This window comes from Osmerus mordax, chromosome 24 (genome assembly GCF_038355195.1).
Source record: "Osmerus mordax isolate fOsmMor3 chromosome 24, fOsmMor3.pri, whole genome shotgun sequence".
In the NCBI taxonomy this organism is placed as follows: Eukaryota; Metazoa; Chordata; class Actinopteri; order Osmeriformes; family Osmeridae; genus Osmerus; species Osmerus mordax.
In genome coordinates this window covers 9,838,621-9,909,443 of record NC_090073.1, presented here as the reverse complement: position 1 = coordinate 9,909,443, position 70,823 = coordinate 9,838,621, and the positions used below count along the sequence as shown (strand labels likewise).

The 70,823-nt window shown below is 46.3% G+C and overlaps 4 protein-coding genes across 4 annotated transcripts; 1 reads left to right on the top strand and 3 right to left on the bottom strand.

The window, feature by feature from the left end:
- The first annotated feature begins 2,797 nt into the window (after positions 1–2,797).
- On the top strand, positions 2,798–7,941 carry bmp3 (bone morphogenetic protein 3). The gene is made up of 3 exons (XM_067227866.1): positions 2,798–3,351; positions 3,980–4,905; positions 6,163–7,941. Exons 1-3 carry the CDS (start codon positions 3,069–3,071, stop codon positions 6,352–6,354), a joined length of 1,401 nt encoding a protein of 466 aa, XP_067083967.1. The 5' UTR covers positions 2,798–3,068; the 3' UTR covers positions 6,355–7,941.
- Positions 7,942–9,019: 1,078 nt separating this feature from the next.
- Positions 9,020–21,849, bottom strand: prkg2 (protein kinase cGMP-dependent 2). The gene is made up of 18 exons (XM_067227829.1): positions 21,338–21,849; positions 19,795–19,961; positions 19,216–19,329; positions 18,103–18,208; positions 17,311–17,374; positions 15,159–15,236; positions 14,239–14,333; positions 14,064–14,132; positions 13,662–13,760; positions 12,980–13,127; positions 12,531–12,667; positions 11,939–12,028; positions 11,573–11,714; positions 11,284–11,447; positions 10,901–11,023; positions 10,732–10,794; positions 10,102–10,168; positions 9,020–9,989 (listed from the first exon to the last, which is right to left on the bottom strand). The coding sequence occupies exons 1-18, from the start codon at positions 21,844–21,846 to the stop codon at positions 9,894–9,896; spliced, it is 2,331 nt and encodes a 776-aa protein (XP_067083930.1). The 5' UTR covers positions 21,847–21,849; the 3' UTR covers positions 9,020–9,893.
- A 3,050-nt stretch (positions 21,850–24,899) lies between these two features.
- Positions 24,900–45,003, bottom strand: rasgef1ba (RasGEF domain family, member 1Ba). Its single transcript, XM_067227721.1, has 14 exons — positions 44,688–45,003; positions 38,252–38,434; positions 37,938–38,060; positions 37,616–37,753; positions 33,246–33,458; positions 32,757–32,831; positions 31,705–31,800; positions 31,372–31,474; positions 29,971–30,050; positions 28,472–28,567; positions 26,810–26,905; positions 26,323–26,446; positions 26,141–26,213; positions 24,900–25,435 (listed from the first exon to the last, which is right to left on the bottom strand). The coding sequence occupies exons 2-14, from the start codon at positions 38,426–38,428 to the stop codon at positions 25,411–25,413; spliced, it is 1,419 nt and encodes a 472-aa protein (XP_067083822.1). The 5' UTR covers positions 38,429–38,434; positions 44,688–45,003; the 3' UTR covers positions 24,900–25,410.
- Positions 45,004–46,574: 1,571 nt separating this feature from the next.
- On the bottom strand, positions 46,575–49,078 carry LOC136932929 (uncharacterized). The gene is made up of 3 exons (XM_067228246.1): positions 48,987–49,078; positions 47,503–48,102; positions 46,575–47,396 (listed from the first exon to the last, which is right to left on the bottom strand). Exons 1-3 carry the CDS (start codon positions 49,036–49,038, stop codon positions 46,870–46,872), a joined length of 1,179 nt encoding a protein of 392 aa, XP_067084347.1. The 5' UTR covers positions 49,039–49,078; the 3' UTR covers positions 46,575–46,869.
- Positions 49,079–70,823: the final 21,745 nt, after the last annotated feature.

Below are 70,823 nucleotides of genomic sequence, written 5' to 3'. Positions count from 1 at the left end.
AGGATAGGCACATTGCTAAACACAATTGATATAATTTTGCACCCTAACCCAAGTTGTGTGTTTGATGTGTGTGGATGTAGTGTTCCAACTGCTCACATACTCCTCCCCCCCCCCCCCCCACACACACACACACACACACACCCACACACACACTCCACCCCTGTGTTTGTCCCTTAACTGTTAGTATCCCTGCAGGGCAGGCAAGCCCGTTCTGTTTGTGGTCCCCAGAGCGCTGGGCTGGCTGGGCTGGGCTGGCTGGGCTGGGCTGGCTGGGCTGGCTGGGCTGGCTGGGCTGGCTGGGCTGGGCTGGCTGGGCTGGCTGGGCTGGGCTGGCTGGGCTGGCTGGGCTGGCTGGGCTGGGCTGGGCTGGCTGGCTGGGCTGGGCTGGCTGGGCTGGCTGGGCTGGCTGGGCTGGCTGGGCTGGGAGTCTGCCGGGGTTTCCGGGCCGCTTCACCCCGCCTGCTCCCCTGTTTGTCTAAACAAACTAAAGACGTAAGAACTGTGGACGAGGGCAGCTTGTATGTCCTCGTCCAGGCAGGACGCCAGGAATCCTGCCAGTCTTCACAGAAGGGAAAACGTACTTAAAGCATTCCTCATGTTCCCAGATAGCAGTCAGACATGAGAAACATCAAAGCACTCTATCATTTACATATCACTCATTCAATGACTATTATTTCAGTGGAGAGAAAGGGCATTTACAACTAACTGTCTCTGTGGTGGTGGAGTGGTCGGGAGGTTTCGTTGGCACCCTCTCTCTCTCTCTCTCTCTCTCTCTCTCTCTCTCTCTCTCTCCCTCTCGATGTGTTTTCAATTTGTTGTTTCCACTGCTTTGATTGTAGATGCACAAATAAATTACTCAAGGGCATGTCGAGAAGTGGGTGATATGTTTCATTACCGAAAGACAACAGCATTGTATGCATCATTAAATATCCCGTACATTTTGTTTTGTTCTGTGGAAAAGCCATCGTGGTTTTGGACATTTATTTCACGCTGATTGGGTTTGAAATCTTATCTGGATTGGTGGGCACTAAACTGGCAGAGGGTTTGCATAGGTGATTCCTGTTTGGCCTTATTTGGTTTTGAGGCTTTCCACAGCCTGGTGCAGCTCAGGACTTTGACATCATAACCAATCAGTGCCCCGGCCCCTAACCATCCAGTCCCTGTTTTTCATTTAATCACAAGGAAGACCTCAAACGCTGGGTGGCGAATGAGCGCTTCACCCACATTTAGAGCTGTTTAGCTTTACAGGCCACAGCCATTCATGTGGTGTAATGGCAGTGATGAAACTGCCCACTTTGCTCTCAGAGAGCGGCACTACTCACCCTGACACATACCAATCAAAACAGCAGATGTGCTCATGAAAAAGACTTGAGGGAGGGCTTACAAACCAGCAAGTGTGTATGCCTCCGGAAATGCACTTTTAAAAGTCATTTTACCTCACCAGAAGTCCAAAAACAGCTCACCGGAATTCTGTCAGATTGTGTGCCTGTGAATAGTCAGGATTTCACAATAAAGTTTAAATTAAATACTCGTAATGAAATGGCTGTTTACCTTCCATTTCTTTTATTGGACACTTAAGCTGTTGGGTTTCAATCCAACAACTGTTTTATGAGGCATGACTGTTTCCTTATACAACATCAGGTAAAAAGGTGAACTCCGGTCAGAGAAAGGTCTTCTGGCAGAGACAAATATAATCCTCTTCTCTTTTCACACCAGCCAGTTTAGCCTTTTTGGCTGTGGTCAATAGATAGTTTATATTATACATCTCTGGACATTATACATATCTAAACATATGGGATGCATTCTATGGCTTCACAGTTAGTTGCTACATTGGTGTATTCAAATAGAGATTATGTAATACATTTAAACCGTTGGTTATCTGTGGGGGGAAAGTTGTGGTACTCGGGTATTGCAACACACGTGCAAATCTCACATACTGTTACACTCAAGCATATTTGAACTCTAAATCAGTTTCTGCATGCGTTGACTGGCGTGGAGGATGTGCTATGCTAATATCATTGACATCAGATGTTCATGGGCGGGGTAACCCAATAATTTCCTCCCGAATGCCCCTGAAAAAGACGAGAGTGACGGAGGTGTTTAAAGCCCTCGCATGAGTCTGGTGCGAGGGACGCCGCGCGGCGTCCGGATCAGAGTGTGTGACGTACAGGATGTGTGTGCTTAACGCTATTGAACTCCGCGAAATAAGAGAGAGCCTTTAATACCTACAATAAGCCGCTTCATTCAACAACGCGGTACAGACACACAGTTTTGCCGTCAGTAAAAATCAAGGGATGTTTTGAGGACTGGTTGGGGGTGTTACGTTAAAATAGGTCTACTAACTTTTTCAACTGCCAAGTCACTAAAACGTAATCAGAATATATTTGTCGACATCAAACTGTCATGCTGGTGTATACTTGCGTGAGCCAACTATAATAGTAGTCTTATCCTCGTCTTATTGGGCGTGTTACATGTTGTACACATTAAGTGTACAACATGTAATCGCCTACATTCTAACGTTTATCTGAATCCTCCGTCTCTCTCACTCCCCCTCTCTCTCTCTCTCTCTCTCTCTCTCTGTCTCTCTCTCTATCACTCACTGCTGGCGGTGTTTCCGTATGAGAGGAATACCCAGCTGGTCCCAAAAGCCCTATATATATTACCAAGCACAACATGCTTCACCTTCAATGAAAGCTGAGAAGGGGAACGATTGGCTGTAGATCCTAAGATCAGCCCAGATCTTAGATACAAAACCAAGAGCTGCCCTCGTGAATTACTACTTAAGACTAACCAACTGTGAGGTAGGACTATTCAGCAAACGGAGTGAATAGCATATAACGATTTGATAAAGTAGCCTACGATTTGGTCAGTCCTATCTTAAAACTGAGGTGTCAGGGAGAATCTGGAGAAGCGCTATTCACCTTTTCCTTGACCGATTATATTATTTTTTAACTGGACTCGCCAGGTGATGCTATTCGTTTTAAAATATAGGACCACTTCGTACACGCGCACGAAGGGACAACTTTTTACCAGCAAGTTCGTTTGAAAGTCCCCGCTCACGGCGAATCATGGCTCTCTATTCTCCAGCGTTTGTGTTGTTTGTTGGATGGAGCTATCTATGCGGTGGATATTGCGCGATGTTGAAAGATCATTTCGCTGGTTTGAAAAGAAAAGTGGAATTCGGACATTCTGTGGCGATCCAGGGGAAAGACCACTCAATGAAAGACAACCACGACCTGATTTTACAGGATACAATGACGGAACATATGCAGATGCTTTACACGAAATACAACCAAGCAGGATTTCCTTTCAAGGATGGAAATACAGTCCGAAGTTTTAAAGCGCACTGGGGTATGTCTCCAAACGCAGCGTATATTACGCATGTTGTCCGCACATTGTCTGCAATGTTTAGTTTGATAGTATTCCTATTCATACGACTTAATGTGATTATACATTATAATTGTATGATATGGGAAGTCCCGAGCACATACATCTTTTGAACATCTGTTAATGTTTATATGGGGGTGAATTTTAATACACCTGTTGATCCAAGCACAGGAACGCAAGCAAACTGTCTAGGTTCATAGTAGGTTACTTAAATAGTTCTTGATGTGTTTTATATTTGGTTAACATACGTCCACTGGTAGTGTGAATATGTACATTGGACAATTATTTTGTGTGGGATGTAAGCCATATGTTACTCCACAGTCAGATAGACAGATGGTTAAATGCTGTTTAAGGAGGTTGAGATAGTGACTGATTCCACGTCGTCTTGGGGGTTCTACTTTTGACTTGGACTTTTCACTGAAACGACAGCGACCGTTTAAGAAATGGAAGCCCAGGGTTTGGGAATACTGCCTCCTATAGCCAGATTGGTAATGCACGTGACGGGAGTCCAACAGTTTTTCATGAATCTTTAATATAAGAATCCTTTTGCATCTGATTTCCTCTAACAGTGTTTTGTTCGTTATGTACCCAGGTACCATCAACAGTAATCAGCTGCAGATCTTCAATCTAACTTCTCTCACAAAGTCGGAAGACGTGCTGTCGGCCACTCTCCACTATTACATTGGAGACTTGGCGAATACCACCCACGGCTGCAACAGGCCGAAGTCTTGCGTGCGCCACGGAGCCAGGAGGAACGGACATGTCCAAATGGGCATCTGGAGTTTTGCCTCTGTGGATAACCATACCAGAACTCTGGGGCACTGTCTCATCAACGTGTCTACGATGTACCGGGACTTCATATCCTGGCAGTGGAAAGACATAACGCGGGTGGTGAACCAGGCCAAACACCACGACGAACTGCTTATCGGAATTGACGTCTCCTCTCAAGGGCCCAGAGCCTGGAAGAGGCTTCTATCCGACCGCTCGCCGTACATCCTGGTTTATGCCAACGATTCAGCTATATCGGAACCCGAGAGCGTCGTTTCAACATTACAGAGGCATCATAGCATAGGAGGAGAGGGGTCATTAGCATCGGGCTTCCACAGACTGGGGCTGCACGCGCGCAATAACAACACTGAGCCAAAGCCTGGTCACCGGAGAAGGCGATCCGTTAACGTACTACTCCCTTTACAAAACAACGAACTACCGGGACCCGAATACCCTTACGAGACTACTGGCTGGGACGAAGCCAGCCCTTACGAACCACTAGAAGACAAACAAGCAAGGCGGCCTCGGAAAAAGACGCGCAAGAACCAGCGGCATAAGATGCCTCTTTTGCAGTTTGACGAGCAGACGATTAAAAAGGCGCGAAAGAAGCAGTGGAACGAGCCCCGGAACTGCGCGCGGCGGTACCTGAAGGTGGACTTCGCCGACATCGGCTGGAGTGAATGGATTATCTCCCCAAAGTCTTTTGACGCCTACTACTGCTCAGGCTCGTGTCAGTTCCCCATGCCCAAGGTGCGTATGGACAGACAACCCTGTCTTCTTACAGCCTAGTCCATTTGGGTTTAAGATCAATGTTTTTACCTGGCCTGGCCCGGCCCATGCCAAACCATAGGCTGCCATTCCAGATTTGGGCCTAATCACCACATTAAAAAGTTGCACATTTCCAATTAGGGTAGGTAGGTCTACAGTTTGAACACAAACGGGTTAATTAAGTCTGTTTGATGACAGACCAATTTGGAACTGTTTTGATATGGAAAGCGTTTGGCTTCGTGGCTGGTCCGTCCGGTTGAGCTGACCTTTAATCGCTGTTCAGATGATCTTTAGCACCATCTTGTGGTTCGTTTTCTAGGTACTATGGTTCACACTTTGACCCCCCCAAACAAACTGAGTAGGTTTAGAATGCCTTAAACTGCAGCATTAGTTCTTAAAGTTGTTTTTTAGATTTGAATATGATATAAATTATATTAGTGACACAGAAAGACGAAACAGTAGGCCTACATAAAACAATGAAAGACAGTTCTTGGTTTAACTAATAACTGAAACCAAAATATGCATCAAAGCTCAATTATGGAAAATGTTCTGACTGCAAAAACAAACAACAATTCATTCAACCTGAGCTCTGTAGCGTAAAACAAAATGCCAGCTGATAGTTCAAACAGGGATGAATTCAGGTGAGACCGAGCTGGACGTGGTTAAAACAGATTATTCACTGGCTGGGAGTTCCCAGCCTTTGTAGTCAACTCAATTAGACAGAAGATTTAAGGCCCTGGGCCGCCCTGAGGGCTTCCCCTCCCTCGGTCACGCTGGCCTGTGATGTTTCTCCTCTCTGTGAAGTCCCCGCCTCAGAAGGATGGTAATAGCAGGTATTAAGGGTCTCTCCTCCCAGAGGCCTGGGTATCAGGAGAGCCCCTGTCAAGGTGCAGCCGTAGTGAGGGCCAGCTGGAAGAGTGTGACTTCACACACAGGTGTTGACCTGCTGGAGTCACCTCCTGCACCAGCCGCACAACACACACACAGAAGGCTGTTTCATGGAGAGCTAGATCTAGCAGAACTGGCCTGTGTATAACACACTTTGAAGCTTGTGGACCTACTTTTTCTTAAAAAACTAACAAAAAAAACGATTTCTCTGAGGGTTTAGATGTTGTATATAGTTAGAGGTCAACCATATAGTTTATTTTATATCACAACCTCATTTATTAATAGAAATCAATAGAAACACAAACATATAAGAGACCTTAACCCCCCCCCTCCTCTCTCCTCCTCCTCCAGTCCCTGAAGCCCTCCAACCACGCCACCATCCAGAGCATCGTGCGGGCGGTGGGGGTGGTCCCAGGCATCCCGGAGCCCTGCTGTGTCCCAGAGAAGATGTCCTCCCTCAGCATCCTGTTCTTCGACGAGGATAAGAATGTGGTGCTCAAGGTGTACCCCAACATGACTGTGGACTCCTGCGCTTGCAGATAATGCTTTTGTACCGCTCGGGTTCGTACACAAACACACACACAATCTCACCTCGTGGGCTCACACTTTCTTCATCCATGTACACAATAGTCTCAAAGTGCCCGCGCTTCACACAATACACATCGCTTCCTGCTCCACAGCCCCCCCCCCCCCCCCCCCACCCCAGGATCTCCCTTTTTGCACTGGAAAAGAACTTGCCTCCTGCTATTAGAAATGAAGATGACAAACTGTATGCAGGTAGAACTGTCTCCCCCTGTGGTCTCTCCCTAAATAGGAACAGCACCATTTTTTATTCCCGACTTTTCTACCACATCATTGCAACTTTTTGGTGGTCTTTATTCCTGGAGGGGTCCTGGGTCAAATCCACCATGATTATTACACAGTCAGAAAACAAAGCTTATTGTCTGATCAACCTGGAGCTGTTTGAGAAATCACTTTTGTATAAGAGAGAGACTTTGCTGAAATGGAGACTTGAGGGACTCAGAAATGCCCTCCTAGTACTGTACATCCCTTTTCCGTGAAGGGAGAATATTCAAGGCCTGAGCTAGATTTTTTTAAATGTTATTTTATGCCATCTGTCCGTCACAACATCAGAGTCTTTATTACCAAAATGTCAGTCTCCTGTCCACTTGCATGGTTTTGTTACAATGTTGTGTTTTATGTTCGTACTTTGTTACTCACTATATACATGAAAATCATTGCATAACTGTTGCCTTGGCTGCTATAGAGAGATATATTTGATTCCAAAGCCAGAATTGTGGTGTAGACTGTAGAGTGTAAACACTTCTTTTCTATTAAGATGATTGCTCAATTGTACATATTAATACACCGTCGGAGGATCATTTATTATGCCAGAAAAGTAAGCTACTTTTCGTATAATGCCTTGGTAAGAAATGTTTTAGAAGGTAGATTTTAGGAGAAAAGCTTGCTCAATAGTTTACTCAATATACTTCCAATTCACAAGACCTACTCAGTGAAAATGATCTGGTCTAGATAACTAAAGGTAATCAAGTCTGCATCCAGATACTTCATTAGATGTTTAGAATTTATAATATCTTTACATCATCTGTTTTATAAATGCTCCTATAGTATGCCTTATCATAATGTTAATACAGTTACAATACAATACAGATTCATTTTCAATTATAACTGACTTGACATGATACAAGTTTAAAATAATTCTCTCAACCTTGCAGTATCTTTCAAAGTAAAATTCTTCCATCAGATTCCAGGGTAGAACATTTCAAATCCATGCATGATTACATCTCAATGAGCTTTTCATAATTGAGTGCAAAATGTTGCTAAGTGGGTGTAAGGTATTGTAAAATTCTACCAAAAATGACAGATTTAAGACAAAAAACAGCCAGTGCATCACTTTGGATGGAGTAAGTGAAGTCTGTTAACCAAATATTTATTTAGAAGAAAACTTAGAGGTTAACATGTTAGATTTTTTTTATAGATTTGTACATTGTTTTTGTATATAACGCACTATATGTTGATGATATTGTAATGCTGTCTCTTGAAGATGCAGTAGAAGTGCCTTGAAAATCAATTCAACTTGTGATAAAGTTCAAAACTGTTTTTAAAGGCCTTAATCATAGACAATTCATGAAACAGAAAATTACTGAATGGATAGCAGACCATGTCACATCACAGAGCTAACAAATTATCATACATTTACTTTTTTAAACTGGATATATTTTGATAAATAAGTACATATAAAAGAGTTTTCGGTTAAGAGCATATTCTTTTTATAATCATGGTTGTTTATGAAAATAATCCCAATAGTATTGCAGATTATCCTCTATTTTGATATTTTAGATCATACATTTGTCAATGGCAATTACATACAATATATATAGTTTTTGTCTATATGCAACTATTTTGTAATGCTTTTTTGATAGATCTTTCAATGTTGCTTTCTCATCTAGTGCAAGTGCAGTTATAGTGGTGTGCATGTGCTCGCTCAAAGGCATCCACACAATCAAGGAAACCAATTGAATCTTGAAATCATTGAGACAAGTCTTATGACTACAAAAATGCAACATCAGTGGTGTCTTTACTGAATTGGTGGTTTAATCCAGGAAGGAATCTGTCTCTAGGAAATTGCCTCATATTTGAAACCTTCTCACAGAGCTCTCACTTGTAATATAAAGTTTCCTCTACTACACTGTACAATCTTATTTTGTAAATGTAATGCTCTAGGTAAAGGATATGCTTGTACAATAAGCTTCATAAGAAAGTATATTTGTATATGGAAATGACCTTTTAAAATGCATTTATTTATTTTCTGTATGTTGCATATCTTGTGCGTTGTTGTGGAGGGGTGTGGACTTCCTGTTAGTATGGTTGTGTTGGAGCGGGGGGAGGAAGTGATGTTGTCGGTCTCCAGAACACTGGTCTCTACTAAAAGCATGGTTCCATCTCCTTACTTGGGGCACCATCCTTCTTTACAAAGCATTCAAGGAGGTGCTTGCATGACTGTAAGAAAATAATACAGCAAATTAAGTTGTAATTCAAAAACAATGTTTATTGTCTCTACTACCACTTCCAGAACAATTTACCTAAAATATATATCAGATCAAATATTCTACAGTAGTGTAAATTAAAAGACACTTGTACATTGGTATTTTAAACCATGTAGGTAAACCTATGTCATTGTAAGTACTGTAAACACACATTTCAAATCCTTCTAAAAAGCAGTTCGCAGTATCATGTAGTTTTAACACAAACTTGCACTATATGGCCAATATATATATATATATACGGACACCTGTTTGTTAAAGCTCTCATTCCAAAATCTCGGCCATTTAAATGGAGTTGGTCCCAACTTGGTTTAACTGCCTTCACTTTTCTGTAAAGTCTTTCCAATAGATGTTGGAACATTGACGTGAGATTTGCTTCCATGGAATGTGCTGCCACCTCATAAAGGTGTGATGGGCACGTGTCCACATACGTTTGGCCATACAGGTCATCAAATCATACCACATGTAATACCACAGTAGAATTTAATTCAAACCTTTTTGTAAAGTTTTGTATGAACTTTTCATCACACAAATGATGGGAGTAGTTCCAAAGTCATAAATCCATAAATACTTTGAGGATTTGGCCCACATCCTTTTGCCATTGGATGAATTTTGATCTTTACGGTTGATGGAAATTTGGCGGGACATTTCCCTCTAGAGAAAAAGCACTTCCAAAGACAACCAAAATGTTTGTACACAAACCTGATCCCTGAATGTCGTCCTCTCCCTCTGGTGCTCATGCATACAGGATACACTGTACATTACATCTGTAAACAACTCGCTTTAAATATACAATATTTACACCATCAGCAAAACAATAGAAAACACTACCACGTCTGTGGTACACCAACATGCCTGGCTCTCTCTGAAACCCCAGACATCACCAACCAATCAGAGGCTCTGACCACCTCCTCACCGCTAAGACGATGCTGACTCACCAGGTAAATATGATTTTTGGGACTGTTACTCTGCCTAGGGAGACGGGGGAGAGGAGGGGAGGAGGAGGGGGGGGACCTCTTAGAAGTCCATATCCCATCCCGACAGCTCGTCGGGGGGGGTGTCCTCATCAGGGGGGTAGCTGTCAAAGTAGCTGAGGTCGGTTGGGCCTCGCAGCTGCAGAGGAGAGGGAGATGCACATGCTGTCAGCAGAGACACTCTCACATCACTAACTGCTTAAACAGCAGCTGTCAGTGTTGTTCAGCCAGGTTAAGGTCAAGTGACTCACCTCTCTTCTCAGAGGAGACTGTAAACACCTCTTTTTCAGTCCCTCCCAGTTGAAGCCATTGAACCACCTGTGAGCAGGGAGAGGTTACATTTACCACATCTTACAACAGTCTGAACACGCAACATAACTGTTGGACCTGGTCGATCGCACGGTGTTCTATGCCCGGGGACGGCCTCGCCCGTCCCCCGCCCCTCCCAAAGGGCAGCACCATATCCACAAATCAGCCGCAGTCCACTAACATAATTTAAAGAGCTCAAATTGAATTGTCATGGAGCCTTTCCAGGTAAGTGTACAGCATTTGCCCTCGGGTAGGATGGGGGTCTCTGAGGTCATCGGCGACCTGAACACCAGGCTGTGTGGCTCTCAGAACTGATCACATTAAGCAGCCGGCTGACGGCTGTGATAAGCCTGAGTTAGCAGGCTGGTGTCACTGTTCTCTCAGGGAGAAAGAGAGATGAGGGGTGATGGAGAGAGGAGAGAACAACTTGGCATTCAGCCGTACTAATTAAATTTCCCGGAGAACTTTTCTCTTCCCTGTGCCTTTCATCTGCCCCCTTCAAACCCAGAGGGACGGAGGGTAGAGATGTTCCAGGAAGATGTGATTCAAAAAACATTATTGTTATTCCGTGCCTGTGCTTCTTGATGTCGCCGATCCCGTTCTTCAGGTTTCCCAGACGCTCTGAGGGGTTCCGTCTGAACGAGGGGGAAGAGCAGAGAGACACGAAGGTGAGACCCTGACGGAGGGAGAGAACACTTCCTGGTTCCTGTCATCACTTCAGCCTGACGTCTGTGTGCTTACCTGCACAGCTTCCTGATGAGGTCCTCAGGTCTCTTGGTGACTCTCTTGGGGAAGTCCATCTTTTCGATGCCTTTCAGGATGAAGGTGTACGTCATCATCTGGTCGCTGCCGGAGAACGGAGGGCTGTGGGAGGGCACAGGTCAGGGGGAGGACACAGGTCAGGGGAATTGGGGACGGCAAAGCAAACGTGTAGTGCTGATGATGGTGTAGGTCAGTTGCCCTGGAAACGACTAAAACAGGTCCCTGGGGGGTCCCTGAGGAACAGAGTTGAGAACTACTGGTGGTGGTGGAGGCATTAGTGGTGATGGTGGGGGCTGATAGTCATAGGGTATTGAAGGTAAACCCTGAATGTGGTTAGCTGTGAAGGTAATTGTGTTCCAGACCTGCCTGTAAGGAGCTCAAAGACCAGGATCCCCAGGGACCAGAAGTCCACGCTGAAGCTGTGGCCCTTGTTCAGGATGATCTCCGGGGCCACGTACTCCGGCGTGCCACAGAACGTCCACGTCTTCTGGCCACACCGGATCTTCTTGGCAAAGCCAAAATCCACCTGAGAGAGTGCCGGGCATGAATGTGTCATTCATTCACTCATTCACAATTAATTCACTCACCATTCATTCATTCACAATTCAATCACAACTCATGTTTGTGTCAAAAGATCAACAGGCTGTGTACAAGTTTGATGTATCCATCAGCATCCAGCATAAGATTCTCAGGCTTCAGGTCTCTGTAGAGGACTCGGTTGCGGTGAAGATAGTCGAAGGCTTCGGTGACACAGCCAACGCAGAATCGGGCCGTGGCCTCGTCAAAGCTTCCCCTGGAGAGGAGAGCAGAGGTTCAAATTCCCCTCTGTACGTTGCTTTAGAACGAATGACTTGCTTTCAGAAAGATGTTTAGATGTGCCGACAAAATAACGACCAACTGACAACTCAGCACCAGTTATGTGATCAAATGTTGATATCAAGTCTTGCATATATGTCCATAAGGTGCAAGAGCCAGAGGATAATTATACCTCATAGAAAAGGTTGTTGTTCCGCTCACCTGTCTCTCAGCAGACTCCAGATCTCCCCTCCTAGGCAGACCTCCAGCAGCATGTACACATACTTGTTATCCCTGAACGTGGCGTACAACCTGGAGGGAGGAAGGAGAGGGATGTTTAGATTTGAGAGGTTTTGATTTTCTGTGGTCCAGAATATTGCGGAGGTGGAAAGGATTGATGGATGGCTTTCATATCTCGGTGTACGAGCAGGGGGGGGTTGGGAGCGTGAGTCAGGGACGGCATTAACAGCCTCAGGGGATTTACATCCTGCGTGCTCATATAAAGATAACCAAGTTGCTGTGCTGAACTGCTCCATGAAGCCCATCTTCATTTCACATCACTGAACTTCAGTAATACAATATGCTTTAATATCTGTTTTAAATGAGAGTATAATTTAAATGTTTTTCTGTTGAATAAATCCACAGTTATGGCTTGACTCTCTCTCTCTTTCTCAGCCAGATCCTTCTCACAGATCCTTCTCCTCACAGATCCTTCTCCTCACAGATCCTTCTCCTCACAGATCCTTCTCCTCACAGGGGTGTTTACACTGGGAACAGCCTGTCAGGGGATCCGGCAGTTGGCTGAAGGACTTACTTGACGATGAAGGGTGAAGAGGCCTCGGCCAGGATGCTTCTCTCTGAGTGGATGTGCTCCTCCTGGCGGTTCTCCACGATGTGTTTCTTCTTGATCACCTTGAGGGCAAAGGTCACATCCTTGTTCTTCACCTTCACCTGTAGGGGGCGCACATGGCCTCAGCTCTGGTCACGTCAAAGCAGACGCCACTACTAAATCGTCGGTTTGAAAACGCATGGTGTGTTTTTATCTTTCAGAACAAACTCAAAGCTAGCTAACTGGGGTGGGCAGGATATGGAAAAGAAAACATTTTGGGACTGATTTAAATTAAAATAAAAGTTAGGCTGGATAATCCTGCCCAGTTAGTAAAAAGAAATATCTACTATACCTTTTCACCTTCACCTCACAAACAGATATAAAAAGAAAGAATAGGTTTTTAAAAAGCCATAAAAACTGAGTGATGGTCTCACCAGCTCCACCCTGCCGAATCCTCCCACGCCCAGCGTAGCGATGACCTCCAGGCTGTCCAGGGGCACGGCGGGGGGGGGACACGCGCTCTCTTTCAGCTGAACCAGGCCGGGGGACAGGGGTGGACTGGGGTGGCTGGAACAGTCAGACCTCCTGAGAGAGAGGCAGAGAGAGAGGCAGAGAGTGAGTGGCAGAGAGAGAGGCAGAGAGAGAGTGGCAGAGAGAGTGGCAGAGAGAGAGGCAGAGAGTGAGCGCATATTTGTGAGAGGCAGAGAGAGTGGCAGAGAGAGAGGCAGAGAGAGAGGCAGAGAGTGAGCGCATGTTTGTGAGAGGCAGAGAGAGAGGCAGAGAGAGTGGCAGAGAGAGAGGCAGAGAGTGAGCGCATGTTTGTGAGAGGCAGAGAGAGAGGCAGAGAGAGTGGCAGAGAGAGAGGCAGAGAGAGAGGCAGAGAGTGAGCGCATGTTTGTGAGAGGCAGTACACTGGCCAACATTGCACCAAAAGCCTCGCTGCTGTTTCAGTCTCTGGATATCTCTGCAGGAACCCATCATTCAGGTGAAAGGCAGCTTTGTTTGCCGTCATATTAAACCACCAGCCACCGAGGTATGACGGAGTTCAAAAGCCCGCTGAATACAGCGGAGCAGACAGAGACAACATAAAACACCCTGGTTGTTGGTCAGACTCACTTGGCGTGTCTCTTCTTGTCGTCGCGGTCGAGCGTCGCCACGTAACCATGGAGATGCTTTTGCAGCTCGTTGAAAGTGCCCACTGTCAGATCAAATGTTCTGAGGTAAACATTTAAAAACAAACACTCCATTATTTGTGGACAGGAGTTTGAAAAGAAAATCGTTTAAAAGAATTTAAGAAGACAAGCCAATGCACATAAGAACCCTTCTTTCCCCCTCAACTTCGCCACCTATAAACCACCCGTCTACACAGCCTAAACCCTCCTCCAATGCAACTGATGATCTAGACTGTATTTAGTCTTCAAATCATTGTCGTTCAGTAAACTCTCTTCTCCAACTGCCTGCTGTCCCAGTTCATCTCAGCCGGTCAGGTCGTTAGCGCCCCCTGGGGGTGATACTCACTCTCGGTCGATCACCAGGCACTCCACACCATCCTCCTCCGCAATGATGTTAGCCGACCGCACATCATCACTGATGTCAGTCACACACACACACACACACATAAGATAAGATCAGTCCTAACGAACCAACATCTAGAGGTACCAGTTTAAAGTGCTGTGTGTGTGTGTGCAGTTACCTGATGAGAGCCTTCTCTCCAAAGTAATCTCCTTTCTGCAGTGTGTTGATGGTCTGGGGTTCCTTGTGTTGCTCTGTGCTCTGAGTCACCTTGATCTTTACAACAGACGAAAAACAACATAACAACAAAACAACAAATAACAGTATCAGCAACGGCACACTATCAAAACAAGGCTTGTTCTTCTACAGGGGGCTAGCTCTCGGTAGCAAGCTGACTAATGCTCAACAAACCAGGCTATGTAGCTAAAAAAAGCTTTAGTTGGTAAACAAACACAATAGCATGGGGTTGACTGAAACCAGTGCATAATTTACCAACCAGTATGACATCAGCCCTCATGTGCAATAACAGCACGTTTTATCTGAACGCTTCGGTTGACCTCTGACCTGCTGGCCACTTTTTGTGGGGGAGTAAGGTTTGTAGTATTCCCTTTATACAGTCCCCTCTGGTAGGCTGTGTGTGTGTGGTAGGGGGGGTTATGGCGCCATTCCCTGCATTAGCACCCCCCAACCCACACATACACACACACACACACACAAACAGAAACATCTGCCTCCCTCTCGTTAGCCTGGCGCTGACGGCATGCTACCTGACCCTCATTGGCTTCTTCTGCCTGTGATTCCCTGGAGGGTGCAGCTCTCTTACTCTGAACATCTCCCCCCGCACATCAGTGTCCTGTTACACACTCCTCAGGCACACACACACACCCAGGGGAGGAGGGGTGAGTCCTGAGTCCGACACACTCCTACAACACCACACAACCTACAGTAAACACAGTTTGACAGTCGAGCCTAAACTGAGTGCGAGAGAAACCACAACGTGTGAGCACACATCTGAGCACGCTCCAAAGCCCACATGCGTGCGCAAGAAACTTGTGTTTCATCTGAGACAGATGTAAAGGTAAGGAGGTGAGATGGAGGTACCGTTCCCTTGGCAATGATGTAGAAGGTGCTTCCCTCCTCTCCCTCGCGGAGGACGTACTCTCCCTTGTCGTAGTATTCCTGCCGGGAGACAAGGAGCACAGTCAGAACAATAATATTAGTATTATTGCCATTATTTAAACTGCAATATATTATCATTTATGGTAAATATTTACGATCCCCATCCCTAGTCATAACTGGCTGGGGGGGAGAGTCTGTAACTGTGGAAGAGACGGGATGACCACAGAGCTGCCATTCACTGATGATTAAATCATTAATTCTCTGATTTTAAATGATTTATCAGATTTTAAATGATTTATCTGATTTTAAATAATGTATCTTATTATTAAATCATTCATTCTCAGATCATTATTAAATCATGTATTTCCCTAAACCCTAACTCTTGTAAGAACATGGGACTCCTGATGCTGCTGTACAACCTCTCCTCTCTCTGTTTACAGTCACCTCTCTGGGCACAAATGGGATTTTCCTGCAGAAACAGGTTTTATATTTACGGAGCAAAATCATCCCTGGGTTTGAACTTGTACACAAAGACCTTTGTTTGATTTGGTGTCAATATGATATGACCTTACACACTAGGGCTGTCAACGAATATTCTAAATTCGAATATATATTCGAATAGTTGTTAAAAACAGAATTTCGAATGTGAAAATTTATATTCAAATGTAAAAAAATACATTAGCCATTAGTTCATTTACTTATTGTTGTGTTGGTAATATGTTGTTAAATATGTTTAAACTTAAATAAATTACAAGTAGTTATGTCTCGTTGTATTAATTTGCCCTGTTATTGACGTGCCTAATGCGCAACCAGAAATTCGAATATATTCGAATATACGTGTTTTTTAAAGGCAATATTCGAATGTCATCGTTTAGCAATTTTGACAGCCCTATTACACACACCGTTCCCTTCCCCCCACTGTATAGTGACAAGTAGCAGGAGGCGGGAGGTTAACATTATCTTCCTTATTCAAGAGGAACATCTGCACTGCGATTGGGTTGCACACGCGCGTGCCTCCCTGGAGGCGGAGTGTAATCAACTCTGTCAAGAGACGAGGGAATATTGCAGCTCTCCTGTTCGTGACCTCGCAGGAACAGCAACCGAGAGGAACGCCCTTCAAGTTCTCACTGTAAGAACATGCTGGGAGAGAGACAGAGACGGAGGGAGAGAGAGAGAGAGAGAGAGAGAGAGAGAGAGAGAGAGAGAGAGAGAGGGAGAGAGAGAGAGAGACGGAGGGAGAGAGAGACAGAGACGGAGGGAGAGGGAGAGAGAGACAGAGAGAGAGACAGAGACGGAGGGAGAGAGAGACAGAGACGGAGGGAGAGGGAGAGAGACAGAGAGAGAGACAGAGACGGAGGGAGAGGGAGAGAGAGACAGAGAGAGAGACAGAGACGGAGGGAGAGAGAGAAAGAGAGAGACAGAGAGAGAGACAGAGACGGAGGGAGAGAGAGAAAGAGAGAGACAGAGAGAGAGACAGAGACGGAGGGAGAGAGAGAAAGAGAGAGACAGAGACGGAGAGAGAGAGAGAGAGAGAGAGAGAGAGAGAGAGAGAGAGAGAGAGAGACGGAGAGAGAGAGAGAGAGAGAGAGACGGAGAGAGAGAGAGAGAGAGAGAGACGGAGAGAGAGAGAGAGAGAGAGAGAGAGAGAGAGAGAGAGAGAGAGAGTCTGACCCTGAGTTGACAGGAACCACATCCCTCTCTGTCGAAGCACGACGACACACACACACGCAGGCCTCTTCTGGCTGTCACACTCACATCTTTAACAAATCACTCATCTCCCATTTGAATAAACACTTCCTGGAGACTTGGTCAAATAATTACAGTAACAATATACGGGACTTCGCGATGACAGGAATAGTATGGGAGCAGTTCATCAAGAAGGTAATCTGTGTGGACTCGCAGACTCCAGGGCAAGAAATGTGCTGACACACGGCAATACGAGAGGGCTGGCGGTAATGCCATTTTGACAGCGACTGTCTGGAACACAACGAGTCCTGCGGATTCAGAGTGTCGGGTAACGGGACCGCTTTCAAGAGTGTACTACAGAAACCCTGTTGTACAGACACATTATGGGACTCATGACTGAACTTGAATCATTTACAAAGTTTGTTTATGAGTCAGTGCAGTTACTTACCACTTCTAAGCAGTCCACTATTTTACTGAGTTTGTCTTCTGGTAAGTTGGCCAACAGTGAAACACTGGAAAGAAAAATGCAATACGGACAGCAATTACGAAATATAACTTTTTCAGGCACAGGTGTTCTGTGCCTCCAGCAATTCTTGGTAACATTTCATGAGCTACGTTTGGGTTTCTCTGACTTGATTTTGGAACACACCCCTCAGCTCAAGCTAGGCTCAGCTAAAGGCCTTTCAGATCAATTACAATTAGCTTCTTTACATTACATTTTACATTACATTTACATTTAGTCATTTAGCAGACGCTCTTATCCAGAGCGACTTACAGTAAGTACAGGGACATTCCCCCGAGGCAAGTAGGGTGAAGTGCCTTGCCCAAGGACACAACGTCAGTTGGCATGACCGGGAATCGAACTGGCAACCTTCTGATTACTAGTCCGACTCCCTCACCGCTCAGCCACCTGACTCCCTGACATTAGTCATTTGGCAGACGCAGTAAGTACAGGGACATTCCCCCTGAGGCAAGTAGGGCCCAAGGACACAACGTCATTTGGTACAGCTGGGAATCGAACTGGCAACCTTCTGATTAATAGCCCGATTCCCTAACCGCTCAGCCATCTGACCCAGCTTCACTTTCAACTTTGTGATTAAACGTGAGTGAGGGTACGAATGTCTGCAAGAGAATCATTGATCAAACTGGATGCATGGATAGATGCAGAGATCATTTTCTGGGTTGAACTTCAGTATAATGAAGTGGAATGAAAACAGGAAGTTGAATGTGTCGGACGCACCTTCGGAGGAAGTGGCGGTGTTGTTCGTGTCGTTTCTCCGCCGTCATCCTCATGACGTTCTGGAACACCTCCCTGTCCAGAGCCCACACCTTCACCTGGCTGGCCGCTGTAACCACAGCAACATTAAACACAGGAAGTACCCCCAGCCCTCCAGGGCTTGACCTCTGACCCCCTCCAAATGGAGGCTGTGTAACCTGCGACCTCACAGGTGTGTGGGCTGGCGTTGGGGGAGGGCATGGGGGTTGAGGGGGAGGACAGGGGGGGAGGACAGGGGGAGGGTATGGGGGTTGAGGGGGAGGACAGGGGGGGAGGACAGGGGGAGGGTATGGGGGTTGAGGGGGAGGGTATGGGGGTTGAGGGGGAGGGCATGGGGGTTGAGGGGGAGGGTATGGGGGTTGAGGGGGAGGGTATGGGGGTTGAGGGGGAGGGCATGGGGGGAGGACAGGGGGAGGGTATGGGGGTTGAGGGGGAGGGCATGGGGGGAGGACAGGGGGGGGGGGGTTCAACAGCAGAGTAGGAGGAAGCAGCATGTGTCGCGTGTCAGCCAGAATAAGAAGCAGGACTGATATTCCCTTTCATCCCTTCTTGTGACGTCTCTCTGGAACATCAACAGCGGTTGAGAAAGAAGCCTGACTGCCAAACTGTCGATGGTCGTCTGTGTGGAGGAGAAAGGTCAGGCCGACCTACGGCTACAAGCCAATTACTTGGAAAAATACACAAATATGTCATTGGGAGACCCCCCGGACAAAGAACCCACACAGCCATGGTATGGGCTCTTGAATGCCAAGACGGCACTGACCAATCAGGAAACCCGATCTGGGATCTGATGCTTGTCCTTTGTCAACAACCTCTCCGCAGACGGTTGTTGACTGTCTAATGACTCATCTGACTCTGCCTGGACTGGGTATTCCAGACCCAGGGGGGGGGGGGGGGGGGGGGTGCAGTTCAAAACATGGATGTTGTGTTGTTTGAATGAGAAAACAATGCCTGGTACAATCTCAGGGCTTGTTCAATATCCCAGTCTCTGCTGTTAATGGCCCTAATCTAACCCTTAATGATCTATCCCAGTTACCTCACAGCCAGCTAGAGAGAAGGCTGGGAACTTCAGCTCACCTCTTACAGATGCAGTCCTGGTGCAGTTATACAAGATTGCCAGTTCCCCAAACGTGGTCCAGAGAGCCACAGATGACAGCAGCTTGCTGTGCTGGAACACGTCCAGCTTCCCATCTGCGGGCACGAAACCAGGGTCATCACTGATCAAAAGCTGACACACAAAAATAATGGAATGGACGCTGACAGCAGACATGAGACTAGATGTAGACTACTCAGGAGCACACTGGCAGGTTACTGTGGACTCATGACAACACAGGGGTGACTGGCAGGGGAAGACAGCTTTCAGAGGTTAAGTCTAGGTAGAAAACATTACATTTACATTTAGTCATTTAGCAGACGCTCTTATCCAGAGCGACTTACAGTAAGTACAGGGACATTCCCCCCTAGGCAAGTAGGGTGAAGTGCCTTGCCCAAGGACACAACATCAGTTGGCATGACCGGGAATCGAACTGGCAACCTTCGGATTACTAGCCCGACTCCCTCACCGCTCAGCCACCTGACTCCCTGCATCCTGCATGTGTGTGCGTGTGTGTGTGTGTGAGTGTGTGTGTGTGTGTGTGAGTGAGTGTGTCGCCCCACCTGCCAGGACGAACAGGTGGTTTCCCGGCTCGCCCTGCCGGATGACGTAGTGGCCCTGCTGGTAGGTGCTCTGGTACATGCACTCCACCATGTCCCGGACCTGCTGAGGCTCCAGACAGCCCAGGTACTGGTTCTGGACCAGGGCCTCAACCAGGAGCTTCTTCACACTGTAAACACACACACACACGTACAGTCGCTTGATCCGCTCCATTTGGTCTGAATCCGTATCTCTCCTGTTCGGACATCCATGTTGAGGATGAGGATAGATTGGACGGCTGTTTGGATGTTGGGTGTGATTCTAATGAGTGAAAGTTCAGCTATTGCCGTGATGACTTCTGATTACTATTAAATGTCCATTATGGAGACAAGAACGTAGATGTTAATTATTACTCCACTTATTCTCATCCTTAAAAACCCACTCTGGTGTTATCGATTTGAAAAAGAATAAGCATTGGTTTCTCTCAAGTCATCAACAGACAGTGACCCTTCAAAGACCCCAAAGGGTCAGAGCACCACGTCAGCTCTGTCACGTCACATGAAAGAGCCCAATACTGCCTCACAGAGAACAGTCCAGCCCTCTTCTCCACGACCCAGACCGTACACACGACCACCCGCCCACACAGAGCCTGTGTAAGAAGCCTTTATTGTGATGGTACAGTCCTCCAGCCCTGAACACTGTCACACACAGCTCGAGCACTCTGTTCAAAGGCCTTTGTGTATGAATGCTACCAGACAGGATCATTACAAAACACTTGATAATCATTCCTCTTGGTGCTGAGGAGAATTCTCTCCTCATTAAGGGCCAGATGTTTTAAACATGCTAACAGAGGACTGAGACACTCAAGGCATGCTTTATACTCCGGACAACGGCTGGATATCCTACGCAGTCTGGCTCTCAATACACAGAAGAAGTATTTACTCAATAGCGGGTTGGCTAAATGGGCTGCACATTTTCGGTGTAAATGACACAGCTAGTTGCTAATTAGCTGACCGATGCAAGCTGAATAGAAGTGATTTGAGATGGGCAGCAGTTGGATGAAAACATCACGTATCCATGACGATGTGATTCTGATTTGAATTGTGCCTGGGGTCTTATTGATTCGTTTTGACAATGATCAGATCTGAGAGGCCCATCTGTCAGTCACACTTCATAAATACAGAAGCCTACAGTACAGACTAACAAAGGAGATGTCGTCCATAATAACAAGAACCAGTCTTGATCTTCATAAATCTTGCTAACGGTCTTGTTTGCTCACTGGGGTAATTAGCCAGGCTCATTAGTTTACATTTACATTTAGTCATTTAGCAGAGGCTCTTATCCAAGGCGACTTACAGTAAGTACAGGGACATTCCCCCGAGGCAAGTAGGGTGAAGTGCCTTGCCCAGGGACACAAAGTCATTTTGCACGTCTGAGAATCGAACCGGCAACCTTCTGATTGGTAGCCCGATTCCCTAACCGCTCAGCCATCTGACCCCCCCAGTTAACTGTCAGTTGTGTTGACTCAGCTCCAACGCAGACACTGATGACTATCAAGCGTCCTACCTGGCATCTTTGGGTACGCGAGCCTTCTCGAAGGAGAACTTGGGCAGGTTGGTGGAGTCGTAGGTCCTGGAGGTGGGCTCAGCAGACACCCCAGCCTTGGCCCCCGACCTCCTGTTCAACGTGTCCTTGATCATCCCACTGATGTTGGGGCCGAACCTGCCAGCCTTCAGGGGGGAGGGCTGGGCCCCCAGGCAGGGCGCCCTCGCCCCGGCCTGGTTCCTCATCACGTCCTGGAGCTGGCTCAGCTGGAGACACTTGCTCTGGAGCTGGTCCCCCAGCTCCTCCACGGCCCGAGTCTGCCTCCCCAGCTGCTCCTGCAGAGCTCTGATATGCTGCTCTTTGGTGCTCAACTCCTCCACCCTCCTCCTGGCCTGCCACTCCAGCTCCTCCACCCTCGCCTGCAGGGCCTCCGCCCCACGGGGCGGCCCGTGGACGCAGCCGTTGGAGGCGACGGATGGGGCACCGTCGCCTCGCTTGAAGCGTTTGGATTTCATCGACCCGTTTCCCATCGTCTGGTTTGTCGGTTTAGAAAAAACGAGATTCAGAAACAGGGAACAGTTGTATGCCATAAAAACAAAGTATTAAACATTTTAAAAACAAACCCTGCCATGAAGTATGTTTAGTAGTAACGCCATAGCTAAATTTGAAAAGGCAGACAATGAATAAGTAGATAGTAGATTTTGTTTGAACAGGGAGGTGGGCGTGAAGCAAGGAGGTGTGTGTATTGCAAAGGAACTTTTCAGTAAGTGTGGGCGTTTTACAGCTGATGATTCACTGTCAAAGGTTCAACATCAGAGTAAGGTTTCAGGATAAAAAGGCTGACCCTTCAAAGATTGAGGAGTTCATATGTGTTGGGAGAGAAAGTGTGTGTGTGTGTGTGTGTGTGTGTGGTGGGGAGGAGAGACAAAGAGAGAAAGAGAGAAAATCTGTGACTGACTAATGGTCAATGTGTCCTCTCCATTTATAATTCAGCAGGCCGGAAGTATTGCGTTGCATGAACACTCTCCGTCAAAGCCAAGATGCAGCATTGAAAGGAATTAGGCTACAGTAAAATCGCAGAAGGATTAAGCTCCAGTCATTGTTTGAAAGAGACTGAAAGTATTGGGTTGGCCTATATACCCTCATATCCGCAAAAGTACAAATATCTGAAGACAATGACATTACAGTAAATGTGTGTGTAGCTGTTGTATGATTAACTGCCTACACATTCATATCAATTAAACCCCTTACATATATTAATCTTGATGCATTTGAGACTGCGACTTATTTCACGGCAAAAAGTGATTTGTAGGTCGAAAAATATGCTTCCAGATCATAGAGTTGCTATATATATAAGCCTATGTGAGAGAAATTAGAATTAATGTGATTCTTTAACAACTGTGTCTGTTTCCGATTCATTTATTTATAGCTATTTCAACATTAATTTTGTCGAGTTTTATGAATATACGATCATGGCATCACTTTCGAATCAAATCACAATTATTAAAATAGCTTTGCCTAGGCATTTTGGGTAAACGATAACACATTGTATTCTTCAAGCACAAACCTAATCATTCCAACAGACAGTATTTACTTTTAGACTGTAACTAGACTGTGAAGCAGAGGAAAGTTAACAATGCAGGCACCTGCTAGACTTAATTGCTTTGTTACCTTTGAATAGCATGAAACTTAGTTTTATTTACAAAAAAAACATGTCTTATTCAGCTGATAAATAATAGTATATGAGACATGTTACTTACGACGTTAGTTTTTCCGAATCCCAAGTAGTAGAAACGCGATGAAGGACATAAAGGCTCATGCAGCATAAAAAGGAGCGAGCCCTTCAGAACAGGGCGTGCGTCTGTGTCAAGAGCAGCGCGAGCTCAGTCTCGCTCGAGACTGATGCAGAGCGTGCGGTTCGTGTCTCCTATAAAAGCCAACAATAATATACTTGTCTTCATTAATATGACTGTGACTTTTCATATTGATAAACCAAATATTGTCAACAGTCGAACGTCAGTTGTCATCTAATAAAACACATTTCCCCAACTGAAGTTTCTGGTGCTACACTAGCTACCATAGATCAACAGTTCAAGTAGCCGGTGACGTTAATTCCTTGATTAAAGTCTATTAAATGAAGGCTTTGACGGAGCATACGTACTGATCAATAACGGATTGATTTTGCTGTTACTAGGGTGAAAATAGGGTTATTGTTATAGTTAGTCATCATATAGGCTAGTCACTTTTCTCAATAGCCTACTTAACGTATATGAACTCAATACTGCAGTTAGCAGTTGATTAGCGTTAAGCATTGTATTTTTACACGGGTGAAACTATTGTCTGTCTATTGCTCCTTGTTCCGCCTCAAAAAGATGTGGTTTGTTCTCCCTCTCTCGGATATACAAAAAATATTGAATCACTTCAGGGGTTGTAAAAAATATACTTCTGCATTAGCATTTCCTGACCAGTTGGGGGCGATCAAGTCCCATGTGTTGAAGAGATGGGGTTTTATTTGCTGTTCAAATGTACTTGACAAGCAGCGGCTCCATCAGAAGGTTTGACGGTTGGACGGTTGAGGGCTTTCAAATATATGAGTTTCTTGGAACATTTATGTTCTGGCTATATACAAATAAACTTTCAGAAGTGTCACCTTATGCATTCTTTTATTGACTTCACTTACTCTTAACACAAATAATGCAGTTATGAATGGTTCCTCTGCCCATCTTAACAATCAAAACACAAAAACAGGAAAATAATATTTACACAGTAAACCACAACATCATTCTGAGTGGGGAAAGAAATTTGGAACAAGGCAAGCTAGACATCAGTCAATGTGTTTAACTTCATAGTGTGAGCTAGTACCCTGAACATCGTGTTTCATAAAAACTTTATAAAAATATTTGTTAAATTGATATCTGATGACTACTTAAGTATGTTATGTACCTAGTACAAACTTAAATAAGAACACATAATAAAAATATTATCAGCATAATGGAAAAGAAGAACAAAGAGAATCATAAATAAAACAAATACGGTGTAAATAATAATCATAACAATAGGAATATACATCAGACTAATGTGTGTAGTTTTATCCAGCATTGAAAAATCTCAACTCCTAACACTACTCACTAATATGCACATTCAATCTACTCGTTTCCCCCATTCACGCCTTACAAATATTACCCACAAGGGGGCAGTACAACCACACTGCATTTCAGTCCTACTGTCAGGTCAAGAAGAAGATGTGTTCTAACAGTGATTATCAGAAAAATGGGCCACATCATCCCAACACCTCAACTTGGAATCACGGTTGAGAGTCCCATAGATAAGGGACATTAAGTGAGTGTTCCTGCTTTCAGAGAATTACGAATCTTTAGACGACAAACAGAAATGACATCTTTTTTTTTTAATCGAATGCACTTAGTGCATTCTGCACAAAATATTTTGCAAAAACTCTTCAGAAAAAAATGGTGGTCGACAACATAGGAAAAACACTTACATCATAAACATAGAAAAAACCAAACACAAAACAAATCTACAAATAATGTTAGCTTAATATTTCGATATCAACGTAGCGGTTTAGGTTTAACAAGAGTTCCCGATACACAAAATGCTGGCTTTTGTCACAGAGACCGGTTTGTTTTTACCTGTAAGAAAGAGTTCGCCAACCAGCAGCAAACTCCTAGCCAAACTAAACAGTAAAACCATAATGTTTTTTGAAAACGTCAGACACCGTTTGCATCACCAGCGTCAACCGCCAAACTGGTGTTCGGTGAGGACACTGACTGCAGAAGCATCTTCTTCGGTTACATCGACGGTCACAATGTTTTTTTTTTTTCCTCTTTAAAAAAAGACTATAAAGTCATACAAAGAGATGAAAAAGCGCTTGTTTTGCCATCCTGAAATGTACAGCAAAAAGAGTAAAAGAAAGTAGAGCGAGTCTTAGAAATCCAGCTCTGGAGGACACACGCCCTCTCTCTGGAGAAGTACAGATTGTCCGTTTCCCTCCCAAAGGCGGGAAAGTCTTATTTGGACACCAACACTGGGAGCGTGGCTTGTTCGTACAAGGGCGCACTTGCGGCTCCTGCAGAAATTTAAACTCTACTCAGCAGAGTGGATCTGTCAAAACAAAACAAAACCATGTATTAGCACGTCAAAAAATAACATTATTTTACCCCAGAATAGCCCTGAGACACAACATTTTACGAGTTTTTGTAAATTTAATTTGTGAGAACCTCAGAATTGTTCAGTCAACGCGTTTCTGGGAAAGATTGTCTGTTGGTAACTTCTCTGAACAGAGAATCTTTTTTTTATTTTAATTTTTTTATGATGAGTGTGTAAGAGTAGTGAAACAAAGCCTGACTAGAAGAAAACGGTTTCAGGTTTCTTGTTCAACCTTGTGACTGACAGACACACACGCACCCTAACAGAGTAAATATCCCTCTGTCAGCTACGCTGGGCTCTTGAACAATACAAAACCAATTGAACCAACCAAGCGATTCCTCATCCATCTTGTCTGAGGTTTTATAGACAGTCAAGGCAGTGTTTGATTGTTGTGTGTGTGTGTGTATATGTATGTGTGTCTATGTGTCTGTGTGTGTGTGTGTGTGTGTGTGTGTGTGTGTGTGTAAGGGCACAAACCTGAAGGATGCAGGTTCTTTACACACGTGTGTATGAAGTGATTCGATGGCTCTGAGTGATGAGGTGTTTGTGTCTGAGCTATTAATCAGTGGACAGGTTAGAGCGAGGGTGTGACCCGTTCCCCCGCCGGGGGTGCGTGGCGGCGGTGACGGGGGTGATGAACGACCCCGCAGGGCTACGCACCTCAGGCTCTTCCAGCGGTCCTTCTCCATGGTGTTCTCAGGACCCTCGCTCTCGTAAGACGCCACGTACAACGCTGGGGGAAGAGGAGACGACACGTTACAGGGACGGACGCAGCTCCGTGGTTCGAGCATCTGACTTCAGACTTCATGTATATGTATTATATGCTCAGCTCTGGGTCGTACCATCCTCTGTGAACACAGGGGCCGTCAGCAGGTACTGCAGGACCTTGCGGTCCTTCTCAAACGGACACTCCACCTTCTTCCATGTCATGAAGTCGCTCACCTGCTTGGCCAGCTCCCAGAATTTCTGTTTGCACCAAACAGAAACAATACCTTAAAGTTTCTTCCATGAAATAAAAGTTGAATTAAACATTGATTGAAGTTTAATATACATCTAAGTGATTTTATACTATTTACATTTAGTCATTTACATGTAGTCATATTTACTTGGTTGCCAACAACAAAGGCTGATTAACTCTTGAGGAATTCACCCTTTTATACAGCCGCTTCCTCATTCTCTGTCAATCAAAGAGGAAGCTGGCTAAAACTGGCTGCATTCGTTTCTAAGAATGATGGAAAATCCAAACTGAAAAGTCCCTGCAAAAGCTGTTATACGACAGACCACAAGATATGCTGGTGTCGGGGAGAAGGGAGGGGAAGAGGTAAGTACCTTGAAATTGACATGTCCGCTCTGTAGCCTGTTGGCACACCCTTCGTTGAGGAAATAGATGTCTTTGATGAAAAGGCTGAAGAACGGGATGACAATCTGGAAGACGAACAATGACAGGACAGTTTCAGGACACCATGCAGCAGGGAGGGGATTTCCAGCCAGCTACAACAAGCTGGCTTGGTTTCAATCACCATTACCAGAGAAACAGAAAGAAAAGTGTGGAAAAAGTCCCTGGTTTTTACAAATGAAACAAACAAGCTACTACCCACACACATCTTTAAATAAAGTCCTTTAAATCCTTCACAGCTTCGTCCACAGATCGATCCAGATCAACTTGTCATCTGGCCCGAACACAGATGATCCTGACATGAACCCTAAAGAGCGGATGTGTGATGACATGTTTACGCTCCAGTTGATGTTGACAACCAAGTGTCAGCTATCCTTCTGCTCTCATTAACTCCTACCCTCCCTCTCTAACCCTCCCTCTCTAACCCTCCTTCCCCCTCCACACACACGTCAAGTGTGGAAACTAGGTCTAGGCATGAGAGGTGAAAAACAGTTTAAGTTTTTCTTGTGAGTTGGAAGGTTCCAGTAGATTATCTAACAGGGTGTGTTGAGGCAACAAAAGATTTCAGGAACATGTGACCCAGCGGAGGGGAGACCGTCTGGCCTTCTCAAGAGGAGCTGGACAACAAACACATAAGCTCAGATCAGTGACATGCTGCTGGTGATCTTCCAGTCATCTCCAAATCGAATAGAGGTGGAGGAGAGGGTGAACACAGCCACAGCACCGCCCAAAAGTCAGCTGCCTGCATCCGCCTTGCATGGAAATATCTAAATACCACCACCCCTCACGGAGAAGACGCCGTAGCAACCGGAACATTCCAGAATAGCTGGGAACATTCCGTTTCCTGACCTCTGGTCTGAGTCTAACACAACCCTGACCAACTCCGTCGAGAGCTCTTCAGCATCTCCATCTACTCACCCCCCCTACCCCCCCACGACCCCCTGCCCCCAACTCTGTCAACAGCACACACTGTCTCGTTCTCTCTCTTGTTTACTCTCCTCTCAGCTGACGGGCGCTAGACAACGCCAGCGCTGGGCTGAGTTTGGGACATGCTGACCGGTTCACTCGTGGTCAAGGAAGGAGACGGTCACGACAGAGAACATTATGTGAGCTGGCAGGCGGCCATGTTTTGTTTTTTGGGTGTTGTGAAAGAGAACAGAACATATTACACGCAGGAGGGAAGTGGGTCCCGCCTGTTTGACTCAATGTTCAGACCCATTCAGGATATCTCAGAGTGGGGTCGCTGACAGTAAACAAGGTGGGGCATCTACACACACACACAGGCACACAGGCACACACACACACACACAAGATAACAAGCTGTAGACAGAAGGGTCTCTCGTATCACAGAGTTCTGCTTCTCAGTGTCACCGCTGACTGACTTTCTTACATGAAAGCATCAAACTATATGATCCATTTTTAATATCTAGTTTCAAAACAGAGGCATTGAGTTCACTGAACTCTTTCCAAAAAAAGTTGCGAGTTGTGCAAAAACAGACAGGAAAAAGTTCAAACAGCTCAGTTGACTGCTGACTACAGGGTTCTTCAGTAGGCGCTGCAGCTGACTGAAGCAGGTCCTGTTCCTGGCTTCTCACCTTCTCTCTGCTGCTGTTGGCTGTGATGGATCTCTGAGTGGCTCCTCTCAGGGCCGTCCTGTAGTTGTAGAAGTTGCTGGAAGGATCCATCTGATGCTGAAGGGGACAGAGAGGGGGGAGGAACAGAGAGAGGGAGGAAGAGAGAAGAGGGTAAGAGTCAGTTTAACTGGATTTCTTTGTGACCCTTTACACACATTTGAGAGAGAGAGAGATAGAAAGGAGAGAGAAAGATAGAAAGGAGAGATGGAGAGAGAGGAGGGTAAGAGAGAGAGAGAGAGAGGAGGGTAAGAGAGAGAGAGAGAGAGAGAGGAGGGTAAGAGAGAGAGAGAGAGAGAGAGGAGGGTAAGAGAGAGAGAGAGAGAGGAGGGTAAGAGAGAGAGAGAGAGAGAGAGAGAGAGAGAGGAGGGTAAGAGAGAGAGAGAGAGAGGAGGGTAAGAGAGAGAGAGAGAGAGGAGGGTAAGAGAGAGAGAGAGAGAGGAGGGTAAGAGAGAGAGAGAGAGAGAGAGAGGAGGGTAAGAGAGAGAGAGAGAGAGAGAGAGAGAGAGAGAGAGGAGGGTAAGAGAGAGAGAGAGAGAGGAGGGTAAGAGAGAGAGAGAGAGAGGAGGGTAAGAGAGAGAGAGAGAGAGAGAGGAGGGTAAGAGAGAGAGAGAGAGAGAGAGAGAGGAGGGTAAGAGAGAGAGAGAGAGAGAGAGAGGAGGGTAAGAGAGAGAGAGAGAGAGAGAGAGAGAGAGAGAGAGAGAGAGAGAGAGAGAGAGAGGAGGGTAAGAGAGAGAGAGAGAGAGAGAGAGGAGGGTAAGAGAGAGAGAAATCTCCACTAAGCAGCTCCCCACAAGAGGCTGAGCCTGCTTCATCTCGGCTCCTCTCAGATCTCCTGACTTCCAGGCCACGAGTGCATCCACCTGGACACCTGTTCGTCTCCGCCCCCTGCCCCCACCCCACCGCACAGGGGAACAGGAAGATCTGAGGCCCAGGTAGAGCTCACCGTCTGGGGCAGAGGCTCCCCGAAACTCCCCCTCCCTCCAGCTCTCTGTGGAGCTAGCACACAAACACCTCTGGAGTCTAACTTACATACGTATTACCACTTCAAATACGCGCAGGCACACGGGGCTAACCTGATAGCCTGAGAAGTCTACCTACTCTCTCGCACTGCGGCTTCTGACACGACTACACCTGCCAGAGGGCAAGGAGAATAATCGAACGCATTGTATGAGATGCCTAAAAGGAATCAATGGTTTTGGGTGGATAGAAGCCACGCTGTACTGAACAGGACTGACTCCATCACGGCATTACGGACGGCTGGACTTGGTAACGAGAGACAGAGAGGGTCGTCCTTGGTGAGTGGGTGGTGTGAGTCGTGTGTGTGGAGCTGAGCTGTTCAGCCATCACACACACTCCGCCTCCAGTTCTAACACTTTTAGAAGCGGTCTGATTTCCTACCCACACACCAACACACCTTACCGCTTACACCCTCTAATGTTCATACACACTTTCTTGCTTACCTCCAAAATATCAAACTTGGCCGTCTTGACTTTGCTCCAGGTTTTCTTCAGTCGAGACACAGGACTCATGTTCATCCCAGCTGAGGACAGAGAGAGAGACAGAGAGAACACAGTCACTAACACAGACAGACACACGCTCTCCTCAACACATGGTCTGTTTCTCATGGGGGCAGACAACACCCCTCTCCCCCCTTCCTATCTTCCGTGCTCTGGTTCCTCTATGGAGGCAGTCAGGCAGAGGCCTCAGGAACACTGGTGTTAACACACGCCTCACTTCCCCTCACAGCATTCTGCTTCCCATATGGTAATCCTGTGTGTGTGTGTGTGTGTGTGTGAGAGTGAATGTTCGTGTGGTCAAGGTACAGGGACCAGGGAGGTCACAGGGACCAGAGATGAGGCAGCCAGGCTGGGACTCTGGTGTTCCCATGGCCTGGTGCTGCCCTCAGTACAGACTAATATCTCCGCTCTCCTCCTGGTCCCAGGAGAGGGGATTTGTGACCATCTCTCTGGGGAGACACAAAAGCACAAGCTGGGACAGCTGGCATGACGCATGTCCCCCCCTGTCCCCTCCTATCCTCTCTCCCTCCTCCCCTCCCACACTGGCCATCCCTTCCTTTCCCCTCTCCCTTTCTTTCTTTGCATCCCTCCCCTCTCCTCCCCTCCCCTCATCCTCATGCTCGCTCTCCCTTTTGCTGGTCAGTGTTGACCATCTGCCTGGACGGGTGTTTTTGAGAACATTTACAGCTGCCCCCTACCCACTAACCCCCCCTCCCTGCCCCCTCCCACCCACCCTGCCCCCTCCCACCCACCCTGCCCCCTCCCTCCCTAGGCTGTCAGCCTGACCAGATGCTCTCTCCCCTGGCCACTTGGACTTCAGTCTCTCCCCCCCCCAGGTCCCTGAAGCCTTTCATCTGGCCCCATAAACTGCCCCAGGCAGGAAGCCATCCTACCCAGGGTCCCCTTGGGATGAACCCAGAGACTCATTGATTTGCTTTCAAATCAAGGTTACCTCTCTTTGCAATGAAATTGTATTTCTCACCATGATTCAAAACTGTCTGTCTGATAGAAAGAAGTTAAAGTGTCTTTTTCCATGTAAGAATTTATGAAAAGCAATCATAAATGACCAGGAGAGAGCGTCCAGTAAACAAGGATATAACTCTGTGTGGTCGTTTGAGGAGAGATGGGGAGGAGGAGAGGGGGAGAGGAGGAGAAGTGGAGAGGGGAGGACGGAGAGGAGAGGAGGAGAGGGGGAGAGGTGGAGAGGTGGAGAGGGGAGGACGGAGAGGAGAGGAGCAGAGGAGAGGAGGAGAGGTGGAGAGGAGGAGAGGGGAGGACGGAGAGGAGAGGAGGAGAGGGGAGGAGGAGAGGAGAGCAGGGACACAGTGTGACATGGCCACTTACAGATGATGGCCATGAGGGAGTTGAAGTTTCCGATGTTGAAGCACTCCCGCGCCACGTCGATGAAGAACTCCATCACTCTGGCTCTGTGTTTCTTCTTCACAGGCTACAGAACCACACACACACAAACGAACAACTTTTAAGAAATACCTAACGGGAGGATGAAATAAGTCTATGTAGAGGGGAGTTAGCTAACATTAGCCAACTTCTCGTGTATCTATGTCATGCCATGTCTTATTATTATTTATATGGCCTCAGAGATATGGCCATCTCTGACAATGTGCTAGCTAGGTTCGCTATCTTAATCAGAAACTTGCTTGCAGGCTAGCTACTTACCATGCAGATCTCCGTGGCGACCAGGTAGCTGAGTCTGTTGAACCACTCCACATACGCTTCAAGGTTACTAGCCTTCTTGTGATCGCTGTAGCAGCTCTACGGAGACAAACAGGCATTCATATGAGATCAATGACAATTTGAGGTATATCGCCTTGTTGCCGCTTCAGAGAAACTTAAAGGGTGCCGTATCTCCAACTGTACTTAAAGCACGAGTTGACATCAGTATGCTGTGGCTGATTCGTGTGGATTCGGCCCTTTTGAGACGGACAGGTTCTTTGAATAAGCACCAGTGGGGTAGGATCAGTTCCCGTTCTGCAGAGCGGGGCTTTGATGAGAGACAAAGGTCTCAGGCTTCATTCCTCACATTCCTGAGGCCTTACGCCACTCTCCCCGACACAATACCCCCGAAAGTGGTCATCTCACACCCACACATCCCCAGTCTCACTCTCACACACACCCCCAGTCTCTCACACACACACACACACTTGCAAGTATTTTCCTCTAAAGGATAGCTTGCCTGGGGCACAAAGGAAAGCGCCAAACTATAACCCCCTCCACCACCACACCTTAAAAAAATCCTCTTAGTTGCCTAGCAGCTAAAATGCCCCCCCCCCCCCCTACGCCCACCCACCCCCCACCCCTCAGCCAACAAACCCTTACTGGCTCTTTATGGATGAGTTGTTGCTAAGCAATAAGGCCCAAGCATGCTGCTCAGACAGCATCATGTTTTTAGAGGAAATCTTAAGTTGGGGGGTGGGATTGGCGGTGGAGCGGATATTGGGTCTCCTACGGTGTGTCTGGGATTCACTGTCTACCGGCTCTGACATGCTGCTCTGTTTAGCCCGGGGTCATACGCAGGCTAGGCTGCTGTTTACCACGACGGCTATGATGGAGAAACTGGGTCATTTAAACACAGGGAGACGCTACCAAACCACTTGGTGTCTGATTTAAGTGGAGTAGATAAGCTGCAAGGTGTAACTACACTTCAAGCTTAGCTGTTTCACTTCCAATCATGTTATCTTAACCAATCTATTATTTGGATTTTTTTTTACCTTATCGTTGTCCAGAGGGTCTTTCTGGACGAAGGCCTGGACAAATTCCTCAGGTCCGATGTAACTCAGTCTCTCCTGAAAAGGAAAGAGAACTCGATAAATTCCTCTGGCTGTTCACTTCATGTTTGCTCAGTGTTGTGTCACTTTGAAACTATTCGACCTGACTTCCAGACGAACAACTGACCATTTATAGCAGCAGAAATGCAGGAGAACACCTGAGTTGAACATTGATGTTGATACCAGCTCTCACACACAAGAGATCAGAGAAGCAGGGTGAAGTCCACCTCTCCTATTCTACGGCTAACCGTCTTGCTTTCGGAGACGGTTTGTGTTTAAGTAGTTGATTCACAGCGCTTCTACAGCGTAAACTGAGCTGAAGTCTCCCTCAGTTCCGTAACAGTAAAAACAGTCAATTCAGTGTCTGTGTAAACGCCACAGAACTCCATCCTCACTTCTTTCAACATCTCACATAATCACACGTTGTCTCACCAGCTCTATGTGAGTGAGTTGCTGGGCTACAGTGAAGGGGTCGCTGCACGTGGCCAGCAGATCCCTCTGCACGGCCTGGGGTTTGGCCTTCAGCACCGTCAGGCGCTCCGCCGCCGTGGCGCTGATCTTCCCCAGCGCCTCCTCGTACTGGCTCAGCACCGTCAGCTTCCTGATCAGAGCCTGGGTCATCTGCTGCACCGCCTTCCTGTACAGCTGGAGGAGGGTGGAGATGGGAGGTTAGGAGTTGGAGGTCACACATTGCAGCTGTAGTTTTGTTTTCTCTTGAATTGTTGGGACAGCTATACGAGCGACAGGGAGAGAGAGAGAATTGGAGAAAGAGAACTGGAGAGAGAGAGAGAGAGAGAGACAGAGAAAGAGAGAGTCACGATTCAACCTTGCCAGGTTCTCTCCCCGTCAGCTTGCGTGCGACACTTTCGTTTAGCTCAGCTAAAAGGTTGCGGGTCGACTCCCGGCACCTAAGAGCCCAGAGAGCAACAACCACCGCAACAGAATTTACAACATGCAGGTCAGCAGAAACCTAACCCACTGAACATAAAACTCCAGACTCCCTCCCACAGATGTTGCGAAAACATATCCATTCCTTTCCACCTTCTAAACGCTCCATTCACACCACGCTCTGGACAACAACAACAACAAAAAGGTTGCCCCGACAACTGAAGTGTCCTCTAAGATGTTCGGTCGCTGTTTTCCATGAGCCTCTTCCTGTGGACTGACAGCCGGGGTGTGTCAGATGAGCTGCTCGGGGGTAAGCAGGCCGTCCTCTGGCTGGAATACACCCTCCCTCTAAGTCAATCCAGCGGTGCTATTAGATAACTGGTCCCTTGCTGATGCGACAGCCGACACACTTTGAAGCAGTGGTTGCATAACGTGTGTAAAATGTGTGTGTGTGTGTGTGTGTACACAGAGACCCGGTCATGGCCTCTTTCCATACCGCCGGTATGAGGGCAAAAAAGGAGAGCGAGCGAGAGAGAGAGCGAGAGAGAGAGAGCGAGCGAGAGAGAGCGAGCGAGCGAGAGAGGGTGAAAAGGGTGAAGGAGAGTGAGAAGGGGAGGGAGAGGGAAGGGTAGGGAGGGAGAAAGAGGCCTTGGGTTTATTCAGAGACCACATCCCATCACCGGCTGCCAATTTCCACCACGAAAAACTAGGTTCTGCAAACAAGTCTAGAGTTCAGTAGTGTGGGAACCGTTAGCTAGACAAGACTCTGTTAGACTTCTGTTACAGCAAAGGTTAATGATGGCCTGGTGTTTGAGTACTGTTTGTACTTGGCAAACTACTAATCTAGAAAATAATCTTCTCTGCGCTTTAATCCCACCTTTGTGGTAGTAGATTAAACGTCGGTTGCCACAGGATTAATCCAGCACGTTGTGATTTTTGATTACTATAGTCTAGAATCGTGCTCAACAGTCACTAAAAGTGTTATTACCATGGTCCTACTATGGGTCATGAAAAGAGAAAACGGACAGAAATGTAATAATAAATCTGCGAAATTGCGTGTAAAATCAGATTGAAGAAAGGTCTTGCCCTCAATATCCTTGTGTTGCCAAGGACGGCATTTCAAACGGCTCCCTGGCTCATACCGTTACAGTCAGTAGCGTGAGTGGATGTGGAGCGGCTAGTAGCTCTACTGACAATCACCCCCAGTCGCCTCTTCAAAGTCCGCCATCTGCTCAGGGTCCTGTCGCCTCCGCAAATAGAGGGGGGCTCTCGCTAAATATAGATCCCCATTCTTGGAGATAACAAGTCTGACATTTCCAAGCGGCAGGAGTGGAGCTAGCCAGTCGTGACAAATGGTGCGGTATCGTAGCTAGGTCCGAGGCGCTCTCGCCCCGGTGACAGACGGGCTCGCACTGGGATCCCCTCCTTCAAGGCGTGCCCAGTACGATCGTGCCTCATGCCTTTGGCGATTCCATTTTTCGTTTTCCTGGCTGGGTGGCATCATTTCATGCCAAGGACCACATGACGCGCGCCAGAAGGCGCTTTGTGAGTTATGTAAACCAAGCTTCTCTAAGGGAGAGGCGACTCAGAACGTGTTTGCTGAGGGTCGGAAACTAATCAGCTTCACATCTCTCCCCTGGCGCCTCCTTCTTACAGCCTTAAGCTTCCGATATGTTTCCTCCCTCAGTGTCACACACACACAACTCTGTCTTTGTTTTGTGCACACATATGGTTACATAACTCTGGTAACTGATGTTTATATAGTGTATAGTCTATATATGTCGGTTTGCTTGAACGCAGCCCAAATGGAGGTCAGGTTGAGATCAGAGCTGTTGTTTATGGACAGATTCCTGCCTCTATATATCCAACACCAGATCCATAATGATACTCTGAGGAGATCAAGGACCTGGTCTGTTGACGTGCGGTTGGGAGTCCATGTTGAGCAGATGTTAGGAGGAGAACATCTATTTTGAAGTTGCACCACGAGCAGCTATTTCCTGGAATATTGTGGTCAGTACCCTAGAGAATAAGGATCTCTGTGGATTGGGCTAATTCTACATTCATGTTTAAAAAGTGATTTATGGTTTACAATTGCCTCTGGTTTCATGAAATCACAGTTGTTTTGAACAGTATGCGATCTATGCATCAGTTATATAGGCCTATAGGCTATTGGTACTGTCATCAAATGAAAACTACCAAACAGCACTAGTGCCCAGTACTAGGCCAACACCAAATAACCAGGCTGAACTGGCTCTGTGATGCCGCATGCAGCATCAGAAACTACGGTGTAGTCTGTGATCAGACAGACCGCCAGACCGTGTCATCCAAACACAGAGACTTTCACAGAACTGTCCTAGTTTTCTGCAAAGAACACGCACATCAGACAATGTTTGTCTCATGCAGTCTCATGCCTGATGATAAATGGCGGTTATTGTCCACAGGGCCCACTGGCAAAGAGTACTGTGACTGCCCCCACCCTTCCCTTTTGCGGTCGCTCGTAGATCAGAAACCTGCTGTACAAAAACCCTGCCAAGCACCCATTCAGATCCCGACAAACGGGGTCATGATGTACCAACACGACAGTCGACAGTTGCTGGAAACAGCTATCGCATTAGCACATGTGTGAGGTCTTTGGAGCTGACGTTAGCGACCTAGAGAACAATCTGGGCTTGTTTGTAGCCTACCCCATCAAAACACCGGGTCAGATATCCAGATTCTATATAAAATCTTAGGTTCGTATTTGTGCAGGCACTAAATAATAAAAACTTGACAGACGGTTGTTGAGGTTTGGGGTTGGAAGATGGAGTGCGGTGGAGGAGGAATATCATTTTTCACCCGACGGATGACCATGCCCTCATTCGTTGTCTGACTAACTGCGCACACACACAACAACATGTGAGACAAACAGCTAGGCTACAGTTGATCATGAACGAGTCTGATTCATACCGACTAACACAATTACGTGTTCCAACTGTAGGAACAGGAAGGAGAAGGGGAAAAAAATCAGTTACCTGAGGGAACATTGACCAAATTGAGAACATTGAGGATCAGGCCACATTAACCCAATTGCTGTGGGAGAGGAGAGACTGTTTGGACAGTGGGAGGTCATAAAGACTTAAGTCCCTTAAGGACCGTGACCACTGACGAGGCAGAAAATAGATCTAGAGGTCACTTAAGAGCAACACTCTGCTAACGCTAACCCTCTCGTCAACACTCTGGGTCAACTCATCTTGAGTACCTCTGTTACTTTAAGATATGAATATCAAAAGTGGTTTTTACACAGATAGAAAAGAAAGTACTTGGAACTTGACAAAATGTCCCGTACCCCCCGACCCCCTTTAACGTTGGGAAAGCCTCTACTAAGCCAGTGACATTCAACTCAGCAGAAGGGGAACAATTCAATTGCTGCCTAGGGAAGATGGCCAGCGCAGACACAAAGCTCCCACGCCGGGACAACAATAGGCCTGTTCTTTTGCACTGACCAGGCAAAAACAAAACACGAGAGCAAATCCAAACTGAGCTCTCGCCCCACGTCTCGTCGGCTGCTGTCGGTCGAGGGAAACGAGACCCTTCTAAAGTTTCAGGATGTTTTTCCCTTTTAAGCGTGGACTTTACGGGGGCTGGAGGGAGGGTGCTGCAATGAAGCGTGGCGGCTTCATTTCAGTATCCTTATTTCAACACAAGGAAGAAGAGAGAAAAGGTGAGAGAGGGACAGGAGAGGAAGGAAGAGAGATGGGAAGAATAGAGGAGAGGAAAGGAAGGTGAGAAGAGGAGAGAAGAGTAGAAGAGAGGAAGGGAGAGAGAGGAAAGGAGGAGAGGAGAGAGAAAAGAGAGGAGGGCAGGGAGAAAGGAGGGAGGTGAGAAGAAGGGAGATGAGAGACGAGAGGAGAAAGGAGGCGAGAGTAGGGACTGACCTCGTCTCCACTGGCTAGACGGTGGGTGAGCTCCTTCAGGCTCCTCATCATCCTCTCGTCCCGGAAGTCGTAGGCGAAGGTGTCCGTCCATTCAGTTAGCAGCTGGAGGATCTTGGGGGCGATCTTCCTGGTCCTCATCTGAGAGCAGAGACGGAGATGAAGACCACGTAGCAAAGACCAACAGCACCACAACACAACCTAACCCCCCGTCAAACCAAGCTGCCATGCACCCACACGAACGAAGGCTGTAAGACACAAACATTCATTTCTGAAGAGGTCGTGAGAGTGCCAGAGGGCTGATCTCCGCATGCCTGATGCCTACCTTGTCTGCCTGCGGGTCGCTCAGGCGCTGGTGCTCCACACACAGGTGACACACCTTGGACATGAGCTCGTACGGGTGGATGAAGAGACGAGAGCTCAACAGGAAGGTGAAGATGTACGTCCTCTGTGAGGAGGGAGAGAGGGGAGGTGAGGAGAGGAGAGAGGGATGGGAGAGGAGAGAGGGATGGGAGAGGAGAGAGGGATGGGAGAGGAGAGAGGGATGGGAGAGGAGAGAGGGATGGGAGAGAGGAGTCAAAACATGGCACCCTCGTGAATCTAACCCTGACAGGAAGCAGAGTGGAAGAGAACACTCACATCCGGATAGTAGTCCAGGGTGGGGACCAGGTGGTTGATGAGGGCGTCTAGTGACCCCGACACCAGGGTGTTGTCATGGTAATATAGCCCCCCGCAGCCCTCCTCCTTGGTCTGGAATAGGTTCTTGTTGTAACCATTGCTGCCGAACATTCCCGTGAAAGGTGGAGTTTGAGGCATGTTGTCCTAGAATACGGAGAGAGACAGAACCAGAAGAACCAGAACAAAAGTGGGTTAGAACACCAGCCTTGACCAAGCACTTGGCCATGATGAGGCCTATAACGTTAAAGCACCTTTATTATTTTTTTCCCCTTCCAAAATGCCTACAATTATTCATATTTAATCACAAACAGGAGATAATTAATTACTTACAAATTACACAGTTAGACTTCCTTCCCCCTCCACCATAACACAGGTGCCTGTGTATGTTGGCTTAAGAACTCAACCATTCTGCCAACCAGCTTTAAGGCTCACGAGGAGACCAGAGCACTGGTCTGCGTCGTGGCAGAGATCCTAGTCGGAGCACGTTGACCCAAAACAATAAGCCTTCTGAACTGAGAGTTTTGCATCTCAGCCCTCTTTTGGTGCCCTTAACATCCTCGATTACACGGATAAACACACACAGTACAGTACATCCATTCATCAAAGATAATCACCAAACAGGATGACATTTTAATAATGGACTTATGAAAAGAGATCCTTACTTTAACCCCTTCCCCACACTACCCTCTCTCTGTCACACACACAGAAACAGATGGTGAAAACCTGCCAGACCTTGGGAGTCTGAGGGCTGCCCTACTGCCCCCCAAACACACTCTCACCCTACTGCCCCCCAAACACACTCTCACCCTACTGCCCCCCAAACACACTCTCACCCTACTGCCCCCCAAACACACTCACCCTACTGCCCCCCAAACACACTCACCCTACTGCCCCCCAAACACACTCACCCTACTGCCCCCCAAACACTCTCACCCTACTGCCCCCCAAACACATGCTCTCACCCTCCTGCCCCCCAAACACACACTCACCCTCCTGCTATCCACCCTACTGCCCCCCAAACACACTCTCACCCTCCTGCCCCCCAAACACACTCTCACCCTACTGCCCCCCAAACACACTCACCCTACTGCCCCCCAAACACACTCTCACCCTACTGCCCCCCAAACACACTCACCCTACTGCCCCCCAAACACACTCTCACCCTACTGCCCTCCTGCTATCCACCCTACTGCCCCCCAAACACACTCTCACCCTACTGCTATCCACCCTACTGCCCCCCAAACACACTCTCACCCTACTGCCCCCCAAACACACTCTCACCCTACTGCCCCCCAAACACATGCTCTCACCCTACTGCCCCCCAAACACATGCTCTCACCCTACTGCCCCCCAAACACATGCTCTCACCCTACTGCCCCCCAAACACATGCTATCCACCCTACTGCCCCCCAAACACACTCTCACCCTACTGCCCCCCAAACACATGCTCTCACCCTACTGCCCCCCAAACACATTCTCACCCTACTGCCCCCCAAACACATTCTCACCCTACTGCCCCCCAAACACATGCTCTCACCCTACTGCCCCCCAAACACATGCTCTCACCCTACTGCCCCCCAAACACATGCCCTCACCCTACTGCCCCCCAAACACATGCTCTCACCCTACTGCCCCCCAAACACACTCTCACCCTACTGCCCCCCAAACACACTCTCACCCCACTGCCCCCCAAACACACTCTCACCCTACTGCCCCCCAAACACACTCTCACCCTACTGCCCCCCAAACACACTCTCACCCTACTGCCCCCCAAACACATGCTCTCACCCTACTGCCCCCCAAACACACTCTCACCCTACTGCCCTCTGTGGTCCACAGGGCAGCGTCCCTGTGTACTGCTATCCACCCTACTGCCCCCCAAACACACTCTCACCCTACTGCCCCCCAAACACATGCTCTCACCCTACTGCCCCCCAAACACATGCTCTCACCCTACTGCCCCCCAAACACATGCTCTCACCCTACTGCCCCCCAAACACATGCTATCCACCCTACTGCCCCCCAAACACACTCTCACCCTACTGCCCCCCAAACACATGCTCTCACCCTACTGCCCCCCAAACACATGCTCTCACCCTACTGCCCCCCAAACACATTCTCACCCTACTGCCCCCCAAACACATGCTCTCACCCTACTGCCCCCCAAACACATGCTCTCACCCTACTGCCCCCCAAACACATGCCCTCACCCTACTGCCCCCCAAACACATGCTCTCACCCTACTGCCCCCCAAACACACTCTCACCCTACTGCCCCCCAAACACATGCTCTCACCCTACTGCCCCCCAAACACACTCTCACCCTACTGCCCCCCAAACACACTCTCACCCTACTGCCCCCCAAACACATGCTCTCACCCTACTGCCCCCCAAACACACTCTCACCCTACTGCCCCCCAAACACACTCTCACCCTACTGCCCCCCAAACACACTCTCACCCTACTGCCCCCCAAACACACTCTCACCCTACTGCCCCCCAAACACATGCTCTCACCCTACTGCCCCCCAAACACATGCTCTCACCCTACTGCCCCCCAAACACATGCTCTCACCCTACTGCCCCCCAAACACACTCTCACCCTACTGCCCCCCAAACACATGCTCTCACCCTACTGCCCCCCAAACACATGCTCTCACCCTACTGCCCCCCAAACACATGCTCTCACCCTACTGCCCCCCAAACACATGCTCTCACCCTACTGCCCCCCAAACACATGTTCTCACCCTACTGCCCCCCAAACACATGTTCTCACCCTACTGCCCCCTCAAACACATGCTCTCACCCTACTGCCCCCCAAACACACTCTCACCCTACTGCCCCCCAAACACATGTTCTCACCCTACTGCCCCCCAAACACACGCAATGCCTTCACACCCTTCTACTTGGCTTGTACTCAAAGACAACACTTCATTTCAAATGCACATGTTCTACAACCACCTGACTGGCTGTGACACAGTGTCATGCCAACGAGATCTTACTCATTCTCACATTCTGACTCCACTGTAGACTGGTATCATGACTCTAATGCAGACTGGTACACTGACTCTAAGGCCAGGCAGACGCTAGGAGACTCCTGTCTCACCGAACAGCCGTCTCCTTTGGGCTGATGGGCGTCCACACAATAGAGTCTTTCAATGTCTGGGTCGGCACGGGGCGCAGCCCCCCCCCCCTCCTCTCACAAACGTTGGGCCGCCCCAACGCCGCCTGCCTATTCAGGAAGCTTTCAGGGGCCGTTCCACTGCACGGGGATCAGGGACAGAGAGGGGTGTCACGGGAGGGGGGGTGGCCAAAAGTCGTAGATTGTTACCCCCCACCTCCCTCTCTCCCATCCCTACACACACCCCCTTCTACATCACTCTCCTCTCCCTTTCTCCACCCCCCCAAACACACACACCCTATAACAATCTCCCGCTCTAGCCCCCTCCCCTACCACACACACACACACACTACATCATTCTCCCTCCCTCTCCCCCATTACACTGGCCTTTGCATGTGCACACAAACACACACACACTGTTGCTTTTATGTCGTACGACCACACGGCTATTTCCATGAGAATGGGTAGTGAAGTCATGCCAGCAGCCAGGGCATCTGCTGCACCATGTGGCTCACGGTGACAGATCACCACGGTGACGGATCACCACGGTGACGGACCACCAGATAGAGGTGTGGAGGAATACTGATGCTAATGACCCGGCGCAGTCCTGCACACACACACACACACACACACTCGATTTTGAGTTTTGAGCACTATAAAAGAGATTATATGTCCAAATCGGGATGGCTTCAGACATTCCCCTCAAACTCTCCTGCCCTCCTTCCTGACCTCCCCACGGTCTCTTAGTCCCTCGTGTCCACCCCACCCCCCTCCACCCCCACCCCCACCCCGTGACAAATTTAGCATGCTCTGAGCATCTGTGTGTGTGTGTGTCTCCATACAAACCACAGCAGGGAAAGAAAAAAAAGATTAGGGTCACTCACTCTGGTATCAGCAACCCAGAATGCAAATAAGCAGTGAAGGGTGGAGTATGTTAACACCATCACCCCCCCCTCCACCCCACCCCAAAAGCCAAGATCCATTCTTTGGCTTTTTGGCTGTATAGATACCAGCTGCACCCCCCGCCCCCCCTTCTCCACCAACATAATCCTATAAAAGAGTAAACAAAGTGAAAGGCGATCAGAGAGGAGGGGAGCTGATGTACTGGTGGGGGTCCAGGTGTGGGGTGCACAACCTCACGTCTGCTACTCGAGACCGACAAAGCCCACCGCTAACGTCTGCTGGTTCAGACTGCCGGGTGGGTGAGTGGTAGGGTAAATAAACAGAGTCACTGCTACTCCCGCACTGGGGTAGGGAGCAGGGATTGTCCTTTTATTATCATGGGTGGTTCTAATTATAGCCTTGATGGCTGTGTGTGTGCGAACCGGTCTCCTGCTGGGGGTTTGTCAAAACCCTCCTGATACGAAGCAGGAATACTTCACTGTCGTTTTACGATTCAGATCAACTTTAGGATATCATTTAGGCTCTTTTAAGGACGTATTCCTTCACGTAATATTCTGTACTTTTCAGGGGAAAGGCACACCAAGAGCTGAAGCCAGTAGATGTATTGGAGCTGGGTTAAACCAGGAACGATCACGTGAAGCAGTTCCTCATTTGTCACGACGTCTTGTGCCCGTCTCGAGGACTGCTGAGGACGCTCCGTCATGAGACCGGCTCTGCTAACACACCCGGGGGAGCTGAACCCATTTCCCATCACCACAGCTCAAACACAACTAGATAAGGGGCAACAAAGCCATTGCCCTAAAAGGCTTTCAAAGGGTTCTGACAGAAAAATGGGTGGTCGGTACTTAGCAAGCAGCTAACTTCACAGGGGGAGTAAAACAATAAAAATGCTTAAACTTGCCTTATAATAGACCGAATGACTACAAAGCCATCACTGACTGTGGAAATTTTCTTCTTCTATGTAAAACACACCCTATGAGGGAGTATAGAGCAGTACACTCCTCAAGGGTGCTCACACACACACACACACACACACACAGAGAGAGAGAAAAACTCTCGGCCTATAAGGTGCTAACGATGCCTCATAAGAGCCCCATCCTGGGAGTTGTTAGGGCCGTAAAACTCTTAAAACAGGAAATCTTTCCCACACTTTCTGGGTGTAGCCAGGGAGGAAAACAAACACAACCCCCCCCCCCCCCCCCTCTCCTTCTGTCTTCTTTGGGTAAACTGTAGGAGGATTCTCACTCTCTCACAGCATGAGAAAATGAAAGCTAGAGATCAACCATGACTGTTTATCCTCTCATCTCTCACTGCTACTTTAATGTGTTCATTTTTTATCCAAAGCAGCATACCAGAAGGGGGATTCGAACCTGAGACCTCTTAATCTGCAGTTAAAGGCTCTATCACGGAGCTACACAGTACCTCAAAGCCCCCGCTGGTATTAAGGTATAAACCCAACCACCTGCTAGAACTAGTAGGCCTACCTAGCTCTCACAAACAAGCAGTGTTGGCATGTTCCGAGTTCAGATGATACCAAACAGCTGTGAAAACCTAGGATACCTCCCTTGTCCTATTTAGCATTCTTGCCATACCCATACATCTCAGCGATTGACTACACGTATCTCAACAGCAGTGATACTCCATCAGGAACATATTTGTGTGCAACAGCTACAGTGAAACGCCTCGACCCTACCGAGAGCTTTAGGGGAATCGTCTTAAGAGGAGAGTACCACACATTTGCGTTAGCTGGGCTTATAAAACACCATGTGTTAGCCTATTAAAGCTTAGAGAAACAGTCTTTACTGGTCAAAGTCCGGCCAGATCAACAACGAAAAGGATTTAACCCGTCAGCACGTCAAAAACTGTAGGCTCTTTAAAACAGCAACAGCATCTAACCTTGTTGAATGTAAATGAGCTAGCCTGTAGAGTTGGAGGGCGGAGTGTTAAATTAACATGGGTTGATCCCTCAATGTCTTGAGTGGAGATGGAGAATCCGTTTAACCACAGGGTGTAGAGGTTAAAATAGTCTATCAGGACACTGCAATCTCATTAAAGAAGTACATTATTTTGCTACTTAGGATTATGAGAGAGTAGACATCATTTGAATCAGCGTGAAACACGGAGAAAGAAGCCTTCATGTCGATACTGTGCCAGTATGATACTTATTAACCAGGCACAAATCTTACAAATCGAACGATCAATTATGCACATTTAGTCTTTTTTTTTTTTGCACGCGCTGTAAGGATGTTAGATTATATTTACAAGATGGTGAATACAATAATTTCCTAAGCACATCCAAATGATAAGCACTCGCGTCAACAATGAAAGAAAAAAGTAACATAAAAAAAAAGATGTACACAAGAAAAGAATCTCACCTCAAACTTTGTAACCCCACAAGTAATTCTGTTAAATCCTCAATTCAGACGACGCAAGCACTTGTCAGGTCTCTCCTGCATGTGAGCGAAGTGAAGCGATGAGCAGCAAAACCCGAGTTTTAAACCAGATATTCTGCCGCAGGAGTGAAAGGCTTGTCTATCAATGCAGCACATTCACTTGTAAATCACCCTCAGGAGCGTGCGTTGCGCGTTTCGTTTTGCTGTAACTTTGGTTGAACGAGATATCCACGTGAATATGCAGCAACAGCGTCGGTCCGGACAGTTGTGATGAGCGGCGATTCGTAACACACGAGGGTTCAGACTAGTATGAGCTCGAGAACCGGGAAAGCCTAGTTATGACTTTACTCTACCGCGGAGCTGGCAGCCAATCAGAGACGAGATTAAGCAAATGGGCGTTCTCTACTTCGTGTTCATCTTTGACGTTTAGAAATGCTTCTTAGCAATTTTACGCTTCTGATAACCACGGAAATCCAATCAAAACGCATAATTATCTGTTAAGGGTATTATTATTATTTTTCTTACTATCAAATCAATTCGTACACGAATTCATACAGGGTGGCAATTGTTTAATTGGCCAATCATCAAAAAAAAATCTGAATTGCAAAGGATGAACACATGAAATGGAGACACTTTTGTAACCATAATATGTTTGGCTTCAGTTTAGTAAAATACCTTTAGCCTAAAAATCACACCATGTCCTGGAATTTAATGTAAACACGGTACACACAAAAACATTTTAGCCAAATTGTTGTAGCAAATTTGAGAAGAACAGGAGATAACTTTGAAATCTATGGACACTTCAAGATGCATGGAAACCATTACATAAATGTCCTCTGATCATCTGAACTGGAAAACCCTCCAAACCCCAGAATCAGTATATAAGATAATCCAGTTTTCCTGCTGCTTGCAAATGGCCTCCTTGGAAGTATTTAGGTTGTTGAATATTTTGTGAGGCTGACTCGGGATTAAAAAATGTCAGTGTAAACCATCTTAACAGTATTACGATGTACTTTTACTGTGTTTGGTAGGTTAACAGAATATTAGAAATCCAGAACCAAGGCTTATCCATTTGATATACTAGATAATATGTTTGTGGCTATTAAATACCAGGCGTTCCTGGACTCTGAATAACAAAACACTGTTAGAACCCCACACTTCTGATCCTTGATTTTCTGCTGTACTTTGTCCAAGCCCTATTTGTACATCCATTAGGATACAAAGCGTTTGCTAAATGAATAAAATGTAAATGTGATGTATCCTTTTCTGAACACCTAACTGAACTATCCAGTCTGCCTATTCAGCAAGGCATCAGCGTCTCAGTTTAGCATGACAGAGGAGGCGACCCTGGGAAGACTTCCTGAGTGCTTCCACAGTGTGGAGAGCTTCATTAACATCATGTCTGCAGCAAAGTACCTCAACCGCAGACTATGTACCTCAACCGCAGACTATGTACCTCAACCGCAGACTATGTACCTCAACCGCAGACTATGTACCTCAACCGCAGACTATGCCGAAAGACAAATACACAAAAGTCGGTGGTTTCAGTCACAGGCTAAAATGCATGTTTTCAAAAAAATGCGCCTATCTGGTCCACTGATTCCCCGGCATGACGCAATGTTCCCACATCATGCTCAAACCAAGTGAGAATAACTACTGCTTTCCTGCTTGTCTTATTTTGTGAAATCACTGTCAGTCAAACTCGAGCTGGAGGAAAGTGTGGAAGTTAAGACAAGGATTGTGTGGTGCTTTTTTTTACCTTGTGTCCCTTTAACGAATGAGTCTCCTGTTTGGAAAAGATGGACAAGGAGAAACAAAAAACTGCTAGACTGATTACAAGTCTACTGAAATTAAAAGACAATAGTCATGTAAGAATTATAATACAAACACCTTTTAATGGTACAACAGGAGCTGATAAAAGCCATATATGTTGCTGTCTGTGATTATACTTTGCCTCAACTGTTCTTTTCTCAATCATGAAAAAAAAAAAATTAAGGTATTCCATCCATGTTGACCTAAGCTAACAAAAGTCAAACATCTTCACCAAAACAGAACAACAACAAAAGATATATTTTCTTGAAGACTGAACTAAGACCAGTAATTCAGTGTGTAACTGCAAATACAATAAATAAAAACGAATCGACTCCCTCAACCGACATCTAGCCTACAAGTCACCCGTATCCGTCCCATCCCCGTTCTCGGCCGCGAGCCTCCTACAGGTCGAGGCCTCCTCCCCCGTGTCCGCCCGGCCGCACCTGCAACGGGGCTGCGACCTCTGCCGAGCCAGGCCAGTGAGCAGCTGGAGCACCCTGATCTCGTGCTCCATGCGGGCCCTCTCCCTGCGCTCCTCCCTGTCTGCCGCCTCCTTCTGCCTGCGGTCCTCCCTCTCCAGCCATTCGGCCAGCAGTTCCTGCTGCCAGCGGCCCTGCTCGCGCCTCTGGACCTCCAGACGCTCCAGCAGGCCCCGAGACTCCGACACCAGGCTCCGGAAGCAGTCGGACAGGTGCTTGAGGGCCGGCTCCAGGGAGAGGGGGAGACGGGGGTCGGTGGGGGCCGGGCCTGCGCTGTGTGTGGGGGTGGGTTCCGGGAGGGGAGGGAGGGGAGAGGCTGGGTGGTGGAGGGGTGGGGGAGGCGGGAGGTTGGGAGGTTCGGAGGGTGGTTCGGAGCTCAGGTCATCCTCTGTTGGCGCACCTGTGACAAACAAACACAGATAGTTAATCGTGTTATACTGATGACAGGTGAAGGTAATGGCCATCGATGGGTTCACGACAGCTAGTAACTGTAACACGGCACTTACTGAAAGCTCTAGAGTGCAGTAAAGACTCCTGGAGGTTGACTGAACGCTGTGTGTGCGCCATAGTAGACGTGAATCCGGCGTTATGGAATTCAAACCCATCCGTGCTGACCTCTCTGTCCTCCTCCACTTTAACCTCTGCGACCAACTGCCTCAACGGCCGCGCGCCCACGCCTCCGTCCAAGCCCCCCTGCACAGAGTCGACCTGGATCCCTTCCCTCTCGCCAAAAAAGCCCAGGTGACGCCCTCCTGATCCAGCGACGGAGTCCAAACTGCTTCCACCGACCCCCGCCAGGGCCTTCCTCCCCAGAACAGCGTCCATCTCAGCATAGTACCGGAACCCCCCGGTCTGGGAGCTGTCCACGCTCCTCAGCAGCTTGGCTCTCACGTAGTTGGCCTTGAGGGTTTTGACGCGTAGCCGGCACTGGTGCGGGCTCCGGGAGAAGCCCATGTCGCTCATGCGGACCGACAGGTGTTTGAACACGTGACGGTTCCTCAGGTTTTCCGCCAGGCTCTTCTGCACGCGCTCGTCGCTCCACGCGCACAGCAGAACCTGCGTCTCTTCCACCGTCCAGTTCAAGGAGCGCTCGGCTTCCCGCTTCCCTGCACAGGCGCACAGACATGAGGTAAGATGTCTTCTTAAAGTGTGCATTAGTCTCAGTGTACATTGGTCAGGTTGTTTTTGTTGTTTTTTTTTTAACATTTAAATAAATTGATATTTCAATTTCAATAATAGGTATTCAATGCCTTTTAAAATTCAAAACATGATGTCACTGATTTGCATCCATAGAAAGGTGCTATCTAAATAAAGTTTGATAAAGTCACACGCAACAACGTCCAACAAACACCAAACATTCTGCTGTAGGTTGTTGGGTTTATAATGTTTGCAAAGATAACTGTCGCCAATAAACGCCAACAGGCACTTTGTATCACATTTAAACAAAGCTGTCCCTTTAAAATCTATGCAAATCTTTGGCCAATACTGTTTGAATGGGTTGAAATTCCTCCAAAGAACTGAAAAGTCATTAATGGGTGGAAAACTATCTGCAAAAGAGCTAGCCTTTGCGAAAGCAGAAGTGGGCTAAATGCTAATACTTTTCTGCAGCCAGCACGTTATTTTAAATACACATCTGACATCAAAGCAGTCTGGCTGTCACTTATTTTGGCATTGGGAACATTGCTAGCCAACTAATAGCTTCCTAGTATTGATTGCCTCTGCAGTCTAGCTAGCCTTTCAAGTACGTCCATAAAACTAGCTAGTTAGCTGCATATCCAAGGTGACATCCACATACCAAGCAGCAAAGATGCAGCTTTAAGTCACGCCAGGACATGAACAATCTGAGTGTAGCACCTCGGCTATCTAGCTAGCCGAATAACTTTATGGCTGTCTGCTACCGTTAGCTAACTGCTTACTGCAGGGTCGATTAAGCACACTAGCTAATGCTACAAGTAATGGTATAAAATAAGACTGTATGCCATAAACTTACTTTTTGTGGAGGTTGAAACAGAGTTTGGAGAGTTAATCACCAAGAAATTCATGATTGTTTTGAGTAAACAACCACAGCGGTGCGATTCTCTTTCTTCCGGTTTGGGAGTTTTGCGTGACGTCATAGCTGGATTCTGAGTATACGGTAGCGTGATGGATGGACAGGACACATTTACCCCCTAAAACATGCTGCAAAAATGTTTCTCTCTATCAGTATTACTGACACATTAGTTATAACCTCTGACATTCTAATAAACATTACAATAAACAACTGTGAATTACAATAAATTCTGCCAACCAGGGTCTACGAAATGTTCAATTAATTTGGATTTAGATCATTTGGCACAATTTGACATTAGGCCTACTTAATATTCAAATTAGGTAAAATATTAACGAAGTAATGACGTTTTAGAGAATCTTGAATACTTTTCTTTCTCTGAAATAAAACTGAAGAAAGGAACATGGCTGGAGTGGTAGTATAGCCGAGTTCGGCTCTGGGTCGTTTGCACATTCCTGCCTAGGCTGGTAGGAGCATTAAGACACGATGTCGCCTCTCAATTTCACTGTCGCTCCTGCCTTTCATCCACAAACGCCGTAATTAGAGGAGCCTTAAATGCTGCGCATTTGTTGTTTTAGCTGCTACTCTAATCCAGCGATATGCAGTCAGCCACTGATTAACGTCTGTATGGCGTTAGACTTCTAGTTTGGTAAAGAAATTGGGTTGGAAGTTTAAAATCTTAAGTATTGGTGTTTTTTCGTTACCCTTTCATTACCTTGCATTTGTCTTAAAAGGTTGATATTGTCCACAATCACAGTAGACTGTAATAATACAGTCTTTTTTCTTTTTCGTTAAAAACAAAACAGTTATGAATGCTACAACTGACATTAAACATGAGTTCATGTTTAGGTCACCTAAACATGAACATCAAACACCATGTGTGATAGTGGAACGTGTTCAATCATGCGAAAAGGCTAACGGCCTCTATCTCTGTCTCCCGCCAGGACAGCTTCAATTCTCCCAGCTGATAAATAAGAAGCTGTATTGCATCACAGCGTGCTGCTGAATGTGGGAGAGCTTGGGTATTCTGCTCGGCACTCGGTCCTGATAGCCCACAGCATCAGGAGGCTACTGCAGGGAGGGTAATAACAGGGGTAGGAGTCGTACCCCCCCCCCCCCCCCCCACACACACACACACACACACACACACTCCACTGGACAGAATACACCTCTGGACTGTTCTGGGTCACAGTTGAACATCACACACACAGGCTTGCATGGTACTTTCTTCTTCTTTTTCTTTTTTTTACAACTACGCAACCCTAGCACACAGACAGGCACATGACTTATGTGTATATTAAGTTCTGTAAAACAATAATCCAGGACTCTCAAATAGACATAGAAACCGGAAAACATACTTCCCCTTTCTGAAACGTTGCAGCAGAAGAACGGTTCACCTCCAGAAAAAAACGCATTCGTTCCCAAGAGGAGGCCTCCGTCTGTAATATATTACCTCAATACATAACCCCCCAAGATCTGTTACACCGCCTCAGATTGAGCCGGCAGTGCATCCTCTACCCTGAGAGGAACGACAGGCTGTAGATCTCTCGCAGGTGTGGTGCAGGAAACCAGGTCAGTGAACAGGAGACGAGGAGAACCGGTGTTGTACCGAAATCGCTCACCCTATAGCTGTTATCCAGCTTCCCCTCATGTGTATTATTGATCAGGGGGGTTCCCAACCGCAGAATATAAAAACACACGTAGCATTGCCCCCGCGAGTCTTTTTTAGGCTATCAACCAGGAACGAGCGGCCTTCAGAACCGTTTTCAAAAAGCAGGTTTAAAACGCCAATTACAGAATACTTGGTCGTGTCCTTTCATTCCCGCTCCCTTTGCTACGATCCACTCATTTGCGGTTCTTCGTTTGGACCGATGTAGAAACCCAGTGAGAAACACTCGCTCTGAATAATGCAGCTTCTTCAGAGTTCAGATGCACGTGTGCGAAAACGATTCCATACATTCAAACATTTTCAAAAAACCCTGTGCCATATGTGCTGGGAAAAACCCACTTCAAAATGAGTCTATATCGGTTTGTCTATAAATTAAGGTCTTTGTGAAACCACGCAGTTTTGATACACATGAACACATGCTGTTCTTTTCAATCACTGATGACAGCTGAGCCTCTGAAAAATGCAGAGAAATAATGGAAACAAGATTCTTCTCTTACACTCCACTCCTGTTGGTGTGAATGTATTTTTTTGTTATTTTTTACAAAAAGCTTATAAAAAATATGTAATGCAGTAAGTCACATTGCCAACATTTCTTCCACACAATCCATCTGAGTCACATATGTCAGATGATCTATGTTAGTATTTGGGTATTTCCACCTTGAAATTCCTTTCCTTTTGTTTGAGTGGTCGTTCTCACAACAGGAACTAAATCTAAAACCAGAACAAAAGGCATGGACGACTCCAGGAGGGCTTCACACTAGCTGTACCCCTTGTTGCTACAAATAAAGCTTTGTTTGTAGTTAAAAAAACATGTCAAACACCACATTCCTTAGTCAAGTCTATTTTCTAGGGTGTACTGCATAAGCACCATCTATTGTTTACATCTGTGGGTTTAAAGCAGGTCAGTATGGCCTGCTGAGGAATGGAGCCATTCGTAAGCCCCGGCGGTATAACAGACAGTTACATCATGAGGCCAGTGAGACCATGCCTTGAAAGTCAGACGCGACCGATGTAATGAATGAATGGTACGTCTGACTGATTCTGGGCCCTTCGTTTACAAAGAGCACCACGGCGGTTGCAGAGACAGAGACACTAGCTGACTGGGTCAGTGACTATCACATTTGGTTCTTTGTGAATGAGCAGAGAACAGAGTTGTTTTTCTTCTTCTTAGGATGGGACACTGTGTTCCATTTGCTTCTCCATCCCTCTTTCAAATGGTGCTCCACTTTAACTGTCCCCCCCCCCCACCTCCCACCCCTGTAAATCATTCCAGATTTTCTTTTGTGATTACCCCCCCCCCCCCCCCCCCCCCCCCCCCCCAAAACCCAAACGTCCACCCCGCCTCTCCCCCCCAGCCTTCGGCTCCGCGTCTGTGGAATGCGAAGGAATTCGGCCCACCTAATTCACCATGGCAACCCATCCTGGGTGCCGAGGGTGTGTTGACCTCTGAAGGGCTCTCACGTTACTCCCGGTAAGATGATCCTGACCACACAGGAGGAAACCCTGGCTAGACCCCTCCCTCCTGATGTGTCAATCATCGTCAATCACAACAACATGACCAATCGAAAGCATGTGGAAAAACGCCTTTTCACAAGCTCTGGAATGTTCTAGACCTATATAACTATACAGTGTGTATACCTGCGTAGATTGGTGTGGATTTAAGGCTTTACTTGGGTGAGTCTTATGAAGTGCTGGATGCAGGGTGTGATGTCACAGCGGATCCTTTGCCATGAATTTGAACAGAATCAGAATTCTCGCTCTCATCTTGTCTACTAACTCTGTCGACCAGTTTGAATTTATTCGGCTTTTTCTAAATCCACTCAATGTCTATAGTGACTTGAATTTCTTCTCTGGAAATGAAGAACTGACCCTTAACTGAACGTGACATTCAAAGAGACCAGGAAACCCAGATATTCCAAAAAGAGATTCACAGACATAAACAAACCAGACAAGTCCTGCTCACAGAAGCCTGATGCAGAGAAATAAGTGATGCGTTTTGATTTGTCCGAATAAAAAAAAGGGGGAAGATGTTTTCGACCTCTGCGCTCCCCAGTTCCTGCCCATCCCTTAGATCCTCAGAGATTTTGTTGTGAACTGAGAGATCTGCAGAGAATTTCAGACAGAAACACCCACAGCAGGATGAATTCAAGTGAGTATTGCGTTTCTCTATAAACAACATCAAAAACGAGTTAAAACAAAGTGCCTTTCATGTCCATCCAACACTTCCTCAGTGAAGAAACTCAGCTGTCCCTTGGCATTCAGAAAACTTGCAGAGATACAAGAAAGAAGAATAAAAACACTGGAAAACGTTTACAACCTTTTCAAAACAAAAACATCTGAAGAAAATCCATCAGAGGTTCATCCCATAATCTTTACAACGCAATAACTAGTCTTTATCTGCATCAGATAAGGTACGTTATTTTGATGTGAATATAAAATGACCAGGCACCAGAATCAGTAGTTGATCCCAGAGCAGTAGAACTTCTCAGCAGGTGTCTGTAGAGAACAACCAGGATCAGGTTGCATGCTGGGATACTAACATTATGTCTCATGAGATAGCAAAAACAGGATACAGGTCATGTGACTGGTGCTTTTAACGATGAATGTGTGTGTTTGTGGGTGTGTTGTGTCTAGATAGGGCAAACACTTGTACACAGTTCTTTTAACCTGTAAACAAGATTTATCTTAGCCACGCTGACTACACACACACACACGCACACACAGTGTTGGAGCAGCATTCAGCTAAGTTAATAAGGTCTGTCTGTGACTCTACAGTCTAGACACTGACTCTCATTGTTTATCGAAGGACACAACGACAGAGACTCAGAGGGACGAGTCACACCAACCAGTACAGAGAAAACATTTTGTCATCATATTACAATACATCAAATGTTGTGATCCATCGTGTTTTTCAGTTAATCTGTTCTGCTTGTGAACCCTGCCCGACCCTTTGAAAATCAGTCTGTTTCTCCATTCCACCTAGGCACCTATTTGTTCTGTGTGTTTACCTCTGTTGATGCGGCTGAGAATCTCAACCCGTCGATATGATCGACCACAGGTGCAGAATTAACAATGAGCCCACAGGTGTTTCTAAAGAAAAACACCATTAACTACAGCCCAGAAACAAGAGACACGTGAGAAATAACAAGAACACTGATGTCACGTATCTGGGATCACACGTAATCAGTCTGGGGTAAAAGCATGACTGTGTGTGTGTGTGTGTGTAGGAAGAGGAGGAGGGCTGGGGGAAGTCAAGGAAGCAATGTGAGGACAACAACCAGACCAGCTTCTTGACAAGCCCTCCCTCCCCCCCTCCCCCCTTCCTTCCCTCCCCCTCCTCCCCCACTGCTACACAGGACGGGATGACGTCCAACCCTTGTGACAACAAATACAGAGGGGAGAGGGGGGAGGAGTTGGGGGGAGGGGGGTGGGAACACCAGAGGATCAAGGATAAGGAAGGGACGAGACAAGCTCTCTTCAGCGTTTCTGCTCCAAAGGTTTCATTTGACCCCACAGTGACCTCACAGAAGGTGCGGGGGCAATTCTGTTTTCAAGCATCAAAGACCTCACTGATACATTCTGCTGGCTCGCAATCATTTCTCTTCAATACTCTTAAACTGTGAGGAACATTTTTAAAAGGTGGCCCTTTGATTGAGAGCACCACACCATGTCCTGCTGCTCCCGAGACCTAGGGGAAGCTTTCGTAAGACGACAGACGAGCAGTTAGGGAACACGCCTCTCGGCACAGACTTGTCTGGTGGGAGTGTGTTTTGGTGTGTGTAAACAGGAGATAGCGGATGCAGGAGAGTGTGTGTGTGTGTGTGGCCTGTGTGTGTGTGTGGCCTGCCTCTCCTCGCCAGCCTAGCGGGTGTGTTCTTGGTTCCGGTGAGAGAGAGCACCCTCGCCCACACCTGCTCAGCCAAGCGCCTCAGCTGAGTTAACAGGTTCTGTCTGGCTCTCTACCACAGAGCTGCTGATTGGAGGAGCCATGCTCTCAGAGTACTGCTCTGGGAATGATCACGCACTGATAATCTGCTGGGTTACATCATAGACCACCAACCACTCTCTCTTTCCTTCCACCACCACTCTCTCTCTACCTCTCTCTCCACACCGCTCTCGCTCTCCTCCACCTCTTCATCCACTGGTCCTAACCGGCGGTCACAGAGAGATGGAGCAAGAGAGAGAGAGAGCAGGAGAGAGAGAGCAAGAGAGAGATGCAAGAGAAAGAAGTGCAATTGCACAAGATGTCCAAGATAGCAGCCCGTTATGTAATCTGGAGGTTTTATGTAACGGCCCCAAGTCACTGAATAGGAACAGAGTTCTCTCTCTCTCTCTCTCTCTCTCTCTCTCTCTCTCTCTCTCTCTCTCACTCTCACTCCCTCTCTGTCTCTCTCTCTCTTCCTCCCTGCAGCCATGGTGGTGCCCTGCAGCGGTGCTGGTACAGAGAGGGGCCAGATGGTGGCAGGGTGCCGTGTTCAGGGGGCCGAGGCCTGTCCAGATGGACAGAGACCTGGGTCTCTGGCCCCTAGAACACAGCCTTTCCAGAGACGACAGAGGGAGAGAGAGAGAGAGAGAGGGAGAGGGAGAGAGAGAGAGAGGGACGCGGAGAGAGAGAGAGATGGAGGGAGGGAGAGAGAGAGAGAGAGAGAGAGAGAGAGAGGGAGGGAGGGAGGGAGGGAGGGAGGGAGGGAGGGAGGGAGGGAGAGAGAGAGAGAGAGAGAGAGAGAGAGAGAGAGAGAGAGAGAGAGAGAGAGAGAGAGAGAGAGAGAGAGAGAGAGAGAGAGAGAGAGAGAGAGAGGGAGGGAGGGAGAGAGAGCCCTTTTCCAATCAGTTTCAACTAACATATTAGGTCTTTCCCCAGCCACGAGACAAGACGTAAACCGCCTGGTACCGGCTGGGACCAGTCAGAGGCTCTGCCTGGTGACAACACTGGGGAGCAACAAGGCCAGCATGCAAACAGGAAGCTGGAGAGAAGAGGGTTTGGAGTGCCTAGTTAACAGCTCCAGTCTGTGAGTTAGTTCTGTTTTGGCTTCAACCACGCTACTGTTAAAAGGTATTATGAGCAGGGCCCTTCCCCTCTAAAAGCCTCCTTCAGAAGCTTCCGTAAACACGTGGTTTAAATTTAGGGTTTCTAAAAATAACCGGATGGGCATGGAGCGACTGGCACCGGTGTAAACACAGCTGTCGGCCATTTTGGATCCAATCAGCAACAGGACCCCAAACAATCCATCTGTCAAGAAAACAGCGACTTGGTGTAAACTGCTGCTAGTTGTTTCATTTAAACAGTTATGGTTTTCTTTGCTTCTGTGCTTTTCTGTTATTTTCCGTTGACTCAATCTTTATTTTATGATGCTGTATAGAATTGACCTCAGGTGAGTTTGTTTGGAATGGGAAGTGGGGGGAAAATCCTATCAGGAAATTGTTTTGTGGAAGCGGACCATTTCTACAAAGAGTCTACTATGAGGTAGGTAGAGATACTTGTGTAATCGTACTCCTTAAGGAAACGTTCCACATACCACGATCTAGATCTGAACCCATGACCCACATAGGTTGATGGCAGTGTGAAATGGGAGGATATTATGGTTTTCGGGAGGTAAATGTAATACGAGTGCTGCAGAGATATAATGGATATTTTTCTGTGAGGAACATCTGCATGGTGTTTGCATTCCTCAATATCTATACCCTCGAAAATACCGCTAAGGTCAAAAGGTGAACTTGAACTTTAATGTGATCCAGTCTCAGCAATCACTCTTCCAGACGCCCTTTGCTTCATGAGAATAGGCTGACGAGCCAACGCTTCACAGTAAGAACCCTCTGTTCTTAAGAACCCTCCCTCATCAAGTACCTAAAGCCTGAAGGGGCTTCACACTGTTCCCTGGGAGAGAAGGGCTGATCACTGACATCACACACATCTCATTCATAGTCAGTTCCTGTTAGCGGGTTCACATCATTGGAGAGATCGGCAAATCAAGCAAATGCTGTTGTGACATTGGTGTAAAATTGCAGGTTTTGTTGCTTTGTTTGCAGAGGCACAAACACATTTACTATTGATGTAGGAAAAGTCAAACGAGTAACTCTGCTGCCGAGATGGACAGAATGAGGTTATGGGACCAGAATGGAAAACTTCTGCGCTTCTGTTTACTCCAAAACCAAAATATCTCTGCAGAGAAACGTCACGTCTCGGAGTGCCTGTGGCCGGCTAGCGTGCACACGGATGGGAGAGAACTTTCCTCTGTAGCCCGGAGGGTGTTCTGTGCCCCCTTCCTCCCTCCACTCACAGCCCAGAAAAGGTTTTCCTAATTTGTGTTTGCCCAAACCGGTGCTGCCTGTAATTGGTTTTACATATTTAAAATCCCACAAGAAGTGAGTTTGCTTTCCTTCGCCAGCTGCTGCGGCCTAGTTGGGGGTCTACGATACGTAACGGACGTTCAGTCAGAAACGTAACGGCCCGGTAGTTCACTTATCACGGATAAGTGTGCGTACCATGTAGGCTGAGGACTCAGCGGCCTGGGTTTGAATCTGGCCTGGGCCCTTTGCTGCATGTCTTCTCTCTCTCTCTCTCTCTCTCTCTCTCTCTCTCTCTCTCTCTCTCTCTCCGCCTCTCCTCTCCTGTCACACTTCACTTAAACGCTGTCCAATAAAGAAGAAAAAATGCAAAAAAGATATATGAAAAAATTAAAGAAATGTAACTGAAGGGAATTCTGTGTAAGTCCAGTCTGTTTATGATATTAGAAGCGGATAAAACACACCATCAATACATACAGCCTGAATGCAATCCACATTTCATACACACTGTATATCCGACATAAAACACATACATGCAGACGTTGCAGCTATGGTAACACATCTCGTTTATATAGCAGCTTGCCTCTCACCAAAACAACAACTACATTCCTGGGGAATCCTATTCACTACAAGGGTCTTCTAACGGTCCACTTGGCAACAAGCCATGCAAGCAGATGCAAATCTCCTGGGCCCATTCCCAGCCCACCACACCAGTGAAAAGACAGTACAGTAGGCTAGATCTAAAAAATTACAAAAATACAAATCTCCATTCCGGCAGCAGCTGTGGGGGTCTTCAAAAGCAGCACCCCTCAAACGGTAGCGCTCGAAGCGGACAGCGGGGCTGGAGCGTGGCCTTTCGCAGATCAAACGCTTCGTTTGCCTGAGGGGAAGCAGATACTGAACCGTGGAAAGTGAGCATGATATTTTCTGGTTATACGACAATGTGTGACGCTAATACCAAATGCAGTCCTCATAGCTTATGAATACGGATACAGAAAAGAGATGGATGCCAGAACGTGAGCTGTGTATCTTTATCATCCAATAAGACAGAGGGACAAGAGCTTTAATCATGCATGTAGGAAAGATGCTTCCATGAAAGATGCTTTACAGTTATTATCTGTCATAAACTGATACTGTCAACAGTCAAACAAACGGATATTTCAGCTTTTCTGTAACCATCAGGATGCGAAAACATCCAGACTCCATGGAAGGAATGTGGGCCAATGATTCCTTTTTCATTAACTCACTGCACCTTTAGTATTGTTCAATGTTAGCGTTGGATGTCGTTCAGTCGTTCAGTAATCACTATTCGGCCAGAAGAAACGTTTATGTTTTGTTTGCCCTTCTCACCCCTACCCTCTTCGCTCTCCCAGAAACCGCAGCACACTTCCTGTGTTGCGTAATCGCTCTCTATCAGAGGGGGAAAAGCAATCTGACTTTTGTGACATCCTTTCGTGCATCTCCAGCTTCAAAGACATCGTAAGGATGTTCTGTGGCCTGAGGATCATATACCAGCGGACGCCAGTCGACCGTGGACGGCTTGACACGTCTGTTACATAACCGGCCTTTTGATACCGCATCGCGTAGGCCTACTGCGGCACAGCGCTTCTTGTTTATGTAACCCACATCCAGGGTCGTAGCACACAGCCGTGGGCATGTTTGCACAGCTCCGTGAGGTGGATAAGCTAATCGAACGAGGGAAGTTCGTCTGGCGTGCCGAGCATGATATTACATCCCCCCCCAAAAAAAAATCAAAGTGGAAAAGAAGTATCTTTAGTTGTAATGAGTATGATGAGGACTAGCCTTTGAAGATAAAGCCCCGTGTTTGTTCAGTTGCTCCGACGGCCTGCTCTGGAGTCTGAAGCATTTCAGACTTAACAACAACATTCCAGATTCTCTTACACACTCTGCCATGCTTCGAGGCTTTGAAGATGCCTGTGCCACAAGTACAAGCAAACTCGAAGTTATTTATAGGACTGCCTTATGTAAACGGTGCACTGTAGCTCTTGTGTGTTGGGGCTGTTATATGGTTGGCTGTTAGGCGGTTTACAAGCAATGTCACAGAGGGCTTCACATACGCCAGTACAATGGCCCCTCAACCAAACTAAACCTCCAAGAATGACAAGGGAAAACTTGAGAAAAAAATGAAGAAATCTTGGGAGGAACAGTTCAGTGAGGGCTCCCCTCCTCCAGATCCAGTTGGTGACACAGAGAGGTGCAGACCTGGGGCTGAACACCGTCAGGCTGGATGCATCCAAGAGCTTTGAGAGATGTGGGCAAATACATTCTAGTGAACTAGTATAGAGGAAAATGTCTTTATACATTCATAATTCATGGGGTCAGATGGCTGAGCGGTTAGGGAATCGGACTATTAATCAGAAGGTTGCTAGTTTGATTCCCGACTGTGCAAAATGATATTGTGTCCTTGGGAAAGGCACTTCACCCTACTTGCCTCTGGGGAATGTCCCTGTACTTACTTTAAGTCGCTCTGGATAAGAGCGTCTGCTAAATGATAACAAAAAAATACATGTAAACATGTTCCTCTTCATGCTTTGTCATTAAAATGTATTCTCATAATAACTGACCTGCCAGCCACAACCAATTGAAATCAAGAAAATATTGGTGTGAATTCTTTTTTTTTTTTTTTTTGGACAAGCCAACAAGCCCACTCGTGGAGGGTCTAACGAGATATTATATAAAGAAGATTACAGAAGAAGATTCATATAAAGAGAAAAGAAAGATACATAATAAATAAATGAAACTATAAATAATGATTCAGTCTCAGTCAGAGTATTCAAGGCTGCACTTCAGGGCAGGATAGATCAAAGGAGACCCTGACCGTGGCTTTCAGACTGTGTCCATCAGTGCTGACACACAAGCAGGAAAGCTCAGCTCTGTATTACCATAAACACAATGCTGCTCTCAACAGACGAGGGCTGACTCACTGTTTGAAGTGGGTTCAGAGAGAGAGAGAGAGAGGGAGGCTCGCAACCTGTGGGTTCTGTGGAGGAGCTTGGAGCTTTTCCTGAGTTCTCAACCTTGAATGTTTTGAAGTTGTCGTGGGAGCTGGGTTTGTACTGACTGTGTGGTCAGGCCAAAGAACCGTTCAGCTGAAGCTGTATCACACATCACTAATCATCCGTTATCGATACAGTCTAATCATCATTTATCGATAGTCTGAGAAAGACATGATCCATATTAGATCAGAGAGCATGTATCCTGTTGCATGTATTTTAAATATGATATTGTGAAGATTATACATTTAAAAAAAAAGTAGTAGTACTTGATCATTGACCCCCCTAGGGAAATTAAACTGATGACGTGATATAATTTTCTGTAAATAGATTTCAAATCTATTACATGTTTTGTTTTGAAATGATCAAGGACACAGAAGTTTTGATGTGGAGGATATTGTTTGGGACCCTAAAATTAGCTTGCATCACAAAGGGTTGTGTTGACATTTTCCAGCAGCAGTATTATCAGTCACACACTGATACACACTGCGTGGTCTGTCTGTCAGACATTGATAGTCTATCTGATAATCTACCGTTTATCTAACAACAAGGACAATTATCATTTTTAAATGGTAAACTACGCCTTTGATAATATAGATACCGTGAGAAAACGTCTCATATAAACATGGTCATTCTGTAAAGTGTCTAGTAATTTCTGCAAGAAAAGAGAAAGAAATACAACTAAATAAACACCCAAACTAATAATCGTCAAGTCATTCTTTTAACGGCAGCTCCTCAATCCTGAATCATTGATTCCAAGAATTCAAACAAAACCTCTGATTATCCGACCATAACAATCGCAACGTTGACCTTCTGAATCAATAACAGAATGACATTTTGTTGTGCTGCCAAAACACGAGACGATCCTGGATGGGACAAAATCCCCCCTCTGTAAACTCACAGGGAAGCAATTACCCAAATACAGCAATCACGCCAACTGACCTAGAAAATTATATGCTTGGTATGTTGTGCAATGAATAGAAAAATAACATATGGTTAAAAAAGAGATTGACTATGAATAATGAGGTTAATATGTTTAAAGTTCTTGCTGAGTCCCATGGTTAGTTTTAATACACAGCAATGCAAAGAAGCCAATCTATCAAGTTTGACTAGAACAAGTTGCCTTAAACCCTGACATAATGTGAAAACTGACATATGTCAGTACCTTACACCTCCACCAACAACCACAAATAAACCGTTGATAGACATTTCGGCATACCAATTACTGGAAGTCCTAGAATTCCACCAAGATAAAAACCAATGAAGGTTCAATATTTGCAAACCTGATCCCTTCTTTATCTCCACCTTAGAGGAGGTGAGTAAACAGCAAACCATTCGCACTAGACAGCGTATGCAAATGTACACAGTCTTATCCTGTAGTACAATTTAACAAATGATTTAACAAATGTAATCTTCCTTAAGGGTGGAAAAAATCTAGCCCTGGTTATTTCATGAATAAAACATTACCTCGACGTGATCGCTCTCTTAACATGCAGAAAGCAAATCCCTACTCCTTGTGGCTACCAAATCTACACGCTTCAGCAACAATACCAACCGCATTATCTCACAACGTTAAAAGGAATCCTGATCTACTAAATCGGAATGAATATATGCATCGACTGCCTCCGGTATGTTCAGTCCTTTTGAGCCAGCATGTTTGCCAAGTGTGGATCGTATGTTTCTGGAGTGGGTTGTTGTTTGAGAAGGTCTTGGAGGCAACAGAATGCTGTTTCACTTGTTCTAGCTGTGTTGTCTTGAGTGTCGGAGGGCATTTTACCCCGTTGGATGAAATCAATTGGAGAGACAGAGAATTAGATCAACAGTGAACACATAGGTAAGTCTTCAAACAGGCCCACTGAAGGTTTGTTTTGATTGGTTTTCCACTGCGAGCGACTGCAACAAGGGGTGACGCTTCACACCACATCACATCTAATGACTTTGCTGAAAGGTTCTGGTTCGCTGCGTAAGATAATTTCGCTAACTCCATCGACTTGCCAATCGGATTCCTCAATATTACAACAGTCCAAAGGTGCCTCTCAACTCACATAAACCACATCTTGTTAAATGTTGTTTCAAAAAGGCAGATTTGAATTTGGTAACAACGATTTAATAGTAATTTCTCAGATTCAATTTCGAACTTGTGATGTTGAGTACTGCTGGAAGTAGTTTGAGAACACATTCACGTAAGCACAAAACAACTCAAAATAATACAATTCTAGCTACTTTTCTTCATCTGAAATGTCTCTATACCCCCACTTATACCACAAATGTAGAGCGGATCAACACGAGTCTTGCTTTAATAGGACAGCCTCTGTTGGGGTTAATCAGCTTAAACTGTTCATTCCCCGTCTCAGGGTGTTGCCTCTTAGACAAGTCTTTAAGTCACTAAGCCAATTTCATTTCCTCAGGATTACAGGGTTTTGAAGGAGGAATGGCATATGCAAATAAATAAACATGACCAAAAAGCTATTTGGACCCACTTGCAAACCAGCGGAAGGTCAACGTGACAGGAACGGAATCGACAAGCCACAACCCAGTTGAGGATGTGAACGTGAGGAAAGGTTCGTCTACTGAGGAAGAACTCTCTTTCATCAGAGCTGCTCTGTCAATACTGTAGGAGAGAGTGGTGAGAGAGGCAGAGGCAAATTTGCGATGGCAGACATTAATAACCTACCCATATTTCTCTATGCAGATGAGTTTGAGGTAATGTTGGCTGAAGAGCGAATTGGCAATGTCTGATTTTGATTGTTTATTGTACTATTATTAATCAAAAATGTGTTTAACATGACCTCATTAACAGAACAGTCTGACAGACTCATTGGAGAGCCGAACAAAATAACCGAATTCAGAGTTTTAAGAGTGTTTTCACTGTCTTCTCTCCTGGCTCCATCCTCCTAGTTCTCCCCGCTCCTGCAGCCTTCAACAAGCTGACGCTCCTGTCGTTACATATTTTTTGATGACGTCTCGTGTGAGTTTTACGTAGTCTGCGATCAGTTAGATACTGAGTGGGTGGAACAAGGAACGATAACCATCACAATAAAATGGGCAACTTATTTAAAAAATACATTTGCAGGCTAGGATACGCACTACACTTAACACAAAAATACATGCGTATTTTACGTGAGTGCAGAGAAGCCGCTCTGACATCAGTGGGTCTGAACAGCTCAAGGAAAAAGGTTTCTAAGAAATGTTCCACGGCTGAAAAGGCACAGAATCCATTCAGATACCACTGGCTTACAATTGATTTCAAACCTGGTTTCTAATAAGATATGAACCGGACAAGGACAAATCCTGCGTCATTCAACAACCTCCCCACCCACCACACACACACACAGAAACATGACTGTACACTTACACACACAGACACACACCTACACACACACACACACAGCAGCTCTTGCTTAGACAACACTCAGCATGTGTTCAGAATGTTTATCTTCATCTGCGTTTTCAAAAGTTCTCTGTGAACAATATTCAATAATTACCTCAGAGACAGAACAGTTAAATCATGCTGTTACAGCAAAACAGAAACATTCACACAGTACAAAAGACCACACGCACACACAAAAGTTACACACAAGTATAGCAGAACACACCACTTTCGACTGCAGTGTCTTTAAGGTTTTTTAAAGAGGATACTGGTCAGTCACAACAGCAGGATGTTGCATAATCCCAGTGGTGAAGACTAAATCAGTGACCAGGGCCTCAGATCTGCCCCAGCAGCTTCTAACCATGGCTGGGCTCCCAGCTGCGAGGAGAAAAGGGTCTGCTTGCATAACCACTCAACAGTTGCCCCAGAAAGACTGATGGTCTAACATAGCTGTGTCTGGGGTCAGATTACCAAACACAGACTCCATGTTTGTTTTGCACATCAGCCTGGACAGTAAACTGGAGTAAACCCACGCTGATTTGAAATATGCCCCACTTTAGGGTTAGATGCAGCCGTTGCCAATTGAGGTTTGAAATGGACCAATCGGCCACATGCGGCAGGCTATGTCAAAGAGTGCTTATTAAAATCAGATCTCCTGAAAAGATAATATGGAATGACAAAACACGTAAAAATATAGTATCTAATTTCTTAGGAAGTAATCATCTTTTCAGTTTAGGGCACTGTAAACCGAGTCAATTACGTAATTTTCCTTTTTTTGCCTTTTTCAGTCACCGAACTCTGGCCAAGGGTTGGGTAATATAATGGTCATCAAATGTTACAGATGAACATCGGCATAGCAAACTACAAACTGAGATGATACAAATATTTGCATGTGAACAAGGGAAAAACCTCTTTATGAGGACAGGTTTCCTGCTACGAATATCCAACTCAATTCCCGTAACTCCATGAATGTAAACAAAACTGAACTCAAATTCAGTTTTGGTTTCATCCTGCGTGTATCCGTCTGGAAGCACTGTCCGATCCAGAGAGCAACGATCCAGAGAGCAAACAGACCAGCCAACCACGTCTCTGTTCTGTGCTCTCTGGATCGTTGTTCATCTTGAGGTTTCATGGGTTTAACCAGCACATACAGCCCACTTAGATACAGTCAAAACAAAACAAGATGGGGTCAAAGCTCTCCCCCCTCACGCCTCCCCCCTCTCCCCTCCCCGCCCTCGGTTACGGTTGAGCAGGGCGGAGGGGCTCGGCGCTGGAAAGTTGACACCCTGCTGGAACAGTCATCCCTGGGTGTCCAGTTCCTTCAAGAAATAACTTCTGTAAGTGCCTTCAAACATGGTAAGCAGAGTTTGCGTAACCAAACCAAGTGCTAAATGCTACAAATTCCATTCTCAGCATTCCTTTGATTGCAAGATAAATAGCGGTCCGAGTTGTTTATCTCTGAAGCAATGAGACTTGGATGTGAATGTTAAGCCGTCTTACGGGCCAAACATGTTAAGTGAAATTCACACACGAAAGCTGAGCACACTAACACTTCTGCAGCGCAGAACTCGCTCTGCTTTCATAATCAGCTGCAATGACACAGTGCTGCTACCACGTATTTGCATTTTCAAACGTATTTGCCAAAACGACTGCACCAAACAATCCTTCTTGGAAATGGCAGTCCAGAACACCACCTAGACCAGCGAAGGAGAAATAAACTTTTTATTTATTTAAATAATTGGCATTACATGGAAAGATCTCAGTCTCTCTCCTAAGAATAAACTATCATTAAAATCTCCCCCGTCTCTCTCTGCAGACACACATCTCTGGTTGCCTAGGTGATACTTCTCTCTGTTAAAGCACAAAGACTCCTAGTCAATTAAGAATCAAAAGAGACGCACAGCTAGCGACAAACGACTGCAGTAATTATCTGATGTGAATTTAAGAAGTGGACACAGCAATCACACTGAGAGACACTCAATGCAGGCTCAAAGAAAATACTAAGACAAAGACTGCTTTTAAAGATATTTAGCATCCAAAACGCACGCAGCATTCTTAAAATAGTGGACTTCCCTGCAGTGTGGGGAGTGTTCAACATTCAGCAGAGCACATGAACAGGACGAGGCCAAACCAAGGAGGCCAAAGACCCACAACTGCCTTTGTCTAGGCAGATATAATTGCTAATGCATTAACACCCCATTTCAAATAATCCAGATGAGAATATGTTAAATGTGTTTAATGGATTAAAACGGAGCTTCACTTCAAATGAACCTGCCGTCCAAGTTCATTGACGTGTGCGTGTGACAAGACACAGGTGTTCGGCGGATTAACCCACTGAACGATGACGAGAACAATGTCGGTTGGGAACACCCCAAGAAAATCAATTAGGATTTGGGTTCCCTTTGTGACTGGCTTAATCCCTCAAAGCCCCAGCTCATTGGTGTTAAGCCTTTCTGCCGTGATATCACGGCATCCATTTGGCAAGTTGTCCCAAGGAGAGCACCATTGTTTGACGAGCAGACGTTAGCATAATCCCAGGCTAGCTCGTCATCCCTGTTCCACCTGTGACTTCACCCTTCTGAAAACACAACAAATTCTGGACGAGATTTCACGTGAGGACCCAGAAGTGTCTGTAATACTGGCACTGTCTGCATCCAGGAGGAAGACCTGGCCTATATGACTGGCTCTTCAAATGAAGGTTCTTATTCAATCTAACCTGTCCTGCAGTTTTTTCTTTTTTAAAGGACATGTACTCGAGGGGAGAGAAACATATTCAAACAACAAGTAACATTCTCTTTGTAGGTCTTCATGTCAATTCATGAAACATTTGTGAAGTTTTTCAGCACAGACACCAGCTGTGGTCCGTCACACCCCTTTAAAACCAGCACACAGCAATCAGAAAGAGAACCTGCTTGATTGGCCACATGCCCAGGGGGCTTCTGGGAGATGGAACATAAAGAGAGAGTGCCTTTTATTGTTTTCTAATCAATGAAGAATGGCCTTGTCTATAAATCAATGCCGGCTTCATCCAGGGCCTCAAGGCTAAGTGATTAAATAAGTCGTCTGCCAGTTGGCAAGCTCAGATGCCCACTATCTCCACTGTACTCTATACGCTGCCCACGCTTACAGCTGGCTACGTTATTTCCTTTGTCTGCTGTTAATTGGCTTTTTGTGTGGCGCTTGCTGTTGTCGTTTGCATTTTATCACAACAGAGATGCAGAGGCTGCAACAGACATTTTGTTTGATAAAAAAACAAGAGGTCTCACCAACAAATATGCACCATCTGTCAGATTCACACAACCACATGTCTGCATGGATGTTAAGTGCCAGTCACATCACAATCAAAGATGTCAACTGTAATCATTACCTTACCTGGTGGATATCCATTAAGTGTTTATTGAACAGACAGGTGAACAGATCTTATTGATTTACATGGGCCTGTCAGGAGGTAATATGTCAAATACACCAACTGGAAGAAGACAACCATAAATATTCACTATTTGACAAAGTCCCACCTCATATAGGCAATGTTTATTAACAACTTAAGATAAGGAAACTCAAGATGGCGCCACTTACCATTCTGATGTCACACAATGGTTTGTCGGCCAGGCCTCCAAAGATGGTGGGCTGAAAAGGAAATTAAAGACATTTTAAAAATCATTTTTCATAACCATTTATAACCACCCATGTTTAAGATTGATTGGATCTGGCAGTTAGGTAAGTTCTCAGTGATTAACAGTGACTAACAGGCAACACTTGCCTGCTGACTGCGTGCAGTATTACAGGCAGCATCAGGAGTGGGCTCTGCAGTCTAGGCCCTGAATGGTGTAACCACCGTGATTTTTAACCGACCGATCCAACAGAGGAATAATGGCGCTCGTAAACAAGCCAAATTAATTACACCAGGACAGGTGCCTCAAACCAGAGCTTCGGTTGTCATCTGTGTTTAATGGAGACCTGAAAATGCCAGGCTTATAGGCTCATTAAAGCCTGGGTTTAAAACACAGAAAGTGCAGACAGAGCTGAATAAAGTGCTTTCCCTTGCGAGACCGAAGGCGTACTAATTCGAAACAAAGCCGGCGTACAGCAGCCGACTCTTCTGCTGTTACTCCACCACGTCAGATAGTCCCATCATGCAGATAACCACCCGGATTTAGATAAGCCAAGCACACCTAACCAAGCATATGATTAACTCTGTTTGTTTTAGTGGAGACTGGAATAGCAATGAGTTGATAGACAACAAGCAATTTTTTTTGCATTCAACAGTTTGGAACAGGACGTGTTATTATACAGTTTGTTTACCGTATTAAATGCTGTTGTGATTAGAGTCAGTGAAATGTTTTAATCACTGTTTTCATGACTTATACAGGACATACATGTGTGTTTTCCCGCACTGCTGCTAGGGAATTTTAGAACTTTTCAGTGAAAGATACCTGAGTTCACATGACCTTAAGTTACATTTCAACAAACACAAACAGGAAGTTTCACACCGACAGAGCAACTAGTTGGATGTGTGAATCATACCAATACAATAGAACTCACAGAATATTCCTGTCTTGTCATCCTTCTGTTCAGGCAGCGTAAAGCATATCTGCCAACAGGAGTCCTGACTCTAAATCCCTTTATTGTCTGACAACTACTTGACAACAGCAGGTGAAGACTTCGATGTAGGCCTCGCTCAGTGAGTCAACTCACTCATGTCTCAGCCTGTGTCCCAACTTTCTTAGCAATGAACCGGATTCTGATTCTGAATACTTTTGGATCGTCAAGATTCAGCTATAAACTACTCATGCATGTTTTGTAGATCTCCAAGCTCACAGTATTGATAACTCATTTGAGTGAAATGGCAGAGACGTTGTCAGAAAGTAACCAACAGTCCAGTACAGTATCTCCACCAGGTCAAAAAGATGATGGTTCGGACAGCTCAGGTCCTAAACAAGGTCCCCTTTCAAAGATATAAAACTACAGAGGAGAGGAGCCACAATCCCAGAATCTCTTGTTTTTCTCAGAGGAGAGATTTCAAAATGACAACCAACCGCAAGCAGCCTGTCAGTGCAGACAGACCCAGTTGTAGTATGCAATGATCCATGTACAGAAAATGAAAGTGCTTAATCACTAACTGAATCAGGACAAACACGCTCCCAATCGACAACGTAGCATATTACTTGATCTTTTCATCCTCTGTCTGGATAATACAACTTTATAATATAATACATACACAATACACTGTTTGCAATCTCAAGGATTTCATTGATCAAATCCCTCTTTTCGTTGTGTAAGAGGATTGCCTGTGCGTTAAGACAGTTGGTCTTGTCGACCGGTCATTTCCGGTTGAGATCCAAGGCAGAGTTTGGACACCTCACTCATCTCCATCACCTAGAAATATTTATCATATTCACTTTTGACCCACATTTACTCACAGCTGCAAACACTCACATGACCACACTCACACTGAAATCCCTCACACAAATACACCCACCCCCCCATGTCAACACACACACACGCACACACACGTATATATATATACACTCTATATCTCTGCCATGTCTCTTGGCATCCATGTTGTGTCCATCCATGACACTTTTCAGTACAGTTGCTCCACTACAGGAGTGGGCAGTATTTTCTCTTAGGGTTAGCTGTACTAGGTTTTACTATGCTGAACTGTGGCCAAGTTTAATTTAACATGGATGAGGCACAAATATGTTTTAGTTTGTCAATGTGAAGAGGGAGTCAGATGGCTGAGCTGAGCGGTGAGCGGTGAGGGAGTCGGGCTAGTAATCTGAAGGTTGCCAGTTCGATTCCCAGCCGTGCCAAATGACGTTGTGTTCTTGGGCAAGGCACTTCACCCTACTTGCTTCGGGGGGAATGTCCCTGTACTTACTGTAAGTCGTTCTGGATAAGAGCATCTGCTAAATGACTAAATGTAATGTCAATGTTCATTTGCTCTAATTATATCTCGATGACAAGCAAAACCAAACTGGGAGAACTGTCCAAAACAGTTAGATTAATTATGGCTGCATTAATCATGAACTGCTCTGTTTGTTGTGAAGTGTAGAAAGAAATGGACAACCATTGTGACATATCTATCCATCTATGACAATTTGGATATAGGTTCATACAGCTATGCTGTGCGCTTGAAAAATTTTACTAACAGTTTGATTTATTTTCCCTGACCAAAGACCAGCAGCATTATTAGATTTCAGTGGTTTATGTCCACTATAGGATCACATATAAGAGGATTACTTTGGGGATTTCACACTCAGACTTGTACTGCTATTGGTAACCTTTGACATCCGGGGTCATGGGTCACAAGCAGTAAAATAAAAGTTTCCATTGATGGTAGGAATTTCAGTCAAGTCTGGTGTTTTCACACTGAGGAAACATTAGCCTGATTATAATATTTGTACACTGCCACGTCTCAAAAAAGAATCACCTCTCCAATCTTTTCGGTCACCTTTGCCCTTTCACCGTTTACAGTTCTTGACCTACGGTGATTAACCTAAAAGGTTACCTTCACCCTCTATCAGTAAGTGGACAGGAACCCCACTCCATGTGCCTTTGTGAACATGATTAATCATCATAAAACATCCCAATGATTTCACAACAGTCATTATAGAAGGGGCCGACATTTGGCCATTCAGAGTGTAAATGTTCTTGAACTTTGAAACTGATCCTTTGAAACAGTTCCTGCAGTGCTCCTGGGTGGGTGTTGCGTAATGTGGTGGAAAGAATATGCAACTGTCTGTATTTTTCCTCCACAGTAGCGTCCAAAGAAGACACAAAGCAGAGATCTGTCTGTGTTTTTAGACAGGCATCTGGAAGACCTCTCATTCTGCCCAGACTTTGTTATAGAACGATGGTCTAAGCTGTCCCAGATCCAAAGCCCATCATCACTAATGATACTGCAATTCCCCCTCTGGATTCATAAAGTACTTACCTATCTACCACTAGTATTAACAAGGCTTGATGTATATCTACAATGGAACTTTCTACATGGACCTGGGTTCAAATCTGGCCTGGGCCCTTTGCTGCCTGTCTTTCCTTCCATCTCTCTCTCCTTCCTGTCACCCTTCCCCTGAAAAAAATCACCCTAATAAAGCCTGAAAGTGCCTCAAACTAATCTGGAAAAGAAAAAAGACAAAAAAATCCCCACTTTTTACTTTTGTAACGGAACATCGGTGTAAGTATGACCGAACCGGTACGAAGCTGGCAGCTCTCGTGGTGTTGTGTTTCTCAAAGCGGCGCCCTCAGCGTGGACCGAGTGCAGCTGCCCTCACGCTGCTAAGCTGCCCTCACGCTGCTAAGCTGCCCTCACGCCGCTAAGCTGCCCTTCGGACAAGTGAGGAGCGCCCCGGTTTTATCGTAACACGCCTCATCTCACTCTCTCACTCTCTATCTCTTTCTTTCTCTCTCTTTTTCTCTCTCTCTTTCACTCTCTCTCT

Coding starts and splice junctions, on each gene's coding strand:
- bmp3 (XM_067227866.1), top strand. CDS start 3,069: ATGGCTCTCTATTCTCCAGCGTTTGTGTTGTTTGTTGGATGGAGCTAT. Junction 3,352..3,979: donor AAGTTTTAAAGCGCACTGGG/GTATGTCTCCAA, acceptor TTATGTACCCAG/GTACCATCAACAGTAATCAG. Junction 4,906..6,162: donor GTCAGTTCCCCATGCCCAAG/GTGCGTATGGAC, acceptor CTCCTCCTCCAG/TCCCTGAAGCCCTCCAACCA.
- LOC136932929 (XM_067228246.1), bottom strand. CDS start 49,038: ATGAATTTCTTGGTGATTAACTCTCCAAACTCTGTTTCAACCTCCACA. Junction 48,103..48,986: donor TGTTTCAACCTCCACAAAAA/GTAAGTTTATGG, acceptor GCGCCTGTGCAG/GGAAGCGGGAAGCCGAGCGC. Junction 47,397..47,502: donor ACTGCACTCTAGAGCTTTCA/GTAAGTGCCGTG, acceptor TGTTTGTCACAG/GTGCGCCAACAGAGGATGAC.
- prkg2 (XM_067227829.1), bottom strand. CDS start 21,846: ATGGGAAACGGGTCGATGAAATCCAAACGCTTCAAGCGAGGCGACGGT. Junction 14,334..15,158: donor ACATCATTGCCAAGGGAACG/GTACCTCCATCT, acceptor TCTGTTGTAAAG/ATCAAGGTGACTCAGAGCAC. Junction 12,668..12,979: donor GATTCGGCAGGGTGGAGCTG/GTGAGACCATCA, acceptor CGCCCCCTACAG/GTGAAGGTGAAGAACAAGGA.
- rasgef1ba (XM_067227721.1), bottom strand. CDS start 38,428: ATGCCTCAAACTCCACCTTTCACGGGAATGTTCGGCAGCAATGGTTAC. Junction 30,051..31,371: donor CTCCCTCATGGCCATCATCT/GTAAGTGGCCAT, acceptor CTCTGTCCTCAG/CTGGGATGAACATGAGTCCT. Junction 26,906..28,471: donor CCAACAGCAGCAGAGAGAAG/GTGAGAAGCCAG, acceptor TTCGTCTTCCAG/ATTGTCATCCCGTTCTTCAG.